The sequence below is a fragment of the Amborella trichopoda genome, chromosome 7, assembly GCF_054954075.1.
Source record: "Amborella trichopoda isolate Santa Cruz 75 chromosome 7, AtrichopodaSantaCruz75HAP2 v2.0, whole genome shotgun sequence".
Lineage (NCBI taxonomy): Eukaryota > Viridiplantae > Streptophyta > Magnoliopsida > Amborellales > Amborellaceae > Amborella > Amborella trichopoda.
The window spans coordinates 42445536-42507909 of NC_142342.1; the positions used below are offsets into that span (position 1 = coordinate 42445536).

The window sequence follows — 62374 nt, forward strand, 5'->3', positions numbered from 1 at the left end:
TTTTGCAAATTGTACCATTTTCTGCGCCTATTTCACCCAACCAAATGTCCAACAAATAGTTGTTGACAACCATGTCTTATTCGCACTGCTAATAACTCTGCGATGTTTGTAAGTCATATTGGCACTGTTGAAACCTTGAACCTCTCAGTTTCTGATGTACTTGGTTCCCAATCTTCCATGAATATGATTTCTGTTGCTCAATTGCGTGAACAAGGTTATGACATATTGTTTTCCTCATCTGGTCGTACTGTGTAAGATCACTTGAGGGGGAAGCAAGTTGGGACAGGTCGTAAAGTTGGTCGTTTGTTTGTCTTGGAACACCTACATATACCTCTACTACCTGCTGCTTTACAATTTGTTGGCACTTCCTTGACAGCTCGCCCTAGCTCCATTTTCTCTATTTGGCATAATATGCTAGGCCATATTTCTTTTTCTCGACTTAAGTTTTTGATATTCTCTGAAAAGTTAGGGTCGGTACAAATTGATAGTTTTTATAAATGTGTTAATCGAAAATTGGAAAAACATTATGCACTGCCTTTTTCTACATGCAAGACTTTTACTACCTCACCCTTTGAACTTGTCCATTCTGATGTATGGGGCTCTGCTCTTGTTCATTCAACGGGTAGTACTTGCTACTATGTGTACTTTATTGATGATTTCTCTCGATATACTTGGATTTATTTGCTACAAATAGATCTGATTTTTATCAAGTTTACTGTAAATTTTCCACTATGGTTGAAACTCAATTTTCTAAAATCATTAAAATATTTCGTTTTAACTCTGGTGGGGGAATATTTGTCTAAAACATTTAAAAGTGTCGTGAAGTCTCATGGTACAATTGCTTAGTTATCTTGTCTTGATATTCATCAACAGAATGGGGTTGTTGAATGAAAACATCGACACATTATAGAAATTGCCAGAACCTTTCTTCTCCCCTCATATGTGCCAAAAGAATTTTGGGGAGAGGCTGTTTAAACCTCTGCATATCTGAGCAACATGATTCCATCTTTTGTTATAAGGGTATATCTCCCTATGAGCAATTGTACTCTACTCCTCCTAACTGTTCTCATCTTTGTGTCTTTGGTACAACATGTTTTGTACTTCTTCCAAAAGTTGAACAAAATAAGTCGTTTAAATGGTTTGCTATTTGTGTTTTTCTGGGTTATGGTCTTAAAAAAAAGGATTTCGATGTTATGATTCTATTTCACGAAAACTTTGTATCTCTTGCCATGTAACCTTTGGGGACACATTCCATTTTATTCTCTTCCTAAGCTTCGCTCCCCAACCCCTTCATCTACTAACTCACATCAATTCATTGATCCCTTTGATGAACCTTTAGGGGCTATTAATAGTCTAAACATTGGATCACTTGCATCCCCTCCAGATACTCAAAACAATTATTCTCAGTCTGTTGTTCCAACACCAATAGTGGCAAGTCCTGAATATGCTTCTCTTGAAGGTGATCTCGGTCCTCTGCATTAGTGACGTTATCCTGAACGCTCACATTATGTGCTTAAATATCTTTAAGAATTTCACTACTTCTTAGCATCAATTTTTGCATTCAATGAGCCTTCATCTTATCATAAAACTGTTTTGGACCCACAATGGAAGCAAGCTATGGAAGGTGAGCTTCATGCTCTACAAAAAACTAATACTAGGGATCTTATTGATCTTCCTCTTAGCAAATCTGTAGTAAGATGCTGATGGGTCTATAAAGTTAAAACTCGTTCTGATGGGACCATTGATCAATATAAAGCTTGTTTAGTGGCAAAAGGATTTACTAAAAAATATGCGATTGATTATGAAGAAACATTTGCACTTATAGCCAGTATGACCTCAGTTCGGACTTTAATTGTTGTTGCTACTATTCGTGGTTGGTCTATGTATCAAATGGACGTTAAAAATGACTTCATGGAGATTTGCATGAAGAAGTCTACATGAAGCCTCCTCTTGGCGTATCTCATTAGTCTTATCAAGTCTGCAGGCTTCGACAAGTCCTATATGGTATCAAACAAGCACCTCATGCTTGGTTTGAGAAATTCACATATGCTATTGCTCATCGTGGTTTTGTTCAAAGGCATCATGATCCAGCCTTCTTTGTTCATTGTTCATCTAAGAGCCTTGTTAATATATTAATATATGTTGATGATATAACTATCACATGCAATGATCTTGAGGGCATTCGTGAAATCCAATTACACTTGCATACTTGTTTTGAAATGAAGGATCTTAATCAACTTTGTTACTTTTTAAGAATAGAGGTGGACTCTTCTCTAAGTATGTAGACACCCCATTTTAAATTTGACAAATTCTATGATTTTCTGAACCCTTAGGACCACATTATCTTAGTAAACCCAATTTAATTACCTCAAAACTACCAAAATCCTATCCCAGTTTGAAGTAGATCCCAAGAGCTTTCCAACGGTCCAAGAATCACCTGAATCAGACTTTTGGATAAAAAGATATAACAAATTACAATTTATTCCTTGTGAGACCCAACTGTCGGGCCACATGCCGGGTGGTAACAGGACTGACAGGCCTAGACGAAGGCTGATGACATAGTCAATGCATCTGATGATGTAATAAACACCTTTTCTTTAATTAGATAAGGCTAAAACTTCAAGATAAATCCAAAATATTATGAAAAAACGCCAAAAAATTTAGGAACATTCACCAATTGAATGTTATAAATACCCCCTCTCCCTAACCAAAAAGGAGAGAGGAAAAAGGAGAGAGGAAAAGAGACAAAAAAAACCTTAGAAATTCTCGAAATTAGGAAAATTACTCAAAAATACAAAAAATAGGAAAATCCCTTAGAAAATTCCTAAAAATTTAGGAAAAATCCCCAAAAATCTAATTCTTAGATAAAATATCAGAATACGTATTCAACCTCTAGAGATCACAAAACCCTTAAAAAGCTACAGAAATTCTCCTTGAGACCCGAGAGAAACAGATCGAGATTGAAACTTTAGAGCTTCAGAAAGACAGAAACCCTAACCTCGTGAGATAAGAGAAACATATCGAGATTGAAACTTTAGAGCTTCAGAAAGATAGAAACCCTAACCTCCTAAGACCCTAACCCCTAAGCTTGAGAAAACCTAGACCTAGGGCACAACAACCCTAGATCAAAACCAAAATTAGGGCACAACAGCCCTAGATCTAACCATTCTACACCAGAGATCTGCTGGTCAATATCCGAAAATGAGGCACAAAGAGGACCGGTTCTGATACGGGCGAGCCCTCGAAGGCTTGGGAACCCCAGGCCATCCGAGCCCATTTGGTTTTCTCTCCCTTTTTTATTATTTTATTGTTTTATTTCTTTTTTATTTATTTTGATATGTTAACTTTGTCTTAAAATCGTATGTTAATGCTTTGGATCATGCTGGCTCTGCCACATATCTGAGAGTAGATCTGCTTGTTTTCGGGCAGATCTGGCCTTAGATTTGAATTCAATCAGTGCCACTGTCTCTACCACTTTATTTACATCTATTTTATTAGTTTAAGGTGTTACAATTCGAGAGATCTTCATCGGAAGATCTGTTAGATTTTTAAACAACGCGGCTATGTTATATCTCAGGTCAAATATGCATTTGAAATTCTCCGTAAGGCAAAGTTAACTGACACCAAAATAGTGGATACTCCACTAGAACTCAATGTTAAATTACAACCCACTGATGATGAACTTCTGTCTGATCCTACACGGTATCAGCAACTGGTTGGCAGTCTTAATTATTTTACAGTTACTCAGCCTGATATTAGTCATGTTGTTTACATTGTCAATCAGTTCATGTTTGCACCTCATTCCTCTCATTATACAGCAATACTTCACATATTACGATATCTCCGAGGCATTTTATTTCAGGGTATTAGTTTCTCCTCCACTTCTCACCTAGAATTGCATGCTTATTCTGATGTTGATTGGGTACGAAATGTTACAGATCGTCATTCCACCACTTGCGTCCATATTTTTATTGACGATTCTCTTATATCTTGAATAAGTAAGAAACAAGATGTAGTTGGTCGTTCAAGTGCAGAAACTGAATATTGTGCACTTGCTCATACTACCTGTGAAGTTATCTGGTTATGATGGTTATTCCAAGACTTGAGTGTTTCTCATTCTGACCCTTCATCTATTTTTTTGTGATAATAAAAGTGCTATTCAAATAACTCACCATGATGTCTTTTATGATCAAACAAAGTACATTGAAATTGATTGTCATTTCACTCGACATCATTTTTTGTAAGGGACTATTACACTTTTTTTTATTTGTTCAAAACACCAATTGTCAGATCTCCTCACCAAGACCCATCCCATTGTGCATTTTTTCTACTTATTATCCAAACTTAAGTTGCTCTCTTTCAAGGCACCTTCAATTTGAGGGGGATGAAAGAGACACCTTCAGTTTGAGGGGGGATGTTGAAATATATTGTGACGTGTAAATCTTATCTTTCGGGATACTTATTTTCTAAACTCTAGTTGCTCTCTTTCAAGGCACCTTGAGTTTGAGGGGATATTGAAATATATTGTGATGCATAAATCTTATCTTTTAGGATAGTTTCCTTTGTTTTTGTGGATATGTTTTCTTTTGTACATATATGTACAATCTGTCATATATAGGAACTTTTATATATTTGTACCGTTTCATTTTTAATGAAAAATATTGAGAATTTTCTCTTCCTCTTTATGAGTTAAGATTCATAATTTTTTTTTTAAATTTTTTGTATTTTTTTTTTTTAACACTTTCTTGACTGATCGGGACTTCCTTGGTTGGGCCGATCTAACCACGTGGTTTGCCTGTTTTTTGGAACGGGCCCTTAACCGATTTCAGAGGATTTTTCAAGTACTGATAGCTATGCATTTTGGTAACAACCACAGCCGCAACTGGAACAGTATGTGTAAGTGCTCGGGCTTGGTCGAATGCAGCGTGGCCTATGCCGCTCTCCACCACAAATATCACAAGATCCGGTTTCATGGCTTCCTAAATTTGGCGCATCCCTTCAAACAATGAGGCTTCCTGCTTCTGCTGCCCACTTGTATCTACAATGGTAAGATCACAGTTATCTTCCTGAACCTTTCTAGTTTCTGCACCTTCTACAAAGTTGTCTACAGGAACAGACTTTGTAAAACATTTTCATAAAATTGGATACTCCTATTCATTGTGTTCTGCTTCAAATGATCAAACGCACCGGCTCTGAATGTATCTGCACACACCAGAACAAGTTTCCACCCCTTCTTCCGATGATAGCCTGCATACTTGGTGCAAGTAGTGGTTTTTCCGGAACCTCACAAGCCAAGAAACATGACAACACTATGTTTCCCTCTCATTGAAGTATATGATGGCGTTCCGGAATCTAAAATTTTGCAGAGCTGCTCGAAAGTGGCCTGCTGAATTATGCGTGTTGTGACCAGCGGCAATGGGATCGAGCCTCGCACCTTCTTGACATTGATATGTGTATCTTTAAGAATCTGAACCTGGACATCGGCATGCAAGAGAGCCCCGAGAGATCTCGCTCAAGCACCTTCTCACTACCACGTTCGCATTGCTAATATGTCGAAGAGCACCCAAGATCCTTCCCCGAGCTCGGCTAACATCATCTTTGCTACTGCTGATTCAACCAAAAAATCAAGAGTGATTTACCTACGGGCCTTAATTGTTTTTTTTGTAAAATACGAAATGCTCTGTTTATGGTGAGAGATTACAAAGAAGGTCAAGTCAACCATTTTATTTTTATTTTTATTTTTTATTTTTTACAAAATTACCCATTCTCTTAGTACGGAATCCTCCGTAAATTTATTTTATTTTTAGTTTTTTTATTAATAGAGTAGTGGAGCTTTTTTAGGGTTGTCCTACTATTAAAAAAAAAAAAAATTTTAAATTCGGTCGGAGGATTCCATCTGATTTTATCCTATTGAAAAAAAAAAAAAAAAAACAAACAAACCGGTCGACTAACTTTCTATTTATAAATGGAACATTTTATATTTTTGGGTCTGTACGCAAATTCCTCAAAAAAAGCAATGATCCTTACTGCTTCTCTCTCCTCTACAGGTCGCTGAAGAACCCTGATTTGCTACCTTCGATTCAACCAAGAAAAACCAAATGAACCCTAGTGCTTCTCTCGCTCCTCTACAGGTTGCTGAAGAAACCCTAATTTGCTACCCTCGATTAAACCAAAGCAACCAATGAACCTTACTGCTTCTCTCTCCTCTACAGGTGTGAGAAGAAACCCTAATTTCATACTTTCGATTCAAGCAAAACTAATCAACCCAAGTGCTTCTCTCTCTCCTCTAGAGGTCGTAGAAGAAAACCCTAATTTGCCTTCGATTCAACTAGAAAACCCATGAATCCTATTTTTTTTTTTTGGGTGGGTCACCCATGAACCCTGTTGCTTCTCCTTCTTATCCAAAAGAAACAACGATCCCTAGTGCTTCTCTCTCTCCCCTCCAAGAAACCAATGGATCCGAGTGCTTATCTCTCGCACAAAAAAAAACAGAGCGTAATTTACTTACGGATACAAAAAGAAGACGAAGGAAATTACGGAATGGGCCAATTTTGGGCAACACTCACACGGAACACACCGAAGGTCTATCAACCGTATTTTATTTTTTTTCTAAATTATCTTTCTATTCGAGGTCAGCATTCTCAGAGTGTTTTTTAATTTCTAGTTTTTTTATTTTTTATTTTTTTTTCGTTAATAGGGTAGTGCCTTAATTGGAGGGACAATGCCTAATCCAAACTCTATCTGAGGTTGGCATCCTTGAAATGTCTTATTTCTTTGCAAATAAATGAGCTAATGCACGCCTTGAAGAGCACTAGAGAAGGGGGTCTAGGGCGATCCGGGAATGGGCAGCTTGGACCGCCTCTTAATGCTTAACAAAGTCAGTCTTTGCAGTTCGAGAATGCCAACCTCAGACCGATTTGAAGAGCACCACATAAGGTGGTCCTGTGATGCTAAAAGAAATGAAAAAAAAGAGATTAAAATGATGTCGGAGGATGGTATCCTTTGAGGGGCAACTTTGAAAAAAATAAAAAACCTCATGTTGTCTGACTTGTTGTGTAGTTTTAACCCAAAATTGGCTCATTTTCATTTTTTTTGTATTTTTTTTTTGTGTTAGTGTATAATTCACAAAAAAAAAAAACCCAAAATTGGCTAATTTCATTTTTTTTGTATTTTTTTTTTTTTGTGTCAGTGTATAATTCACACACAAAAAAAAAAGAACCCTAGTGCACATTCAAAAGTCAAAACTATTTTATAATATCATCTTGTTTACACTTATTTACAGATTGACAATTAGGATTCATGTTGCCAATTCCAAATAGTTGGAAAGAGATTATGATAATGGTGATTTTATTTATATATTAACATAAATAAATTATATCATGTAACCATTGCCCAATAATTGGAAAAAGAGTATGATGATGATGATCTTATTTGCACATGGCATAAATAAATTATATTCACTTCATAAATCATAAATCGGGACTTTATTTTCTAATTTCCTATTTCATATGGGCATAAATGAATTATTTTCTAATGGGTTATGTTAGGGTACTCACGCAATGAAGTAATTTATCATGGTACTCAACAAATTTAAACATTTATATACCTTGTTTTGTACCAGTGTTTTATTTAGTAAAGGTATTTTTCATCACCCTAGTATTACATATCACTAGAGTCCTCTATGTAGGAGATGTCACAATCATGTGAATGACATCACATCCCTTATAATGACAAAAAATACTTTTATTTTATTAAAAAAAAAAAACTCAATGTACAATACAGAAGCGTATAAAATTACTCTATAATGTGAGCACCCTAACTTAACCCGTTATGATATCCTATTTCAGATTCGCTTTAAAGTAAATCCGGAGTCTATTCCTATCTTGTTATCTTCACTATTTCCGATTGATCTTTCTCTCTCTAATGTTTAAATTTCTTTCCCTCTCTACAATTTTAGAGGATCTCTACACCTTACAAAGAAAGATAGGATCTCTCCCATTTCTGCCAGCACTCTTTTCCTATCTCGGTCTCTTCAAGATTTCCATTCTCACATCTTTCTTTCTCTACCATTTAAAGCTCACAGTTGGAGCTAGAGAGAACTATTCTTAATGACCGAGAGAGAGACCGTTACTTTTTTTACAACTAAAGAAAGGTAGTTAATTCTTAGGAAAACTCATAGAGCGAGAAACAAACAGGGCAGTTCTAAAAAAAATAAACAATAGAGAGAGAGCCATGAATTACCATTAAGCAAGAGAATTTTATCTTACTCAAAAGATACAAACATCAGAACCAACGATTTTGGCAAAAGAAATCCCAATGAAACCTTGAACACAGCCTCTGAAAGTTGATATGCGAGTTTCAACTACATCAATATCACATCAGTTGTAATAAAATAAAAAATATTGGGGTGGCAACGTGTCGAGTTTGGCTAGATGCGAACCCAGACCCAAATAGTATTTGGGTCCAGGTTTTGGACCCGGACCCAAGGTCAGGTTTATGAATAGGGTCCCAGGGCCGGGCTTCTTTTTCTTTGCCTACTTTTATCATCATATACCCATATCATTGATAACATTTACAATATCGCAATTTATGAATACCTACATATACCCTAATTCCTTACTATTTTACACATGGTTTTGAAACTTGGCCGATGAATACCTACATATACCCTAATTCCTTACTATTTTACACATGGTTTTGAAACTTGGCCAATGAATACCTACATATACCCTAATTCCTCACTATTTTACACATGGTTTTGAAACTTGGCCGAGTAACTCGGCCTTGCTCAAGGTTCGAATCCAGTCTTACTTGTTATTGATTACAGGTCCAGGTTTTGGACCTAGACCCGACTTTTCAATTCCAAAATTTAAACCCATACCCAGATAATTTGGACCCATACCCAAACCAAGATCAGGTCCCAAGTCTGATCAGGTCCATTGTCACCCCCTAACTACATAAAATGTATTACAATCTCTATATGATGATTTTCCATGGAGATGGATGGATCACGCAGGAGATGAGATAAATTAAAAGTTATTAGAGGATAGGATAGTCAAGGGTCCTAATTTAATTAGATATGGAATCCATCCTCAATAGAGTGAGGATGAGTGTAGAAAGAGAAGTTTGGTAATGGTGCCTACATCAAAGAGGTGCATTGAGAGGCATTACACTGAGCATGAGGCACGCCCATGGTAGAGGCTCTACCAATGTAATGGCAATGTAAGGGAATACTGTGAAGTATGGGATACACTGGTGAGAGAGAAATTGTAGGGAGAGAGAGAGAGCCAAGAAGATGTATGCGTGTTTTGTACTACTTTTATTAAGGGAAAATTAAATTGCTGAAAACTCTAAAAAATATACTTTTTAGAAATTCTACCCTCACCCTAAACTTTCATCACTTATTTTTCTCAAAAACCATATTTTCTAACTAATACCCCCAAGTCAAAAAGTTACATCTTTTTTGATGAAAATACCCCTTCCCGTACACCTTCACTGTACAAACAAAATATTTGGACGGACCCCAATAATACTTTTGTCGGACCGTGGTTATTATTTGCCGGACTTATGACATATGCCGGACTGCATTTCTACAATACCAGACTGCTTATTTAGACAATGATATGCCGGACTGTAGATTACTAATGCCGGACCACCTTACTCCTGTATTTAAAACGCCAGACCGAAACCATGAAATGCCGGACTTACGTCTCTAGTAAGAAAATCACTGGAACGAAGCTCCGTAACGCCAGACCGCAAGTAAGATATTGCTAGACTGCATCCTACCAGTTCCAGATAGATCAACCCTAATGCCGGAGCATAGCTGTTGACGGACTTAACATCATATTCCAAAACCACACACTGAACCGAACATTACAAACACCAGATTGAGCCCACTCCAGTAAGTAACTTACTGAAGCGCTACTTCCAATTGCCGGATTGCCACATTATAGTAAACAACTCGCCAGACCTGGCATATAAATTACCGGACTAGATGCAGGAAAAAATGGGCAAGTGGAAGAGGAAAAAGGTAAAAGTTAAAAAAGGAGGGTAATTTTGTTTTTTTTTTCTATTTGTTGGGGGTATTAGTTAGAAAAGATGGTTTTTGTGAAAAATAAGTGAGGATTAGAAAGTATATTTTTAAGGGTTTTTAGCAATTTCCCCTTATATTAATGTATTGAAGTTTCTCCTAAAATTTTACTGTACTTTGGCTTCTGATGTTTGCTCGGTAGTGATTGTGTATTCCCAATTGTGCACTGGTGGTCTTTGTGTACGTGAATTTCTGTCGACCCAACCCTCCTCTCTCACACACAAACATCTCTCTCTCTCTCATGTGACAAATACAAGCAAATCTCTCATTACCCCCACAAACCTAGCTCTCTCTAGAATTATTAGATGATAATATCTATAGGAAAATTACATCCTTTAATATAGATTTAAGTCCTAGTCTACTCAAACCCTGTTTGAGATTGAGAGAAAAAGAAATAAAGCTGGTATCGAAATCCCTTTATTCAAAACTGATATGAACTGTATATTTTTTAGTATCACAATTTGATTGCCACTGCATATATAAGTAATTTTATTAAAATTTCAGAATAATTAATATGGTGCCATATTTCTCATTTTCAGATCCTTTTTTATAAGGGTGTGGTTTGTATAGAGCCTAGGCTCTAAACAATCAAATTAGAGCCTACCTTCCAATAGTATTGATAAATGTGGTTTTAATACTGAAAATCTTTGTGATACTCTTAAAATATATTTTCATATTTTTTTATAAAGTTTAAAGCTTAAAAAATAGTATAGATTTACAGATCTATGAAAACTTGAAAATCTTGAAAATGACGGTCCAAAAATGTGCTTTACAAAATACCCTATTTCCAAAACTTGAAATCCATTTCATGCATCTTGATGTCGAGATTTGAGGAAATTTGGACATCAAAACAACATCTTCTAGTGAAATTTTTGAGGTAGGCTCTAATTTGATTGTTTAGAGCCTCGGCTCTATGTAAATTTTTTTCTTTTTATAATACATATATAAATTTAAACAACAACTTTCTAATTAATTGTTAAAAAACAAACAGAAAGTTGGAAGTTGTTATTCAAATAAGTACTACATGCTTTGTATCCTAGTGGTAACATGGCTCAAACAAGAAAAAGTAATACATGCTTTGTATCCTAGTGGTAATATGGCTCAAACAAGAAAGCACACAAACGAGAAGTGAAATGTAACGTAATATGACTGACATGTCCTCATTAGATCAGATAAATGCCATCATCAAACATCCACATAGTTTTTACAGTGAATCTAGAGAGGACTACAAAGGCTAGAGTCTTTAATCCACATCAACAAACTATTTGCTCATCATGGGCTCTCATGAAATCCTCTGATCATCAACAGAAACCTGCATTGTGGCCTTAATAACACCAACAACACCTATGGTGAGCTTGTATACTTGAGCTGTTCTTTGGTGATATTTCAATACATTGTCAATGATCTTGTATACTTGTGCTGTTCTTTGGTGATATTTCAATACATTGTCATGGAGCCACTCTTTGATTTTAGACCCACCCCATTTTTATGATAACTGATATGTAATACCCCACCCCATTTGTGTGATAACTGATATGTAATCAAGGCATTGTTCTTAACTTTCACATCTTATATTTGTAATTTTCTTTGGCGATTTTAGACCCACCCATTTTTGTGATGACTGGTAAGTAATATTTAAGGCATTCTTTTTAACATTCACATCTTATAATTGTAGTTTTCTACCCCGTTTATGCTTGACTTTCTCCTCTTTCCAAAACCAATAATGATTTTATACAAAGTATATATCCTCTTCACCCTCTAAATGATTCTTTTTCTTCTTGTTAACCCTATAAACGATTCTTTTTCGTCTTGTTATAGTTTCTTTTTCTTCTTGTTAAAGTTTCCAAGGCTTCTTCATTAGCATGGTAACTATAATCAGAGCTCTGTTTGGACTGCAGAAAGCTTTAGTCAGTAGACAAAACAAGTCTTAAGTTTTCGTTTCTTTAATGCTATACTAAATAGTCATTGCGGTCCATAATTTCCATTTTAACACCATTCTTAAAAAAGCACCATTTGGTTGACAAAGTGATATTTGAAAACTTGGCTTATTTTCCAATTTAATCTCAGAAACTCACACAACCACCCCGAATGAAACCAGGTGATCCTCGAAGAATTCTGTACACCAATATGGTTCCAACAAATCAGAGCAGCCTAACGCTGATGGAATTGCCCATCAGCACTATAGCCAATAGAATTGCTCCAATAAGTCCAATAAGTCGAGAATCAAGCAACCAATTGGACCCAACTTATTATTCGCTTCTTCAATCTATTGTTTCACCTGATCTAAGTTCAAACATTCACCAAGAAGCTAATAGACACAGTTGATATTTTGTATGATAAACAAGTGGCAACTCCAGGCCGCAATGGAGGATGACTCGGTGCCCCCATAATGGTGCTGGAAGTGTCTGTGTTTTTCTCGAGGCAGAGAACCATGTGAACCATCTCTTAGAAGGCTTAGATCACAAGAAGAGGAGAGAAAGCAAGAAGGATTGAGGAGCAGAATTTGCTGATCACACTGTTCTCCATAATTCTAAGGTTTATGCTAAGGTATATTCAATACATAGAACGATCAAACCCCTGATCATATGACATTCTTTTGTTGCATTACTATCTACTGATTTTGTCATTGCTATCTCATCAGTTTATTGAAGTAGATCAAGTCAATGATGAGATCTTAAGAAAGATGAAGGAGCAATGTAGCGAAAAGCCTCAACGCCACCTCTTCCGCTTGCTCCATATAGAACTGTAGGCAAAATTGCGGCATAGGATTTGGAATTTCCTAAAAGGGGTTCGTCTTACCAGTTTCTTATGTCCTATTCTAGATTGTCTTGCTACCTTATTTAGGGTGTATTCTAGAAGACTGCACTACCCACTTACTGAAGCTAGAATAGTGGTCTCCTAAAATGCTTTTAATTCTTTGTTGTAAAACACAATTATTGCAGTAATTTGTTAATTTGTTAAAGACATTCAATGAGTATGATTTCATGCTAATTGTCAAGCTTTGGATATGTATAACTATTCCAACTACCCTTGTATTCGTTTCTTGAGTTTTAATTACTCTGTCTGTTATTGTAGGCTAGCAAGCTTTATGAGCTGCACCTTTTCACCATGGGGAGTAGACCATATGCCACAGAGATAGTGCTTGATCCCAACGGGTCATTATTTGCAGGGTGTGTTATTCCAAAAGCCAATAAAGGTGACCCACTTGATAGGAATGAGAGAGCCAAAATGCAAGGACTTAGATGGGGCCTTAGGCACGGAATCAGCAGTGGTTGTCATAGATGATTCTGTTCATGTTTGGCCCCATAAGAAGCTCAAGTTGATCAATGTGGAGAGGTACAGGCATTTGATTTGGAATTGCTATTCTCTTCAACTGTTTAAAAAAAAAAAAATATTTATTTCTTCTTTAGCTTCTTTGGAAAATTTCAACTTGGTTTGTTCTCTTTATATATTGTTTCTCTCTCTTAGTAATGGATGTTCCTTTGCAAGTCCTTGGGTCTAATTGTTTTCTTTTCCTTTTCTTGCAAATCAAAAGAAACCAACCTGTTCTTGCAAACCGACCACATCTTTTTTCTCTGCCTGAAAAAGAAAAAAAAATGGCTGTTAATCCCTTGACCTACAAGTATGACAGTTTACAAGTATGGCATTTTTACACAAAGAATCAGCTTCTCCAATATTATCACTAAATCAAATATGAGATATAATGAGACCACAAAGCCTCCAAAAGAAACGATAATGTACCAGAAATCAAACTAGCATCCCATCCAAAATACATAGCACACTACTGGCTAATATAATCTAAAGCAAACAATGAAACACTAGCAACAAACACATCTTGCAGAACAGTACATCACTGCAAGCCCAGTGCTTAGATATTGCAAAGTCGTGAGAAGCATGATCTTTAGAATTTATTTAATAACACAAACAGGAGAAAACTCAAAAACCATAGATATTTGGGAATTGGAACCATCCTTGATAAGTGAAAAACAGATGGAGACATATCTATTGAGACTTTAAAAATCATAATCAACCAAATTCTGAGCCCAGCATCTAGAAAATTTTCATGAACATAGTGTAGGAATAGCTCTTTAAAAAACGAAACACACCTTCTTGTTGTTTGCCGCATCTGCTGCTTGTTTGACCAGGACAGTCCCTTTAGCAGTTACATGCTGCACCACAACACGCATATAAGCCACAACAATTTAAAAACAAAAAAAACAAAGAAGAAAAGGCCCTCAAACTTTCATTCCTTTAGAAACAGGAAAAAATTTCATTAGAATCTTATAACCCACAAAAAAAAGGAAGTGATTGTCGAATAACATTGACCTGCTTAAATATGTGGGAAACTGGGTCCAACCTTTCGGGTATTCTATAGAAGAGCCCATACATGTTTGAAAGATCATCCACCTAAGAGAAGATGGAAACAATAACCAACTGAGCCTCTTAACTGATATGGATTGCTGAAGCTCAAACAGATAAAACCCATCATAACAGCACAGTGCATCATGAATCTATAACATAAAGCCCACCTTGTCATCTCGCAGCAACGCATGACAACCAGAGTCCTCCTTTTCCAGAAGTTTGACTTGTATATACAAACAGTAGTTCATGTTGTACTTTCTGCCACACAATAAACCAATCGAGTCTCTCACATCAATAAGAAGAAGAAAGGACTTGCATTGCATATAATCTCACTCATTTTAAATTTGAATGGCTGCCAATCTTTTGCCAGTATGTCTGAACAACATTTAAGTCACAATTTATCTGGAGGTAGACCAGAGTCTAATGAAACAAACCTCCAATAACTTCTGCTCACTACTAGAATGCAAATAATGTTCGTTTCCAACATTCCTCAGCCTGCAATTCAAAACCATAATCAGTTTGTAAATTTGTAAATCCTATTCAATGATCTTGCAAAACATACTACAGTCCAATGGACTACAGAATGTCAATGTCCATTACAGTCTTCACTGTCCAATGATAGGATCATTGGTTCAGTGCAGAACCCACCAAAACAGGACAAGGCCCGAATGGTGGCCTCGCACACTCTGCATCACAATCCATCATTTCTCAAATGACTCCAATGGATCACGGTTTTATGTAGTCTGGAACTATAATATACTTTTCCCCAATAATTCAACTTAGATTCTCTTTTCGTTCTTTAAAAGACCAAAATTAAACTCATGAATGACCTTTAGCATATAATCGGGGCAGGAATCCTCCATAATCCAGGATGTAGCCTTCCGCGAATAGTATGAGGCAGTGTCAGCGAGCATCTCAGTCTCAAAGTCATCGACGTAGCAATCCATATGTCCCATTCCAATCTCCACGAAGATATCCAGAACATTCTTTAACAAAGCACGATCAATCTGCTCTCCTTCACGTTCTTGATCAATCTACACACAGTCTCTCTGTTAAATATCTTCGAATATAAAGAAAATGGACTTCAAAGTTCATTGATGGATGTAAACTCACTAAGGCAATCACAGCATCTCTGACTGTAACACGCATTTCCTTGTAGACCTGATATTATAAGAATGAAGATTATGAATTTAATGAAAGACAAAACTGGTAAGCCAAGACATGGCTGTCAAAAGCATTAGTAATTTCAATTCTCAGAGATGGGAACAGTTGCTAATACATATTAAAACCACAGATTGGCTTCACCAAATCACGAAAGCATTGGAGGCCAACATCATTCAGACCCAAAAGTGATCTCTGTGCAATGAAGAAACGACCAAGATAGCGAAAGAAGCGCGAAAGCCATCTGACCATGACTTTGTGATTAGACCACCTCTTTACAAGTTCTCTCAACATAAATTCATCATGCTTCTCCCTTAACGCAGGCATCACCTACATGCAGAAAAATGCTTTCAGAGAATCTTATCAATGCGATGCTCATGTTCCCTATAACTGTTGGAGTTATATATTCATGCCCAGTCACTGCAAAAATGAATGATGCAAAGATAATATAATTACTTTCCTCATTAAATACCTTACCTTGACATGCACTCCTCTAGAATTATCACTTTATAATAGACATTTAAGAAGTGGTAGAGGAAAGTCATGCAGTACAAGTATATAAGGGAGTCCCAAACCCACTCTAAAGACCCCATTCCAGGCTAGCAGCCAGCTTAATGACCCTCGAAACAAGGCATGCCTTGATCTTCTACATTCCAGTACAGCTTAATGCGCCCCAAAAAACTAAGCCAACACGCAACCCTACTCCATAGTCCAAACATTAACCTATTCCCATCCATAGCCTTAAAACTAATATTCCTCTGAAACTCTCACAGCTTCGTATCTATTGCCCACGAGAATACCTTAAGACGCTCTAAACCACCTTAATTTCCCAACCCTTCACTAGATCCTTGTTGCTTGTGGTGATGCTCCCCAGGTCTCCAGTTTACATCACCAATTATGTCTTACTGAACTCTCTCACCCTCTCATGCTCTTTGTTTCGAGTATGCACAAATCCCATGCATAGGCATTGACAAGACATGGTGAATATCAAAACAGTAACAAATTACAAATCAACCTATAGATTACTCAAAGCAACCAATTATTCCTCTTTCACATAAAAAAGGAAGGTATCCATCAAAAATTCAAAAGAAAAATTTATACATCAAAAAGTTAAAAAAGTGAAACTAACTCATCAAAGTACACAACAACGGATACTTATTACATGATAAAGATTATAAGAAATGTATATTGAACAAATAGCATGAAGTTACATTCAAAATTCAAGGCATTCAAAAAGTTAATCATTTGTTTACATAACAATTTCCATTTATATATCACACAAGAACGGATTTACAGCATCAAGGAAGCCCGTAATGTAAAAAAACAATAAGTTAAACATATGAGGGTTGTCAATTTTGTCCTCTAAAGATGGAACCAAGCATACATGAAAGAGAGTTGTGAATACCACACATCCAACCATGTGTGAACATATAAATGTATGGCATTGTATATGTATGTACAAATAAGAAATGACATAGATTACCCCAGAATTAGAAGTCTCGGGTCGCTGCGCAGAGACTCAAAGAGAGGGCCCTCTCTCTGGTTGCTCTTTATAGTGAGAAATTTAGAGAAAAAAGAGCAGGAAAAATAAAACAATGCTCAAGGAAGACATGGAGTTTCGGATCATATCTTATAAGAGAGAGCCTCTTCGCCTGCCGCTTGCCTCTTATTCAGAGAGACACAGAGAGAGAGACTGCTCCCCTTGATTGATTGCTTCTTTTTACAAAGAGAGACAGAGAGAGCTCCCCTTATAGACTTCTTTTTAGAGAGAGAGAGAGAGCTCTCTCTTACTTTTCTAGAGAGAGAGAGAGAGAGAGAGAGAGAGGGGAGATTTAACAAGGAAGGATGAGTAAGTTGCAATTCATATATATTGTGTGTTTTGTACTCTGTTGTTTTTATTAATGTACTGAAGTTTCTCCCCCTAAACTTTTACTCCACTTGGGTTTCTGGTGTTTGCGTGGTATCGTCTGTGTATTTCCAATTATGCATGGCTGCTCTCTGTGTACGTGAATTTCAACACTCTCTCTCACACGCAAACATCTCTCTCTTATGCGTCGACGCCGACACACAAGTAAAACCAAATCTCACAAACCTACCTCTCTCTAGAATTATTAGATGATATTATCTATAAGAAAATTACATCCCTTAGTATAGTTTTAAGTCCTAGTCTACTCAAACTCTATTTCAGATTGAGAGGAAAAGAAATAAAGCTGGTATCTAAATCCCCTGATTATAAAACTGATATGAATTGTAATTCTTTTAATATCATATTTTGATTGCCACTGCATATATAACTATTTTTATTAAAATTTCAAAAAAACTAATATGGTGCCATATTTCTCATTTTCTAAATCCCTTTTTTTTTTTTTTTTATTATTATTATAATAGCATATATTAATTTAAACAACTTTGCAATTAATCTTAAAAAAAGGAAAAAAAAGTTTGTAGATGTTATTCAAATAAGTAATATATGTTTTGTATCCTTTAGGAAACATGGATCAAACAAGAAAGCACACATTTGATGAAGAGGAAGAAATCATTCGTAACCAAAACTTCAAACGGCACAAAACGAGAAGTGAAATGTTACCAAATTTGGCTAACGAGGCCTCATTGGATCAGATAAATGCCATCATCAAAAACCCAAATAGGTTTTTACATCAATCCAAAGCGAGCTAGAGAATGAAAGAGCAAGAAGGATTGAGGAGCAACACATTTGCTGCCCAAAAACTTACCCTTGTGTTGGATATAGATCATACCCTTCTCCATTCTGTTAAGGTATATTCAATACTTTCTATTACTTAGAAAGATCAGACCCTAATCATATGGCATTCTTTTGTTCCATTACTATCTAGTCATTTGGGCATGGACATCTCATCAGTTCAATGAAGTAGATTAAGTGCATGACGAGATCTTAAGAAAGATGGAGGAGAAAGACATGAAGAAGTCTCAGCGCCACCTCTTCCGCTTGTCACATATAGGGATGTGGACCAAATTGCAGCTTGGGATTTGGAATTTCCTAAAAAGGGTTAGTCTTACCAGTTTCTTATGTTATATTCTAGATTGTCTTGCTAACTTATTCTAGAATCTAGACAGCAGTACCCACTTACTGAACCTAGAATAGTGTTCTCCTAAAACGCTTTTAATTCTTTGTTGTAAAACACATATACCATGGCATTTTCTTAATTTGTGAAACATTCAATGAGTATGATTTCATGTTAATCCTCAAGCCTTGGATTTGTATAACTATTCCATCTACCCTTCTATTTGTTTCTCGAGTTTAGGTTACTATTTCTGTCATTGCAAGCTAGCAAGCTTTATGAGCTACACCTTTGCACAATCGGGAGTGAAACATATGCCACAGAGATAGCTAAGGTGCTCGATCCCAACGGGTCCTTATTTGCAGGGCGTGTTATCTCAAAAGCCAATAAAGGTAATCCGTTTGATAGGGCTGAGGCAGGAAAAATGCAAGGACTTGATAGGGCCTTAGGCCCAGAATCAGCACTGGTTATCATAGATGATTCTGTTCATGTTTGGCCCCATAACAAGCACAACTTGATCAATGTGGAGAGGTACATGCATTTGATTTGGAATTCCTATTCTTTTCAAATATTTAATTTATTTATTTCTCTTTAGCTTCTATGGAAAATTTCAACTTGGTTTGTTCTCTTTATCTAGTGTTTGTCTGTATCAGTAATAGATGTTCTTTTGCAAGTCCTTGGGACTAATTGTTTGGATTTCTTTTCCCTTTCTTCTAGGTACATGTACTTCCCGCGTAGTAGACGCCAGTTTGGACTTAATGGGCCATCTCTTCTGGAAATGGGCCGTGATGAAAGGGTTGAGGATGGAACAATATCCTCGACTTTGGAGGTGAAACCACTATCCATCAAAAGCCAAGTCAATTATTTATTTTATTTAAAATAAGCAAGTGTTTTTTAGCTTTTGAGTTTCTTTTTTTTTTTTTTTTTGCTTGTGCACACGTTATCGAAAGGTTGCCCGAGGGCTTTTTCTCCTATTCCTCTTAAACAAAGTGGAGGTAAGTGATCTTTTAAATTTCAGAGAGAGAAAGTATCTTAAAATTCTAAAGAGAGAAACTATATCAAACTTTAGAGCTAAACTCTTAAATTTTAAATTTTAAAGAGAGAAAGTGTCTAAAAAGTACTATCTCAAATTTTAAGTTTTAAAGAGAGAATATTTGAAAAATTTTAAAGAATCTTTGAAAAAAATTTAGAAAAACTATCACCAAATTTTAGAGAAAAACTACATCAAATTTTAGGTTTTATAATGATGAATTATCTTAAAATTGTAAAGAGAGAATCGACCTAAATTTTAAAAAGATAAACTATCTCAAAACTTTTAAAAAGAAAAACTATATCATATTTCAAGTTTTAGATAAAAAAATATCTTAAAATGTTAGAGAGACAAATTACATCAAATTTTAGAAAGAGAAAGTACTTAATATTTTTAAAGAGAAACTATCTCGAATTTTAAGTTTTAAGGAGAGAAAATATCTTAAAATTTTAGAGAAAAAACCATATCTAATTTTAAAAAGAGAAACTACTTGAAATTTTTTAGAGAGAAATTATCTCAAATATTTAGAGGGAGATTCAAATATTTAGATAGAGATATGAGGACTTATAGCTTCAATAAAAATATAACCTTTAATAAAACATAATGACGGACCAAGATTCGTGTAGTCGATCCCAATTAATTAGAAAAAAACTATGATGATGATGATTTAAAGAGAGACTTAAATTTAATAAAAACAAAAGAGACATTACAGTGAATAATACAATAAAAAATATTTACCGAAAAAAGTTAAAAAAAAAGAGCCATGAAAATATTATGCATCTATGAACCATCCAAACAACCGAAATTTATTTTATAAGAAATACTTTTTATGAAATACATTTTCAAGGAAATAGATTTTTCCAGGTATTATTTTTTTATAGAGCAATGCAAATCCATCTCCATTTACGAACCAATTATTTAAAAAACAAAATTAATACACACAATCACGCACTCACCCATGCAGAAAGGATCGAATAGAGGGGGACAACTCCATAGCAAAAATGTCAGAAGAAATATGAAGCCCAACGAACAGTGAAAACCAGAATTTTGCATTCAAACCCATCCATGGGCCCGAATATGGAAACGTGCACGCGCTGACACCGAGAATTTGATTCAAAATTGAAAAAACTTAACCGAGAGAGAGAGAAAGAGAGCCACAATTTAAATCAGAATTGAAAAAACTCGACCAGAGAGAGAGAGGCACAATTTAAATCAAAATCGAAAAAACTCAACCAGGGGGAGAGACAAGATGGAATACACAATAGTTTAAGATGGAAGAATTTGAACAAGTGCAGCCTCTACATAACCACAACCATCATCACTATCTGGTCCTGACCAATAACCAACCAGCATGTGAATGCCTGAAATTACAGCCTCTATTCCATAAGCAACCTCACAAATCAACCTCCGGGGCACCAAGCAATGAGATATATCACGCAAATGCAGTCCCTTGAATTGCATGGAATCATCAATTTGATTTGCTGGACTTTCAATCTCCTCATACTCTTCATCTACTAAAAGCCCAGGCTCTGGTCTTTTAAAATCTAAACACTTTTTGATTTTTTTGACCAAGCTTCTTTCGTATATGAAACCGAGTTCGTTTGTGGAAAGCTCGATGAATGCTGTGCCTAAAGGTTAAAATGTCAATGCAAAAAGAATCTTCTACTGAATCATCGAAGTGTAGCAAAGAGAGATGTACACGGATGATTGAATCTAGCTATTCTTATAGTCAACTCACCGTTTGGAACTGTCCCCACTACGTTGATAAGCTGCTTTTCTGGCATAAGGGATAGCATATGCTGCAAAAGCAAATGAACAAAAAATGATATTTGAAACTTAAATTGCGCTAGAAGACTCCTGCATACATTGAGAAGTCATAAGTGGAAAAAAAAAGTGTCAAAAAGCATTGTCTCGAAGACACTCAAAAGTCCTCTTCGCATAACCAATTATGCAATATCAAACAAACCAATTGTCTTTCATGCCTTAAACACAATGAGAAAGGAGTATTGATTTAAGACATGCAAGCAATCCGTACATTTATGAGGGACATCACTATTGTTCAAATGCCTAGAGGGATTTATCATAAGTGATACAATGAAGATATGCAACAAAGCAGCCTGGCCAACAAACCACCTAGGCTAGGCATAGGCAATGGGGTCTGGGTGGGCATGCCTAAGGCGGGCGCCTAGGCAGTTTGGGCGCCCACCTAGTGCCTTCCCTTCAAAAAATTAAAAATAAAAATAAAATAAAATCTACCCTAACAACAATCAAGCTTGGTATTGCCCTTCTCTCTCTATCACTCTCTCTCTCAAGTCCATGTGCTCTCTACATATGAAAAGAAGAAGAAAAAAAAGATGGACTCCAAGTGTTTGATGCGTGGCCTCTCTTTCTCTCTCACACACAGACACACACAAAGATACACCTGGACCCATATGCTCCCGCTGTGCATGTAAGAAGAAGAAAAAAAAAACCTCCAAGTGTTCGATGCGAGGTCCCTCTCTCTCACAGACTTTCTCTCTCTCTCTCTCTCGACATATCCTCAAAGTATTTGAGACTTCACTCACAAATACAGATCCAAAAGAAAAAAAACTGAAAAAAGAGGATGATCTTTAAGAATTATATGCAAGACCGCATGCACATAAACTTACTAAATACATGCACACAAATATTCACTAAAAACACACAAAACAACTTATGACCCCTACTCAACCCCCTTCCCTTAGGGCCACCCAGGTATCTGGGTGCCCGCCTAGGTGGCTCAGACCCCTGGCCGCCTAGGCAGCCGCATCTGCCTTCTTGAACATTGATATGATCTAAATGATCATCATAACAACATGCTCATAAGGGTGATCACTAACTCATCTATAGGTTGGATGAAGATGGAGGGAGAATGGGAATTCTACGTTCAACTCTCCCTCCATATTGGTTCCAAGTTCCAACCCACTGTTCGAAAGTGATAACCCTTATGATGATGCTGTTAGCTAGACCATATGGATCATGCCATACGTAAGAGACAAGGAAGTATGCAAAGAACTTGGGTTCGAATCTCCCTCCCCTGATGCCCTTAAACACTAGGACCTCTCTCTCTCTCTAATTTTTTTTTTCCTTTTTGTTATTTAATGAAAAACAGGTAGGGGGCCTTCTCCCCCACTGACTTACCCAAAAAAGAAAAGACAAAAAGAAGTATGCAAAGTAGAAACATATGATGTTCAAAGCCTTTCCCATTCAACTGACTGTGTCACATGAACACCAAATACTAATAATAATAGCGAGATAGTTAATTATTCTAGTCCCTTAATTGACTGATGTCAGGAAGATTACACGTTCCATTTCAAGTCTGAGACTTGCACAAACTGAGTTTCAACTTTTGACTAGAACAAACTGAGATGGATTATTTAAGCATTAGTATTACAGCTTAAAGATACAGAAAAAAGAGGAATAAACAGTCATTTCGTTGAAATTATAAGGATTTGATCATGGTATAATTATTAACCTCTTAGTACTCTTTATCTTGAACGAAAAACATAGCATTCTAGGAGCTCATGAAGTTATGCATATGCTCACCAGATGCATGCTATGGGTCATAGAATAGCACAACCATCGAAGCTAAAGTTGGTTTTGAAATGGTAGAGGCATGTGCCTCAAGTCCATGTGAAATTTTCACAAGGCATGGGCAGTTAAGGTCAACAGCTTGCATTAGCATACAGAGGAATGGTGGATATATTCAATCATATGATTGGGCTTATCTCCAACCACTAAAAAACTCGGTTTTAATATTGTAACACTTGCTAGAGTCAACTCAAGGCACCTGACAAGTCATAAAACAATTACGTTTTCCATAGAAAAAAACTCAACTGAGTCGTAAGATTTCCTGAGTTTTTTATAAGACTAAATCAGATCCTGAATCATCGTTTTCTTTAATATGTTATTGGGCTATGATACAAGTTTTACTTGGATAGGACTTGCCAAGTCAACTGAAGACTCAGTGAGCCGATCAGAACTCAATCCTGATCTACTCCACAACCTTTGTTTTCATAATCAATGAAGAAAGAGGAAAGGAATGTCAGGTTGCATCAAGGACACAACCAAGGGTAGTAACCTGAAAAGGTAGGGTTCAAGGGAAATCATAAATATCGCTATGGATAGGGACCCTTCTTTCTTTTAAAATTAAATTAACTAGTCTCAAGAAGTAAAGCACCTCTCTTTTGAATGCCTCAAATTTATAGCTCTCCTTCATGATGAAGGACCCTTGACAAGTACATGGCAGGTGTAAATTTGCACAAACCAAGTGTACAATGAGTAACAGTACAATATCGATGAGTAACAGTACAAGATCACATATCCGGTGAGCTTAGAATGGAAGTGAGGATTTGGATATTGAGTGCTCGGAAAGAACAAGTTTGGCAAGGATGAACGGTAAAAGATGGTGTGTGCTCAACATCAAACCTAAAAAGTAAGAAAAGTATGAGACAAAGGAAAACAAAATACGCTTTGAAGCATCAGTTCGGCAACAATGTACCCTGCCTACAATTAACTAGAAAACTACCCGTATAACATCTTTGTTCAGTTAAGTAATACCATTGATGTTGCAATGTTTCTGTGCCAAAAAAAGGCTACTTAACTCCAGGGCCCCAGGGATTAGGTAGTGATCCATGAACAAAGATGCTAGACTGCTATGCAGGAAGAAAAATGAGATGGCATCTATCTAGAGGAACATAGTTCAAGTTAGAAATCTTTGTTCAAAGTGGGTCAAACAATGAGAAGTATATAAATTGTCTGTGTCCACCTACAACCTAGAGATCATATTCGACAATAGCTTAAAAAAATGAGATGGCATCAATCTAGGATATTTAGTTTGAGTTGCAGATCTTTGTTGAAAGTGGGTCAAACAACAAGAAATATATAAAACTAGAGGAATGTAGTTTGAGGTGGAGATCTTTGTTCAGGTTTTTTTAAAATTGTACCTAACACATGTCAACCCTGTTCACACAAGATTTTCACACTAATCTTTCAACACCAAATCATGTTCTTTTTACGATATACTATCAACACAAATGCAAATTAAGGGTTTCATGGCATCTCTGGGTTTTGTCTTTCATGATCAACAAACCTGACCTATAAGAGAAGATCTCTCCTACCATCTTCAATAAGATTATGTTAGAACCAAATTCAAACATCTAAGTAGGAGTATGAAACAAGATGCATTGCATCTCTGTTGTCACCTCTATTGTTGAAAAAATGCCAATAATTTGCAGAATCTAGTGTACAGTGCAACATTTGTAGACAGTGATATATGTATTTGGTTTTAAGTTCGGCTAAAGATGGTGGATGTTTCAAAACCATACTTAACTGGAAGGCCTTCAATGTTACAACCTTAAGGTTGTGGCTTCAGACTCTAAACATGGCTACCAAGAGAGAGAGAGAGAGAGAGAGAGAGAGAGAGAGAGAGAGAGAGAGAGAGAGAGAGAGAGAGAGAGAGAGAGAGAGGCTAATGTCGATGATCCCTACATTTGTTGATGACAGCCCCTTAGTACAACAAAAAATATCACAATTGATATTGTACAACACAGTCTATGTTTTTCCATCAAATGATCACCACTAAATGTTATGCAAGTTCTAGCCAATATATATTTTGAGGAAAACCCATCCCAATTGATACACATTTAGAAGACTAATAACTTCTTCACCTTCTCATATGATCAAAGAAGATTTAATATATCAAGAAACCTGAGCAAGTACCTATTTCAAAAATGCAGCAAATTGTGTATATAAAACATCTCAAGGAATGATATTCAAGTATCTTAAGCTGCCATATTTCAAGGGTCACCATTCTAATTAATATAAGCATCATAAAACACCATTTTCAGCATACAAACCTCTAAACCATCAGCTCCATCACAATATTCACCCATTTATGTACTTATCCAAAAAAGAAATCAAAGGACATTTGCCCACATTGAAAAAGAGTTCATCACGTTTCTCTAGTATCACCAAAGGTTTTCAAACTAAAACCTTCCAAATGGAAAGTTGGACCAACGAATTGGACTTTAACAATTCTACCACAACAACTACTAAATTACTAGAGAAATAACTCAAGTTTCAAAATTTTAGGTTTTCTGTAATAGAATCTAACTATTGGAAGTATGGAACTTCATTTCATCAATGTAATTTTCCTTAGAAAATAACTAAAACCAGTACTTTGAAATCGACTCCACCAAGGTACTTGGGCCTTGACCAAGCCGAGTAACTTGCCGAGTTACACACAACACAAAATAATGAAAAAAAGCGTAAAAGAAATTCTAAAAATAGTTAAAATAAGAAAAAAAATCTAAAATGGACAACAGAAACCATTAGAAAATTATAAAGATGAAAAAAAATCTATAGAAGATGATGAAATTCTTTTATTTAGAACTTGAATCATATCCTCATATCATCATCAAAGCCTTACCCCAATCCTGCTCCTCCATTTTGCTTTATCCATGGCCATACCTTCAGTAAGACCATAAGTGGCCATATCGTTTCTCACTACTTCCATCTATGCCCATTTGGCATTCCCTTTGCCTTCTTAGAGTTTTCCAATTGCACTAGATAACACCTCCTAACCGGTGTTGTATTGGGTCTGCGTTGCACATGGCCAGCCCATCTAAGTCTACTTTCCCTCATCTTGTCACTTATTGGAGCCATCCCTACGTTCCCTCGAATGTATTCATTCCGAATTCTATCATTTCTTGTCTTGCAATTCATCAATCTCAGTATTCTCATCTCAACTATAGTCATCGTATGGGCATGTTGCCATCATTCTATGATTTAGGACTTGAATATTTCAGAAAAAGTTTATAAATAAGGGAAAAAATTTTGAGAGTTTCTAAATGATCCAAAAAACTATCTGAACTATAAAAAAACTCATTTCTAACTAAGATATTGGATTTTCCCCTTTCTTTGCATTTTTTTATTTTTTTTAAGGGCTTTATAAGGGCGGGGCGAGTTGCCTTCAACCCACCCTGCTCGGTCTCGTCCGTAGAGTGAGTTTGGGCAAGGCCGAGTAACACAACCGAGTCTGAGTGGACCTGAGTCTCATGGAATGCTGACTAAAACAAAGCAAAGAAATAATCTAGTATGTTTTGGAAATCAACTGATATGTGCTAAGGAACGAGAAATCCTAATCAAAATAAATACTGAGCAAGGTTATAAATCAAAGACTCAACACATGATTAAAAAGAACATAGAGAGTAAAATAAAATGAGTGAGAGCCACAATGTTTTATTTCCTTTCATAACAGAAAATATCATAGTTTTCAATTTGAGTACCTTGTGTTGTGAAGCATAATTTGAGAAAATATAATCCGGCAGTTTCAGAGAGATAAACAATTTTTTTATTAGGACCACAATAAAACTGAATGACCAAAAATATGAAATAATATCAAAATTCCTTCCCTTACCTCTCACAAAAAGATCAAAATCCCAAAACTATTTCAAAGTTCATGAGTAACCCTATTTTACACAAATAAATAAAGAGTATTTCCTTTGACACTGGTCCACAAATACAAACACAAACACAAACTTTCTTTTCAGAATCACTAAAGTTAATCTAAATTACTTTGAATGATAATGTAAAAACAAGTTGGATTCTAATCAAAGAAACTAGCCAAACTAGATATCCAAAGACCAGAAAGATTCAAAATTTTACATAGCGTGACAATTATCCAACAGTTTTCCAATAAAATGAAATTGCCAACAAATTTTTAGAAGTTCATTTGAAATTCCTAGATTTCCAGTAATCCCTGTTCATTTTACAAGAGATTTATATAGAGTGAGAAACTATTTCCTGAAAATGGCTGAGATAACAGGGAAATGTCAAAGAACTAATAAATAATTACAAGTTACAGAAGATGTCGTCCAACTAGGACTCAAATTATTGTTATAGCAGGAAGAAAAACTACAAAAAAAATAAAATAATAGATATCCAATGCATCTAAATTTCACTCAGTGAAAATTCTAGGAGTTCACAAAGACTACAAACCTGAAATGAGAATGTGTGAAAAAAATAAATAAGTTATGGGTATCTTATAGCATTATTCAATTGAAGGCCTGTGTTATCCAAGAGTAACAGAAGATACACTCCAACATACTTTAGGGCTTCGCTAGGGTTTAAGGTACAACACAAAAGTTAAGGGTTTAGGGCTTTGCTATGGCTTAAGGTTACCTGTTTTCTAAATGGCAAAGGCCTGATCATATGTATGTTGCAAAAAGCCATCCCTCTCTCTCCCAAGGGCTTGCTAGGTTTTAAGTGGCCTGTCTACTGAGTGGTAAAGGCCTGTTGCAAGAGGCCATTTCTTTCTCTCTCTAGAAGTTGGCACCAAATCATGTCATCTCCCCCTCTTCCAGACGTTGCAACGAAAGAACACTTGTTTCAAGCGGGCTGGACCGCATTTGTACACCATGCCGTGCGGAGGTACGAAGTATCTGTCTTAAATAGGGGAAAAGTTTATATAGAGCCGAGGCTCTAAACAACCAAATTAGAGCCCACTTCAAAATTTTCACTAGAAGAGGTTGTTTTGATGTTCTAATACCCTCAAATTGATCATCTTGACATCAAGATGCATGGACATGAGAAACAAATGGATTTCAAGTTTTGAAAATAGTATATTTTGTAACGCATTTTTGGATCGCCAATTTTCAAGATTTTTAAGTTTTTATAGATCTATCGATTTACAATATTTTTTAAACTTTCAACTTCATAAATAAAATCTAAAATATATTTTAAGGCTATCATAAACATTTTCAGTATTGAAACGAGATTTTTCGATACTATTTAAAAATAAGCTCTAATTTGATCGTTTAGAGCCCATGCTCTACACAAACCGCACCCCTTAAATATAGATGGATGCATATAGATGTTCCATCTAAAAAAACAATGGTAATTAAGGGTCCAAATGTTTTTTTCATATAATTATTATTTTTTAATTTTTAAAATTTATTTATTTATTATATTTATGATCTCTATGTTAAAGATTTTATATTATCCAAATTTTAAGATCGAATTATATTTAAAATATATATTTATTATCAACTCCGCATTTCTACATGTGCAAGCTTGGCGGCATGCTAACCACATTTCTCTCTCATAAGCAAATCACCCTCTTTCGCTGTCGATGTTACATATCTACTTGCACGAGTGTTAGGGTGAATTTATATCGTGGAGAAGGGGAGAGTGACACACCGTGTAGGAAATGGGCTCGGACTTAAATGGCATATTTGGTTAGGTTGAAAATGTTTTCTAAAAAATAATTTTACATAAAAAAATTCTCTCATGTGGTAAAGTATGATGATATTTTCATGTCAATTGGTGGAGAATATTTTCATACATATTTTCACACTAATTGACAACTAATTGATGTAGTTTTTTTTTCATACTTGACCTAATTGATGTAAAATTTTTCTCATATTAGACCATATGAGAGAATTATTTCATATGAAAATGTTTTTTAGAAAATATTTTCAAGCAAATCAAATGTGTTGAGTGATTTGTTGTTATGTCTCAAGTTCAATTCCTATTTAAAAAAATAAATAAAATTATTATGCTTTTTTCACCTTCCATACTAAACACCTAAATGCCTATAAACACTTAAACACATAATGGTCCATATGTGACACTGATATAACAACTTAATTTTAGTTTTTTTATGAGTGTTCGATGGGATACAGTCTCCTTCCATAAGGAAGATTTTGAAGATGACTCTTTTCTTAAGGAAAATTGTTTCATGCGGGTTGGACCACATTTCTACATATACGGTTCAGAAAGTATAAAGCATCAATCTTAAGATGGATGCTGTGTTCCGTCTAAAAACAATGGAATTCCATCTAAAAACAATGGAACTAAGGGTCTAAATATTTTCTTACTAGAATTATTATTTCTATTTTTTAAAATTTATTTATTTTTTCATATTCATGACCTCCATATTAGAGATTACATAGCCTTAAAAATTTAGTCGCAAAATCCATATCAAAAATAGATTTATCAAGAGGCCCGCATTTCAACTTATGCGGCCTTAGCAACATAGAAAGGGGGTCCTTTTCTTAATTTCTTTTCTTCTGCTCAGGATCATATGCTCCAATGGGAGGAGCATAGTATAATTTTTTTTTAAAAAAGGAACACGTCTATGTTAAAAAAAAAAGAAGCGCCAATTTGTAAATTTGAGAAATTAATGACATAAATATCTGATATTCAGAACCCATGAATCTTGAGTATTAAATATTTATAACTTTTTCTAATTTTTTAGAACCTGAACTTTAGACATATATCCTGCCCAACTAGCAACTAATTATAAGACATTTCAAAGTGCATTCAAGGAGTGTCTAAAAAAAATCAAGCTATAGGATTGACCATATCATCCAAAGTTTTATGGTCAAATATCGATATTTAAAATCTCAAAAAAATATTTTCTTGAAACGACTCGTAGGTAATTTTAAGCATATCCCTAAATCCAGATAAAATTTTTTGCATTTTGTCAGAGAAAACAAGTATATAATTTGCTTTTATGTTAGCATAAGCAGAGGTAGAGAGCACAAAGGGATTCATGTTTTTTTGTTATTGTACATGCACCTTTGAAATAAAATGCAATAATGATATATTTTAAGGACGCGGTTAGCATGCGGCCAAGCTTGCGCATGTAGAAATGCGGGCCCCTTAATAAATTTATCTTTTTAAAAAAAATTCAATCCTAATTTTTAGAGAATATATAATCTCTAACAAGGAGATCATGAATATGAAAAATTAAATAAAATTTAAAAAACTAGAAATAATCATTCTATTAAAATATATAATCTTTAATATGGAGATCATAAATATGAAAAAATAAATAAATTTGAAAATAGAAATAATAATTCTATTAAAAAAAATTTAGATCATTAGTTTCAATTGTTTTTATATGGACCACCAATTTGCATCCCTTTTTAGTATGAATGCTTACCTCTGGACCGCATATTGTACAAATGTGGTCCAACCCGCATGAAACAATTGTTCATATTTTACTGAGGGAAAATGTAGTATTAGCCCTTAAAATTAGGATTAATTTCATACTATCCCCTCTTAAATATCAGCATTATTTGTTTCCAAATTATTTCCTCCCACCCCCTTGTCCCCAACTTCACACGGTTATTTATTTTAATATCTTATTACTGCCCTAATAAAAGACCCTTCTCCCACTTTAAGAATTTCCATTTCCACCATTTTTACGTACCAAACCCATTTGTTATTCCTCTCATTGCCCTCATGCCTTCAACCCCGAGAGTGTAAGACGAAGAGAACAAGAGAGCACGATCACAAGTATTTCAAATATATCAAATAATATGTAAAACAACTGCTAAGTGAACAGAACGAGGGGTGCTTAAGAATTGATCGACAAAAGGAAATGTATAAACAATGTCTAGCCGAGAGATGGTCAAATAAATCGAGTTTCCAACAAGCTGACTGTAAATATAGGATCAGGAAGGAGCTTTCTATATGTAGAACAAAGTTTGACATTCAGCTCAATAGATGTGTCAACATGTTTTGTATTATCAGGCCGATGAGCTTGAGAAACAAGTAAAGTCCAAGAAATTGGCCGAGAAGGAGAGAAAGAGAATGGTTCAAGAAATTGGTACAGTCAAATGAGGAACAATGAAAATTATGTTATAATATTAAGAAATAATTAGTGCCTTAGGCAAGCAGGTGAAATTGGCACATGGATATGAAGGTGTTGCCAAGAAATTATTGGCTTTCTCATTCTAAATTTCATTACTTTGCAAGAAAAAGCATTAATAAAGTACCCATGTTTATTTTTGTTTGGACGAAAGTCTAATTCGAATATAGTTGAGTTATAATGTCTCCTATCCAGGTTATAACTGTAACTTTTAAATCAATATTTTGAGTACATACCTTAGAATCATTCATGAACATAACTATGATGAATTTTGAGTAAATATTACTTGAATCTTTTAGATTTAGCCACAATAAAGAAGTGTCCTGTATTTAAAAGCTAGACCTTGACTTGCCCCTACTCCGCAACATGACCTCCCATCGTTTTATATTTGAGCTTATATTATATGTGATCAACTTGATCAGATCGAGAGGATTTGAGCTTATATTATATGTGATCAACTTGATCAGATAGAGAGAGAGAGAGAGAGAGAGAGAGAGAGAGAGAGATTCCACTGCAATCTATGGAAAATGACAATCAATAAGCTGACTTTTAAATTGATTTTTAGAATTTGGCTGTCCAAACTTTTGCAGCCAACGTCTATAAATCCTGATGTGCTTGTGAAAGCTATATGAAAAGAAATTTGAAGTCTACAGAAATGGTGGGGAGATTTCCGATCTTCTTCTTCCTTTTCTTAATCTATTTCTTTTGTCTTTTGATTCAACTTTATGCAGGATTATCAGATACAGAATCCGAAGCTCGAGCATTGCTGAAATGGAAAGCTAGTCTCAAAAACCAAACATTAAATTCATGGATACTCAACCCCAACAACAAGACTAGCCACCGCGGCTGGATCGGTATTGATTGCAATGATCAAGCAAGAGTAACCGGTGTAAGCCTTGTACGTTTTAATTTGAATGGCACTCTTGATCAGTTCGACTTCCCATCATTACCATGTTTAGCCACCCTCGATCTCAGCTTTAACCATCTGGATGGAACCATCCCTGCAACTATTGGTACACTTTCGAACCTCACTGACTTGGCTTTGCTTCGTAATGGATTCTCCACTCCAATCCCCAATTCCCTGTTTTCAAGCAGGAAAAGCCTTGCATATCTTGACCTTTCATTCAATTCTTTTGGAGGCCGCATTCCTCATGAACCTTATAGAGCTCAACTATCTTGATCTCAGCTTCAATATATTTACTGGTTCCATCCCTGATGAGCTAGGCTTTATCCCCAATCTTAAAACATTGGCTTTATCTTTTAACTCATTAACTGAACCCATTCCATCCTCTCTAGGGATGCTCCGAAACATTTCAATCCTCAGTCTTTCAACATGTGGTCTGAATTCAAGTATTCCTCCTCAAATTGGATATATGAAGAACCTGTTTTCATTGGATCTCTCAGAGAACCATCTCACCGACTTTCTGTATGGAACCTGACCAAGCTCACCGACTTTCTGTACGGAACCTGACCAAACTCACCGACTTGTCCCTCGCCTATAACCAGCTCACTAGAACTCTTCCTCCTTAGATCGAGAACTTGGCATCACTAACATCTCTCACTTTGTCACGGAAAGGGCTCATTACCAAGCTCTATATCTGGCCTTCCCCTGGTAACCTTATTCACTGATGACAACAACTTTTCTGGTGCAATTCCTGCGGATTTTGGGCAGTCCAATCAATTGGAGGACATCAATTTCTCAAGTAACAGTTTCTATGGTGCTCTACCTTCCCGAGTATGTGACAACAACAAGTTGATGTATTTCGATGCCAGTTACTACAGTTTCATGGGCCTTTTGCCAGAAAGCTTGCGGAATTGCACGAGCTTGATTTGGCTTTCATTAAATAAAAACTATCTTGATGGAAACATTTCCGAGGATCTTGGCAACTATCCTGATTTATCAGGGTTGTACATATCAGAAAACCAATTCTTCGGCTTCATCCCACAAAATATTGGCAAAACGATGCCAAATTTGACCTTCTTATCGGTTGGCAATAACCATATCACAGGACCCATCCCATCCACCTTGATGAGTCTCCAATATCTCAATGCTTCCTATAATCATATCACAGGCAACATTCCCTCTTCCATGCCAAATATGATGCGCTTGTCGCTTTCCAATAATCTTATAACGGGGTCCACATCCGCTTCTGTTGGTAACATGAGTGAGCTAGCGATTTTCAACCTTTCAGAGAATAACTTAACTGGTACCATGCCCTCTTTACCACCCACTTTAAATTACTTTATGATTTCTAATAACCACATCATGGGAAACATCCCCAATTCTATAGGATACTTAAGTAATGTGTATATTCTTGATGTTTATGGTAATGGGTTGAGTGGTATCATCCCTCCTAGTTCGGGGAATTGTTCATTGCTCGAAGTTCTTGACTTGAGCAACAATAATCTACTCGAAAACATACCATGGTCTCTAGGGAATTTGGAGAACCTTCTCACATTCCGTCTGAATGACAACAAGCTCTCTGGTGAGATTCCTTCATCTTTGAAGAACTGTTCCAATTTAGAAATCATTGATTTTGGTGAAAACCAATTATCAGGAGACATCCCTCCTTGGATTGGAGAAAGCCTTTCGTAACTCCGTATTCTTCGCTTACGAGCAAACATGTGTACAGGAATGATTCCTCAAGAGTTTTCACAATTAAGCTCTCTTCAGGTACTGGACCTAGCCATAAACAAATTTTCAGGCAACATTCCTGACACTTTTGGTAACTTCACTGCCATGAAAAATAAGCAAACACACCTCCATGAAGGTTCCTACAAGTACTATTACCATGACAAGATCATCATTTCTACAAAGGGGGAGATGCTCACATACACCAGGACTCTTTCCCTTGTTGCATCAATAAACATTTCATGCAACAATTTATATGGAGCTATCCTTGAAGAATTAACAAATTTGGTGGGCTTGATCATTTTAAATCTAGCTCGGAACCACCTCGCAGGAAATATCCACTTTCAGGTGGCATCCCTTCCGGCATTTCATCCCTAACATTCTTAAGTTATTTTAATGTTTTAGATAACAATTTGTCGGGACCTATTCCCATTAGCAACCAATTTGATACTTTCAATGTCTCAACATACTATCGGAACCAGTATCTCTGTGGACCTCCGCTTCTTGCAAAGTGTGACGAGTCCGCCTTAGCTGCTGCCAATGATGAATGTGATAGAGTTGGTTCTGGGGTCCCATGGTTTGACATAAGCATTGTAATAGGTTTCATAGTTGAGAATATTAGTGTTTGTTTGGTTTTGGCTTTCATAAAACGCTGGAGGGATACATATTTCAAGTTCGCTGATGCCATTTTCATGAATTTGTCGTGGGAATTGCAATCTTGATATGTTTATCAGTGTGTGTATGTGCATGTGTGTGTATTAGTTATATTAAATAATATATAAAAGTTCTTCCATTTTTCTTTAATGTAAATGTGAGGTTTTGGTGCATCAACCAATGCACATGTTTACATGGGGCCTTCCCTTCTAAAATCTATTGGACTTCACAATCTATATTAGAAATGAATTTTGCATCCAAAATATAAAGGTCAATGATCTAGATTTTGGGTATAATGGATCCATAATAAATAAATAAAAGTTCAAATCCCGTAGCAGCATTTTTTTAAATTCTTTTTGCATACTTCTTTACAGGTCATCAGGTCTCCAAGTTTGTACAGCGAAAATTTCCTTTGAGGCTTTGACTCACGTCGCTCGTCACATCACTCACTTCTTTATGACTGGCTTTACTCAGACCTCACCTTACAACTCATAAAAATTATAGTTCAAGCATTCGAAAAACTTCACATGTATCATCTCGACTAGATCATTATAGTTGTGAAAATAATTAGGATTTCAAGCTTTTAAAATAGTGTATATTGTATCAATTATCTATATTACTTATTTTGTCTTAAAAAAAAATGTTTATAGATCTATAAGATTTGTACCATTTTTTTAGCTTCAAATTTTATTATCGGCATTGAAAAGCGATTTTAGAGTCATTTATGAAAATTTCCGTTGCCGTAAGTGCATTCCGGATGATGATTTGAAATGGGGCTTTATTATTATTTTTTTCATAAAGCCTAAGGCCATACAGGAACCTCATCCTTTACTGATAGCTTTGAATTTGATTCTTACAAAAGTATTTTTATGGTTGATTCTATCAATCATAAAAAATAAGAGGAAATGGCTATTAATTTCAAATAAAAAGCTAAGAATAAAAGAAAAATAAAAACTTTTCGTGTTTGACAAAAAATTTTAAAACTGAAGATACCATAGAATTTTTTTTTTCAAACTAAAAATAATAATAAATTTCCGAGTTCTGAAAACGAGATGAGGTTTATTTTGAATTCAAGAGAGAATTTTAAAATCAAGAAACGGGCTGGGTCATGGTGGTAGCACCCCACACCCTACTCTAACATAGTCTCCATTACCCCCTCCCCCCCCTCCAAAAAAAGCAGGAGAGAAATTTGAAATAATTTAAATAAAATAAGAAGTAACTTTGAAATAAATAAAAATGAAAGTTATTAAAACTTTTGGAAAGGGAAAGGTGGAGCTAATTTTTTTTAAAGGTCTATTCTTCTCTTTAATTAATTATGAAAAAAAAACATGTATCATTCAAAAAGCACAAAACGAAATAAGCTAGAATAGTTATTTTCAATAAAATAAAAGCGTATAATAGGTAAACTACATGGAAGTACAGGACCGGGCCTGTTAGCATTGGACCCCACGGGCTGGTCCATGCAATGGACTACTTGGTCCCCGGTCCACTCTCGGTTGGATAATCCGGGCTACTTTGTTGAGTCAAACCAGACTTGAGACTGGTTCGCCCGTCCGTTTCTAGCTTGAATTGGATTGTCCGGTTCAAGCCACATATAGCTTAGCTAGCAAATCGGGGAGTAATAAAATATCAGCAAACCAAAATATAGGTAATAAATCAGTTTTATTTCAAAAAATCGAAAAAAAAATTGAGTAAAAAATAAGTATCACCAAAAAATAAGATAAACTACAGAATCGTAAACATAATGAAAAAATCGGATATATAAGGATTTGATTTGCTGCTATTGTATATATAAATACAATAATTTTATAGCCATGCTAGTGTCATTAGAGTAATACTTAACAATTTTTTGTTGAAACTTTAAATAAAAATAGTAGCAATGCTTACACTGTTGTCGCATTACAAAACATATCGTAGATTTATTGAGAGCATACAATACTAAACGCAATAACTAATTAGCAAATAACAAGAACTGTGAACCAAGACATAGAATTATTTTTCAAAGAAGAAAATAGGATTGCACCTAATTGAAAGAAAATACAAAGACCCAAATTTGTAAAATAGTGGCCCTTCGAAAATACTATGTTGTATACAGTAATAAAATTAAAAAAAAATTAACTAAACTTATTTATGCACAAAAAAACAACAACAAAATGCTAAAGAAAATTTGAATCTTGCACTGAATTCCTAACTGCCTAAATCTTTAGTATAATTGAATCTTTCTCTTGCTCTTTAGGAATATATTGTTTGTATTTTTTCATACATTTTTTTTGATGGAACTCATTGGTGAAACTTTTTATGTAATTTTTTGTTAAACTAAGATTATTAATTTACTCGCACTGTTAATGTATGCATCTTTAAGCCAAAATGCAATAATATTGAGCTAATGAAGAAAAAAAAAAGTGGTAGGGACGAAGTTCTTTTTGAAAAATTTATTTGAAAAAAAGATAAAATACAAATTTATATCGGTTTCATTGAAAAAACATAACGTTTGAAAAACTTGGAGTTTAAGATGTATTTTAAAAAATTGGTGATTTTTTGAAAAATTCATGTTTTAAACAGACTTGCTAACTATGATATTGTGAGTTACTTCCATAGTGGTTGCTCCAGCTACAGTTTATTCCACTGTTTTAAAGCTCCTTGTCCGAGGTTAGTAACTAGACTGAGTCCAACTAGATTCAATTAAGCCAAGATATGTACACCTCAAAAATGTAATAAAACTCAAAAAAAGATAAAATTTCGAAAATCATCATAAAGATAATAAAAATTATCTAAAAACATATTTCAAACTAATATATTATCTTAGGAAAATTACATATATATATCTATTTTATTTTACTGTTATTATGAAAATATTTTTAAATTTCCGTTTTTACATGTGTATCTGATTTCTCAATTTCATAACTATGTTTTAAAAACAGTCTAATTTCATAACAATTTTTTTTAAAAAAAGATGAAACTGCTCATTTTTTGGCTTTTCAAAAATCCAAATTCAGTTATTGAAAATCCGTGCGCAGAGTTGGGCTCTTTGAGAACCAGGTTCTCACCCATGGTCTCATCGAGTTATGGTTATTACGCTCATCAATGGCGTTGTGGCCTCTCTCGCTCTTGCTCTAACTCATTTGTTGAAGAACCAGAGCACCCAAAGTCATGGGTCAGAGAGATTTGGGTTTCATAGAGAGAGAGAGAGAGAGAGAGAGAGAGAGGGGGAAGACGAGATGCCAAGGACCCGGAGGAGTGGTGTTCACTGAGAAGTGCGCTTGGCCTTATCCTTTTTCAACACAAACTTTCTCTCTTTAGTTTTCTCTCTCCCTCTCTTAATGGAGATCTAGGGTTTAGATTGCGCCTTTGAAATTGCAGATCTAGGGTTTGTTATAAAGCCCAAGAATTAGCTTGTTTTTGTTGGAAAAGACGTTTCCAGCCGATTTGACTAGATTTTGCTCGTTATAGCATTTGTGGCCGGATTTTGATGGGACCTTGACCGGATTTTTTTGAGGACTGATTTCTTTTCGCCCGAATTTGGAGGCATTTGGTTGGAATTTGATGGGGTTTTTTTGCTGGAAAAAGGGCTTTTCTGTTGGAAAGGAGGCAGAAATGAGATTTATGTCATTCGCAGGGAGAATCACTTTGACCTTCTCTGTTATTTTGTTTTATAGTTCAAAACAGCATTGGTTTTTCTTCTTATAAGAAAAGAAGAAAGAAGAAGACGAGGAAGCTTTACCAGAGAAGAGGCCCATGGATTGAGAGTGAAGCCTAAGGTTAAGGGAGTTATTAATATGTTTGGTTGTCGTGCCATCGTTTTTTTGGTGACAAATGGTGCTGGAAACTGGGTCACTAGCCTGTAAGAGCAATTTTTAGAGAGAGAGAGAGAGTGGGGTTAATGGGGATATAAAAAGAAGAAGAACCCAATAGGTTACAGTACATGGGAAGGGGTACGGAAACTTGAAACTTGAAAGCGTGAAAGAATTTGCAGAAGCCCCCACGTCACGAGAGAGATTCATTTCGGTATTTGAAAAATCGAAAACGAGCCCTTTGTCTTTTAAAAAAAAAAATGTTAATGAAATTAAAAAAACGAATATAAATGTAATAACACGAAACTTAAAATTATTTTTGTAATAATGGATAAATAAATAATTTTCTTTATGGAAAAAGGTTATATAAGGATGCAACCTTACCTCTACAGCTACAAAATCCATCGGAAAAGATGGTTTCAATGTTGAAAAACCTTTTGTTTGATCATCTGAACATGAGATGTGTGACCATGAAAAATAAAAAGATTTTAAGTCTCATAAATAATGCATTTTACAATATGTTATGTACACCGTCCATTTTCAAGAATTTCAAATGTTTATAGATCTACTTGACTTTAACAATTTTTGAAATTTAAAATTTTATAATTAGATATAAAAATAGCTTTTGAGATAAATATTTTACATCAAAATTATAGGGAAAATATATCTATGCCACTTAGTTTTAAGTTTCATTTCACAATGAACCCAAGGTTTTAAAAAATATAAAAAATATCTTGGGGCATAAAAATTACAGATTTTATTTCTTCTAACCCCTGAGCTCATTTAGATCTGTATTTTTAGGCCAAACAAATCTAAAAAGACATACTTTTTTTAAAAGCCATCCTCCCAAACTTCTAGAGAGAGAAGAGATTCATGGCAGTGAGAGGTTATCGGGAGAAGAAAAAGGTGTTTGGAGAAACACAGAAAGAGAGAGAGTAAGAAACACATGAAGAGAGAGAAAGATAGAAGTTTGAGATATTTAAGTGAAAAGAGAGAAAAAGAGAAGTTTGGGATATACAAGTAAAGAGAAAGAAATTATTGGGTTTAGAAAAAGTATGTTTTTCTTACAGTTATTTAGGTTAAAAAATAAATTTAAAGTGGCTAGGGGGTTAGAAGATATTATCAAGAAATGAAACCTAAAAATAAAGAATATAGAGATATTTTTCTAAAATTATATACCATGATAAAATTTGAAGGTGCACCTTACCTCTACAGCTACGGATGCATCCATATGCCAACTGAACCCCTCTTATATTTTGTGACATTTTTTGGTTTGTAGTAGTTTTTGGGCGACCAACAAGCTAGGCATCCAACTCGCGTCGGTGGACTCTTTACACCTCATGAACCCAAAGTGTGATATTTAAGACAAGTTTTCTGGTTCGACAACTCATGGGAGTCTAATGATGAATGAGAGGATTGAATCAAAAGACCCAAAATAAATGGGGAGAAAGAGAATAAAGATTGAAATTGTGACCACCAGTCCCATTTATATGGGCTTCCAAAACAAGCCTTAATGTTTTTGTGTGTTTCATGAATTTTGACATTAGTTTTCGCCAATGGAGTACCTCTCGTTTGGTCAAGACAAGCACTTGGACCATTAAAAACTAAAACCCAAGTTCTAGTAGATGTTTATCTGTTCAATTTTTAATTTTTTGTTTTATCTTTGGCTCCGTGCTAAATAAAATTACACTGTACTTCTGTAACATAAGAAAGACATACAAAACACAAATGGCATGAACATATTGGACTACAAGCTTACATCCAAACAGTACAAGCACCTAATAAGATTATTCACCCGATACTATATTCTTACACTCTTCTTCACTTTAATCTTCTAAAACTGGTTGTATAAACAACACCTATTTCTTCTGCCAAAGAAATGCTGCAATCTCGTTATCAAAATCTCAACAATGAAGTCCATGACTTTGAGAACTGCATTGTTCCATTTCCTTTTAATGGCTAGAATTGAGAACCATCCTCCAAATCCAGTCCCAAATCCCAAGCCCACACTGATCCAAAATTGTCGGACCTCCGGTGGCCCAGTTCTCAAATCCTCATCATTGTTAAATCTAGGAACTAACTCATGACTATCACACGTCTTAGGAAGAGGAGGACCGCAAAGATCTTCGTTTCCATAATATGTTGAGGCATCAAATGTAATCATGTGGCCAGCGTAAGGAACTAGACCTGACAAATTGTTGTAGGACAAGTTCAATGCGCCCAAGGAACTCATAGATGACATGTTGAGAGGAATGGCACCAGAGAGTTGATTGTCCGACAAGTCCAACGATTCCAACTCTTGCAATTGATTAATCTTTTGTGGAATCTTCCCAATCAAGTTGTTCCTAGAAAGGTTCAATACACGCAAGCCTATAAGTTTTGTCAATGATTCTGGAATCCTTCCTGAGAAATTATTTCTCGAAAGATCTATGCATGTCACAAGAGAAAGAAAGTTGGTATAATCCATCATTGCCCCTTTTGCTACTATATCAATGCTCACCACATAATAGAACATGTGATTGCGATCGTAGTTGTTGTCCGCCATCTTCTCTGTAATAGTCATTGCTGTGAAGTTTATGAAAATATCTGGAATAGTGCCTGAAAGGCAATTTTCAGCAGCATCCAAAACTTGAAGAGAGTATAGAATTGACATAGTCTTAGGAATGGTCCCTGTAAACTTGTTAGATCTTATAGAGAGAACACGAAGTGAGGTAAGACTTTGGCCAATCCATGACGGGATATACCCAGATAATTGATTTTCACTGAGATCCAAAATTTGTAATTTGGAACAATTTTTTAATGATGGAATCTCACCTGATAGTCTGTTGTTTCTCAGGACCAATGATTGCAGATCTTCCAAATTACTCAAATAGGTGGGAATAGATCCCATGATCTTATTTCTAAAAAGATCAAGAGCATACAAACTTATCATGTCTCCAATGGAGGTGGGAATGGTTCCCGAAATATTATTATTATAGAGAGCTAAGACCATTAGCTTTGGCATGACTTCTCCTATGTTTTCTGGAATACAACCAGAAAATTGATTGTTTGAGAGATCCACACTTCCTAAATTAGGAAGCTTGGCATAAGTCATGGTTGTGTTCATTGTGAGATAGCATGTTTCCACTTGGATTGTCACCGTGCTCGTACAATGCTTCAACAATTCTGGCAATAATTTCATGCCTTGGCAAATCTGACGGCGTAGATCAATTGAGGAGCTGATATTCAACATTTCAAATTTCTGTCCCAAATCCACAGTAGTATTACCAGAAAAGTTGTTGTAGTTGTAGAAAACTTGGAGTCCTTGAGGTTGAGATGTGGTGCTTATTAATGGGCCTCGGAATCTATTGGATCTCAAAACCATATGAATCATGGATTTAAGATTCCATATCTCAGGAGGAAGAGATCCCATAAGATTGTTTTCAGATAGGTCCAAAAATTGAAGCTTGGAAAGGTTTCCAATGGAGGGAGGGATGGAGCCTTTGAGGTAGTTATTGTTTAGGTACAAATTATTAAGCATGGAAAGTTCTCCAATAGAGGAAGGGATGGACCCCGTGAGATTGTTGCCATATAGATACAGAATAGACAGCTTGGAAAGGTTTCCAATGTTTGATGGGAGAAATCCAGAGATTTGATTTGAAGATAGGTCTAGGAACTTAAGGTTTTTTAGAAGGGTAATTCCAGAGGGGATTTGTCCTTCGAGTACATTCTCACTGAGATCCAAAAAAGTGAGAGTTGTCCAATTGAGAAACAAGTGTGCAGGAATGCCAGAGTTCAACCCACAGTGGTAGAGGCTTAGTTCCTCAAGAGCCCAAAGCTGGCCTAGTGACGCAGGGATGGGTCCACCCAGTAATGGGTTATAACTCAAGTCTAGTTTATGGAGCCCAAAGATGAAGCCAATTTCATGAGGAATGAAACCTGTGAGATTATTTTCAGAGAGTCGAAGGACTTGAAGTTTCGTTAGATTCAGAAGTTCAGCAGGAATGTGACCTTGAAATGAATTGTTTCTGAAGTTGAGGACCTTGAGGTTTTTCAAACTCGAAAGCTTTTGAATGGGGATCGGACCGGATAGTCCATTGAGAGACAAATCAAGAAGTACCAAGTTTTTGCATCGGAAAACAAAGGCTGGGAAATCCGTTAGAGCACTATCAGATAGGTAGAGGTAAGTAAGAGACTCCATGCATGTAAATCTTGACCAGTTAAATACGTTTCCACCAAGGTCTAAGTGTCGTACCTTCCGCAGATTACCCAGCTGATAAGAGATGGGACCACTAAGATCGTTCCATTGGAGAGAAATGAAGCGAAGCTCAGTGAGATTGCCAACCTCCTCAGGTACTGACCCCGTGAAGGAATTGTCTCCTAAATCCAAGAAACTGAGGTTCGAAGAGATCCAATACTCTTTGGGATTTTCCCTTCTAAATAGTTCGCATTGAGATTTAAACTGGCCAAATGAGGCAACGAGAGGAAGTTCAGTTGATTGAGGGTCCCTTCCAAATAGTAATTTGAGAGGTTAACCTCAATTACGCTTCCGCCATTGTCGCATATGATACCAATCCAGCTACAGTGGCTGGTGGAGTTGCTGGTTGTAAGAAACCAAGAGCCCAAAGTGTGACTTTTCATACTAGTTTTCCAGTTCAACAGTGCTTCAGCTTCTAAATTAGCCATTGAGAAACCCAAGGATTGTAACAAAAGAGCTAAAATGAATGGGAGAAAAAAGAAAAAAGATGGAGATCTCACCACTCTTCCCATTTTCATGGCAGGCAAAACTTCACTCAAATCTCCTTGTTCACGGCATCCAATGAGAAACGGTAAAGCTCATGCGTATGGCCTCAAATTTAAACTCCCTTTCTCTCTCGCCTTTAAGGTGTCATCCTCGTCTTATTCCATTTTCGTCCTATCCCTTATTTCTCCAAGTTTGGTTTAGGTTTTAGGAAAATTTCTCCTCCTAGGTTTCATTTCCCAACCCAAGGTTTCAAACCTATATTTTTAATCCCTTAAATTAACGTTGCTAATTTTTACTTTAAACAAATTTATAAATGACATCATTTCTAAACCCTCTCTCTCTTTCTCTCGCCATATGTTTTTCTTTCTCACTTTCCAATGAATCTCCCAAACCCTCTCCCTCTCTCAAAATTTGGGATAGAGACGATGAGAGAGAAAAAGTTGGGAGAAACATAAAGAGAGAGAGATGTTTGGCAGAATCATAGGGAAAAAAAAACACGAAGAGAATGAGAGAGGGGTTAAAAAAATATATTTTTTAAATTTGTTTTTGCTAAAAAGATACGATAAAAATGAATAGACGTGTTCTAAGGTTAAAAAAATATAATAAATGGAATCTCTATGAAAATAAATAGATTTTGAAATATTAGGTATATAGAGAAATGAAACTTCTACCAAGATATTTTTCCTTAGGTTTTCATGACGTATAATGTCACCTTCAAAAAAGCACATTTGTCCAAGTCCAAACTTTTCTCTCTCTTTACAAGACTAACCATTGAAGTAATTTTCGCTATCTCTACGAGGCTCCAACTCCATCTCGAGAACATGCGGTTGGCATGCATTGTGTGGCAGGTCATGCAATGCATGCACAAGTCTTGGTGGTGGAATTTGGAGTGGAGTGAAAAGTCATCCTTTTGTCTCAATCCTTCAATGTCACCCATTTAGAATTTTTCAATTGCCCATGCTGGGTGCTTTCGACAATGTTTTTTAGATAAGCACTTTCAATAACTTAACCACAAATATCTTTGTCATGGTCAAAGCTTTTTTCTAACTAATTGAACTACTTACTGCAAATATCTTGCTTAAAATAAAATTTCTTTTCTTAAAAAAGTTATATAAAAATGGAACTAGACACATAGTGTTATGAAAACTGAGCTGCTGCCTTCCTTACCCTAAGCCCAAATCCTATTTTTGTGAAGCCATAGCAAATATCAATTTCAGAATTTCCTTCACAGGGTTAAGACCGACTCAAGTGTTCTCTCACCTACCCAAATCTCAAGCTAATGAGAAAATCAACTCTCTCTCTCTATCTAACCGATGGAGAGTGGTAACAATGTTAGGGAAAAGTTTTATGCTTCCCCTACAACATAGAAAGTTCTATCCTCCCCTACCATCCAGCCGTCCAATGTTGATCAACAGAGCCACTCATCGTTTGATCTTAGATCCAACGTTTCAAAGTATTTTATTTTTTGTTTTTTTTATACAAATTGTATGAATATGGAATTTGGTATGTGCCATCTTCTCATTTGGGCACACCTATAAAAACTATTAAAAGTAATTTTTATATAAAATATAATTAACCAAATATCCTTTGAATCTTACAGATATATTTTGATTATTTTATTTTATTGAAAATATTTTTTTTATATTTTTCGCTAGTGCGAGTTTAATAAAGGAATGGACGTCCAAAATTTGGTGTCAAAATAATTTATAGAAAAAGAATTAAAAATTAAATAGTGTAGAGACGTGTCATTGTGATTGGGGCAATCTTACCTCTCCATTTAGAATGGACGGTTGGATAAAGGGGAGGATAGAACTTCTATGTTGTATGGAAAGCATACAAAGCTTGCCCATAATGTTACTGATCTTTTCTGCTCCCCAAATACTGCGGACTTCCTTAATAATGTCTCTCTCTCTCCCGCTCCTCTAAAATTCCCTTCGCTGGCTTACTAGGGAAATTTACGTCCGTACCAGTTTTTGAACCATTAGACTAAAAGGGCTCCAAAATAGGCTGTTACCACTCGGAAGGACGGCCTCTAGAATTTTTGTAGTTTTTAACAGAATTTGCCTTACGGACCGCATTTAGACCCCACTTTTTGCAGGTTTTAAGCCGTCCAATATTTTTTTAACATCAAACCATATTTAGACCTCATTTTTTGAAACTTTAAGGTAGTATGATGTTTGTATCATCGGGCAGGGGGACAAACTTGAAAAAAATGAAACATTGGGGAACAAAAACCTCCGCATAAATGTCACTTATTTTTGGGCCATCACATAATAATAATTAAATAAAGCAATACGGATGGAAAGTTAAATTATTTTTTGATGTATGCTTGTTTGTTAATCATTGTATACAATGAGACCATTTACCTTAGATGCAAGGAGGTCACAATTACTTACAACCATCCGATGGGTGTGTTACAAAATTTGAGAAAATTTCTTTTAAAGTTTGAGCTATGTCAATGAAATAAATGCGGCCAACTGATTTCACATCGAGTAGTTTGGATTAATTGTGATTATTTTATACCAAAGATGAATGGTCTTAATGTATACTTTTCTTAAAAGTATTTTTTTTTGTATGTATGTAATAATTAGCAAAAATACGGCCAGAAAAGATTATGTGGAAATATTAATGACAATGATCAAGACGTGGATATCATGAATCTAAAACAAATAAATAAAATTTCAAATTTAGTAGCAGCATTTTTTTAAATCTTTTTGCATTGTTCATTTTACTTCTTCACAGGTCATCAGGCCTCTAACCTCTAGAAATAGTGTGTAAAAAGGAAACTCCGATTGAGGCTTTGAATCATCTCTATCCTCACATCACTCATCTCTTTCTGAAGTGTTTTTATGATTGATTCGATCAATGATAAAAATTCGGGAGGAAATGGGTATTCATTTCAAATACATAAAAAGCAAAGAGAAAGAAAACTAAAAACTTTTCCCGTTCAACAAAAACTGTAAAACAGTAAATATCAAGAATTTCTTATGTCAAATTATTAACAAAAAAAAATTTTGAATACTAAAAATATGAAATGCTTTTCAATAAATTAAGTATAGACACCTTTTGGGGGGTCAATTACCAAATGAGCAGACATTTGTCCAAAATTATGAGCACCTCCCCCTATTACACAGTGTTTTTTTTTCTAAGTTTTTCTCATGTCCGACAATTTAAATACCGTCTTTCTCCTCTCTCTCCAAATCTTGGATGGTAAGGTAACTTTCACTCTCACAGTATATGGGGTTGGTGGCTTCAGGGCCTAATGTTTTTGCTTGTGAAATCCCCATTCCTTGAAACATTCAAAACCATGAACTATAATTGCACATTTTGAGGGTAAAGAATAAAAGAAATACCCAATACAATGTTATGAACAAATACCCTATACAATGCTATGAAAGACAATAAAAAGACAATCTCTTCCTTAACACTAAGCGCTACCTGAATTCACTTACAGAGCCGACATAATCTGCTGCAGAACGTCAGATGGAATAGCTACAGTACTGATCTGAGATGCACTTTCATACTTTCCTTGATCTGATACCGCCGGCTTGCTACAATTTGAAGCATATGCCATGGAACGCAAAGCCAGAGCAAGTTTCAAGCAACTTAATATTTTGATTGCTGGACAGTATGAATAACTTGAGTAATTGGATTTCAAGAAATTATTGTTACCCATATCTAGTGTTTGCATTGTCAAACAGAGGGACAACTTAAGGGGGAAAATAGGTTGCGGGGTAGGGGGTTGATGCTCGTGACTTCAAACAAATGAGACACCAAGGGATAATTGACTTCCCCCAATAGCGTCCGTACATAATTTGCTCAAAGATTTTCTCCAAGCTAAAGAGAAATTTCAAACAAAAAAAAAGTAAAATTAGTGAACTTCCCCCAATTTCAGCCTTCTAGGCATCCTTCTCCCAATTTTTTTGACACCACTCTCTATGAACCGCAATACTATTTTCTTTTGCAACTACCCCAAAGTCAAATGTGTTTTTCTTTTTAATCAAAACATCCTGTTTGACTGATTAAATAGTGCTGGTTCGACACAAAATACCATCGGACCTGCTTCTAAAATGTGAATATAAGGGGAAGAGGGTATTTTGGTCATAAATTTATTGATTTTTTAACAGGGAAAGTACGAAAAAACCAGTATTGGGGTTTTCTTTTAGTGTTCTAAAAAATGAATTGATTAAAAAACTTTAAAAGGGAAAGATGGGAAGAAAAAATTATTTTTTAAAAAATGCAATAGAATTAAGGAAGGGTGCAGTTTACATACGGATGCATCCGGAGGTGTAGAGGTAAGGTGCACCTTCAAATTTTATCATGGTAAATAATTTTCATGTAAAATGTTCTTAGGATTATCTCAAAATCTATTTTTATATTTAATTATAAAAGTTTAAATTTAAAAAATGGTTTAAATCAAGTAGATATATAAACATATGAAAATCTTGAAAATGGACGATGTAGATAATTTATTGCAAAATGCACTATTTTTGAGACTTAAAATCTTTTTATTTTTCATAGTCATACATCTCGATGTTGAGATGAGTCTTTAAATATTAAAATTACCTTTTCCGATGGATTTTTGAGGTGCATTCGTAGTTCTACATTATAAAGTTGCAACTTTACATAAACTTTTTCATTAAATAATTACAGATACAATTATTCGTCACTTCAATGATATAAATTCACTGTCTATTATAAATGGACTAACTCCTTCATGGTTGTTCCACCAAACGTTTAATCCAGTGGTAAGGCACGTCTTGGACCGTTGGCCGAGGTGAGCAACTAGGCCGAGTCCTAGTAGATTCAGCTTAGCCGAGTTATGTACACCCCAAAAAATGTAATAAAAGTTAAAAGAAGAAAAAAAATACAACACAAAACTTACCAAACCATCATAAGGACTGTTAAAATCACCTAAAAACATATTTCTAACTGATATATTACTTTTATATTTTTTATTTTTTAGGATTTTTTTGGCAACCGGTAAGCTAGGCATCCAACTCATGTCAGGTTGGGTAGGGTCGAGTTACTTGACAAAGTCCAAGAACATTGGTTTACAAGATTAAGGGTGTGGTTTGCATAAGGCTGAGGCCCTAAACAATTAAAGAAGGGCATACCTATGAATAGTGTCAACATATGTTGTTTCGATATCAGAAACCTTTATGATGACCTGAAAATTTATTACCATCTCTAAATTTAAAATTTAAATATAAAAAAATAATGTAGATCGAGCAGATCTATGAAAGCTTGAAAATCTTAAAAATTGACAATCTAGATAATGTGTTACATGGTGCAGTGTCTTCAAGACTTGAAATCTATTGTTTCCCTTTCCCACAAATCTTGAGGTCATGATGATCGAATTGAGGGTTTTTCAGCATCGAAATATCATCTTCTTGTAAAAAATTTTATGCCCGTCTCAATTTAATTGTTTAAGGCCTTGCCTTTTATATAAACATTTTCCTAATATTAATTATTGAGCGCTGAGTGTGCCTCATTAGGACTCTTTACACCTCTTATATTAAAAGTGTGATATTTATGGTTCTGGTTCCACAACTCTTGAGAGTCTAATGATAAATGAGAGGATTTAATCGAAAATCCCTAAATAAATGGGGAGGAAGAGAATAAAGATTAAAAATGTGACCACCATTCCCATTTATATGGGCTTCAAGAACTCGCCTTAATTTGCTTGTGCGTTTCATAAATTTTTACGTTACTTTTTCACCAATAGACTACCTCTTGTTCCCTCTCTCTCCCTAGAAGGCCCCATCCCCATTTGCCATGTAGTTGAAGTATTTGATGGCGTCTAATACATTGTTATGAACCTCATGCATATATATCTCTTTGCATTTGATAATTCTCATTGATTCAATGAATGGAAAGTCATGCACACATAAGGAAGTCTTTTGGACATTGGATGTGAAATTTGATGTGTGGAATTTGGAGTAGAGAACAATTGTGCTTTTGTCTTAATGCTTTGAACTCACCATTATGTCAAGGCTTGTGTTATGGACTAAGATCAATATTGTCAGAATTGGACCTTGTTTTAGGCCAATATTATCAAATTTGGAACTATGCTCAAACTTAAAGTCAGTCCACCCCACAGTCACTCTAGTTATTCATTTTTCTCAATATAAAAATTGTAAAGGTTATTAGATTATCAAAATTAGAAACACATTATGCAAATCTGATAAAAAGTTGGTAAAATAATTTGGCATTTATAAAAGAATGAGACGATTTACTTTTGATACAAAATAGTCACATTAATCTTCACCATTGGAACTAAAATTGGGTTGGTGCAATTATTCCATCGACCGAACTTAAACTTCAAAATAAAGTTTCTCGAACTTTGTGACACATCCAAGCTATCAAATGTCACATCAAATGAATGTAAGGAATTGTGACCATCTTATATCAAAGATAAAAGTTCTCATTGCATACAATCTTTTTACAAAATTAGTTGAATACCAATAAAAATTTGGGAAAAGTTTATATAAGGTTGCAACCTTAAAATGTAGAATCACATATGCACCTCAAAAATTTATTGGAAATGTTGTTTGAATGTTGAAAAAAACCCCATAATCGATTATCTCGACATCGAGATGCATGAATATGAGATAAAAAGTTTTGAATCAAGAAAATAGTGCATCTTGCAACACATTATCTAGACCGTCCATTTTCAAGATTTTCATATATTTATCGATCTACTTGTTTTTTAACGATTTTTGGAATTTAAAATTTTCTAATTAGGTATGAAAATAGATTTTAAGATAGTACTAAATGTCTTAATTGGATTGTTTAAGGTGCACCTTAATTGGATTGTTTAAGGTTGCAACCTTATAGAAACCGCAACCTAAAAATTTTACTCTTTCTAGATAAATTTTAATAAATATTATTTTTTTTAGATTTCCAAGTTAGCAAAATCTTGGCCAATTTATTAAAAATAGACATAAAAATGGAACATATTTCACCCCATTTTCAATAAACAATAACACCAAGATGTTACGTTCCACATAAGTTTTGTTCCCAAATTTATTTAAAAATATTTTAAAAACTTCATGACAAGAGTAGTAAGACGTCAATATGAAAATATATTGAAAAATGACAAAAACAAGCAACGAATTTGGACAAATTTGATCTTTTATTTTTAGAAAAAAGAAAACAAGGTTTATTAAGCACTTGTTTTATCCAATATTTGGCAATAAACTGTTCCCATGCAATCAAAATAAGAAAGAGAGAAAGCAAGAATAAATCATGTAAAAAATTTTGGCAAGAAATTTGAAAAAGTGGGAATTAAATTGAACTTTACCCAATTAGATCGTCCAACCAAACAAGCAAAACCAATGATCGAATCAGTCATTGATTCTACTAGTCACACCACCGATCGGGTCCGGTTTTAATCCCCTTGGTTTATATAACGACTTTGAAGAATTGCAAGTGAGGTATTTTGGATGAATCAACATTCTTAATAGCAAATAGTTTTGTGTCTTCCACGAAAAGAGAGAAATAATCTTTGTTGAGACACAAAATGAAAGGATCACCACACATTAACTGTCGTATTTCACGAACGATCTTATGCTCAGTCGAGCCATTTTTGTCTTGACAAAAAAAAAAAGGTATAAGAAATTTGTAATTCCTACAAAATAGTATAAGAAAATTCAAATCATCTTAGTCAAGAGGAGCACTGGGACCATAAAAAACCAAAACACAAGTTCCTCTCTCTCTCTCTCTCTCTCTACTAAATAAAATTACATTGAACATGAAAAGGACATACATAACAAACACTTATGACATGAACATATTGGAAAGCAGACTCACATCCAAACTGTTGGGATCGATCGGTAAAAAATCAGCAAGGGTTTATAACATTTGAAGTTGTTATGCATTCATATCAATATAAACAAACAATAGAAACTACATAATATCAAAACAAGAACATGGAATGAAAAATCTAGCAACATTCAATCTGCATAGTACAAAGATTTAACGTGGTTCGGTCACAAATCTTGACCTACATCCACGGGAGAATGACGCCAGATTTTATTTACTGATTTGAAAAGATTACAAGGTGAAATCTAAAAGTACAGGAAACTACAAAATCAGTTGAAATTTGAAATTCCTACGAAAGAGTATAAGAAATTTCATACCCTCTTGAGACAAGCACTCGAACCATTAACAACCAAAAACCAAGTCTCTCTCTCTCTCTCTCTCTCTCTCTCCCCGTGCTAAATAAAACTTCATTGAACATGAAAAGGACATACAAAACAAACACAGATGACATGAACATATTGGACTTACATCCAAACAATACAAGCACCTAATAAAATTACACACCAAATACTACATTCTTACACACTTCTTCTCACTCTAATCTTCAAAAACTGGTTATATTACTATCAACTCATCACTTATTTCTTCTGGGAAATAAATGTTGCAATCGCGTGATCAAAATCTCAGCGATGAAGTCCATGACTTTGAGAACCGCATTGTTCCATTTCTTTTTAATGGCTAGAACTGAGAACCATCCTCCAAATGCAGTCCCAAATCCCAAGCCCACACTGATCCAAAATTGTCGGACCTCCGGTGGCCCAGTTCTCAAATCCTCATCATTGTTAAATCTTGGAACTAACTCATGACTATCACACGTCTTAGGAAGAGGAGGACCGCAAAGATCTTCGTTTCCATAATATGCTGAGGCATCAAATGTAATCATGTGGCCAGCGTAAGGAACTAGACCTGACAAATTGTTGTAGGACAAGTTCAATGCGCCCAAGGAATTCATAGATGACATGCTCAGAGGAATGCCATCAGAGAATAAATTGTTCGAGAGGTCCATCGATTCTAGCTCTTGCAATTGATTAATCTCTTGAGGAATCGTCCCAATCATGTGGTTTCCAGATAGGTTTAACACGCGCAAGCCTATCAATTTTGTCAACAAGTCTGGAATTCTTCCGGAGAAATTATTTCTCGAAAGATCTATGCATGTCACAAGAGAGAGAAATTGGGTGTAATCCATCATTGACCCTTTTGCCACTATATCAATGCTCACTATAAAATAGAAGCTGTGATTGAGATTATAATTGTAATCAGCCATCTTCTCTGTTACTTTCATAGCGGAGAAGTCTCTGAAAATGTCAGGGATAATACCTGAGAGGCAATTTTCAGCAGCATCGAAAACTTGAAGCGAGTGCAGACTTGACATAGTCTTAGGAATGGCCCCAATAAGCTTGTTAGATCTCAGAGAGAGAACACGAAGCGAGGTAAGACTTTGGCCAATCCATGATGGTAAATTTCTCGATAATTGATTGTCACCAAGATCCAAAACCTCTAGCTGGGTACAATTTTTTAATGACGATGGGATCTCGCCTGATAATGTATTGCCTCTCAACATTAATGTCACCATTTTTTTCAAGTATCCCATGGAAGTGGGAATAGGTCCCATCAATTTATTTCTAGAAAGATCAAGAGCCTTCAAAACCTTCATATTCCCTATGGAGTTGGGATTAAATCCTGAAATACTGTTATTGGAGAGATCCAAGATCGATAGATTTGGCACGACTTCTCCAATATTTTCTTGAATACAACCAGAAATTTGATTGTTTGAGAGATCCAGCTGTACTAAATTAGGAAGCTTGGCATAAGTCTCAGTTGTGTTCACCAGGTCATAGCATGCAACCTCTCGGATTGTCACTGTGCTCATACAATGTTTCAAGAATCCTGGCAATAATTTCATGCTTTTGCAAATCTGACGGCGTAGATCAGTTGAGGAGCTGACATTTAACCGTTCAAATTTTTGTCCAAAACCCAACCTAGTATTTCCAGAAAAGTTGCGGTAGTTGTATAGAAGTTGAAGTCCTTGAGGGTGAGACGCGGTGTGTATTAATTGGCCTTGAAATCTATTTGAACTGAAATCCATACTATTTATGGATTTAAGATTCCAAATCTCAGGAGGAAGAGATCCCATAAAATTGTTATAAGATAGGTCCAAATCAATAAGCATGAAAAGGTTTCCTATGGAGGGAGGGAGGGATCCTGTGAAGTGGTTTCTAGATAGACCCAATTCAGTCAGCATGGAAAGGTTTCCTATGGAGGGAGGGAGTGATCCTGTGAAGTGGTTTTCAAATAGCCGTATTTGAGTTAGCTTGGAAAGGTTTCCAATGGATGGAGGGAGGGATCCTGTGAAATTGTTGAAGCTTAGCCGTAATTTAGTTAGCTTGGAAAGGTTTCCTATGGAGGGAGGGAGGGATCCTGTGAAATTGTTGAAGCTTAGCCATAATTGAGTTATCTTGGAAAGGTTTCCTATGGAGGGAGGGAGGGATCCTGTGAAGTTGTTTCTAGATAGATATAAATAAGTCAGATTGGAAAGGTTTCCTATGGAGGAAGGGAGGGATCCTGTGAAGTTGTTTTCAGATAGATTTAAATAAGTCAGCTTGAAAAGGTTTCCTATGGAGGGAGGGAGGGATCCTGTGAAGTGGTTTCCAAATAGCCATAATTGAGTTAGCTTGGAAAGGTTTCCTATAGAGGGAGGGAGGGATCCTGTGAAATGGTTATTGTATAGAGACAATGTACTAAGCATGAAAAGGTTTCCAATGGAGGGATGGAGGGATCCCTTGAGATTATTCCTATAGAGTTGAAGTTCCTGAAGCCTAGTCAGATTCTGAATTTCAGCAGGAATGGGCCCTTGAAAGTAATTAACACTAAGGTCGAGGATTTGGAGGTTTTCCAGACTGGAAACCATTTGAATGGGGATTCCACCACTTACTTCATTTTCAGACAAATCAAGAAGTGCCAAGTTTTTGCATTGGGAAACAAAAGCTGGGAAATCTACCAAAGCATTGCGATATAGGTAGAGGTGAGTAAGAGACTCCATACCTGTAAACCTTGACCAGTCAGTAGAGTTCAAATTGTTCAAACCAAGGTCTAAATTGCATACCTTTTGCAGATTACCCAGCTGATAAGGGATGGGGCCACTAAGATCATTTCCACTTAGAGAAATGAAGCGAAGCTCAGTGACTCTTCAGGTACCGACCCTGTAAACTGATTGTCTCCCAAATCCAAGAAACTGAGTTTCGAAAGGGAGCCGATACTCTTCGGGATTTTCCCTTGTAAAAAATAGTTCATGCAGAGATTCAGGCCGGTCAAATGGGGCAACAAGAAGAAGTTCAATTGATTGAGAGACCCTTCCAAATCAAAATTTGGGAGATTAACCTCGACTACACTTCCGTCATCGTTGCATTTGATGCCAATCCAACTGCAATGGCTGGTGGAGTTGCTGGTTTTAAGAAACCATGAAACCAAAGCATGATTTTTCAGACTAGTTTTCCAGTTCAGCAATGCTTCAGCTTCTAAATCAACCGTTGACAAACCAGATGATTGAATCGAAAGAGCTAAAATGAAGGGGAGGAAGAAGAAAAAAGATGGAGATCTCACCACCATTCCCATTTTCATGGCATGCAAAATTTCACTCAATTTGCTTGAGTAATTGCTTGAGATTGGGTTTGACATTTATAGAGTTTTGGTGGAGGAAGTGTGGACCACAGAACCACTCTCTCTCAAGTAGGAGGTGGCTGGCCCCATCGAATGTTTGCCACCGAGTGAAACTCGAATGGAATTGGGCAAGTCTTTAACGTTTCATGCGGTAGTCTTTGGACCGTGGAATTTGGCACTGAAAATGGATTCCGTATAAAAAGAGTAAGAAAATGTTAGCGATAATGTGTAAAAATAGCATGAACTTCTTCATGGACAATGAATTTGATTGAAGAGTAGTAATATTTTTTATTTTTCTATTATTTAAACGAACGGCCACTACTTACACCAAATATCTCCTCTCTCTCGCTCTCTCTCTAAGTTAATCACCTATCTCTCTCTCTAAGAGGCTCCCATCATCATTGGGTGAAAGACTTTGACAGTTGGAGTCGCTTCAGAAGTTTTGTTTTTCAAAAACTTAAAAAATAAATAAAATAAAATAAAAATCAGAATAGAGGTTATGGGGTGTGGATTTAGATGTGACCATAAAATCATTAGATAAAATTAAAAAAAAAAAGAGAAAAAATGCGCTTTAAGAGAAGAGTTTGAGATTTTTTCTTTTTTTTGAATATTGGGATTGGTTAACATGGTAAATAAAATCATCTAATTTCAGATCTGATGTTCAAGATTAGTTATGACGGCCTTATACCAACGTAAAATGTCCTCATTATAAACTCTTACTTTATTGTAAGATAAACACCTGGAACAACTTCACAATAAATATCTTGCTTGGAGTAAATTATCTGAAGTTTTTTTGTTTTTTGAAGTAAATTTTCTGAAGTTTTTTTGTTTTTTGGGACAAGGGTACATGGAACTTGAGAGTTAGTGTCGCGAAAACCAAGCCTAAACATTATTTTTCTAGAGCAATAGCAAAGCCCAATTTTATAATTTCCTTTTCAAGGTCAAGACTGACCCTGTGTTCTCTCACCTATACCCAAATGTCAAGATAATCGGGAAAATAAGTCTCTCTCTCTCTCTCTCAAACAGATGAAGAGAGGCATTAACTTCCAACTCTAACTCTAAGTTGTTATGATCCAAGCATTTCATAGACAATTAATTGGTTGAAGAGTGGTAACAATGTCATTCATCTCCCAAAGTAGTGCGGACTGATATATGTCCTTAGAAGGAAGATAGGTTCACCTATTTTGCACGTGCAATGCATTTGAATAGTGTGATCTCCAAGTACTATAATTTGAGGTGTTTTAATGGAATGGATGACAAAAAGTAAGACTTCCTCTCCTATTTCTACAAAAAGCAAAAGCAAAAGCAATTTCGACAAAAAGCAAAAGCAAAAGCAAAAGTTATGGTCTTGCAAAATAGGTGACTTCCTCACGCAACCGGCTCCGTCTTCGAACCATCCCCAACCTCACGCAAACGTCTTTTTTCTCTCTCTTCAACAGTTTAACCTCATAAAGAATTTCTCTTTCTTTCCTCTCTCTCTCTCTCTCTAAGTTGTAACCCCAACCTCACGCAAACGTCTTTTTTCTCTCTTCAACAGTTTAACCTCATAAAAAATTTCTCTTTCTCTCTCTAAGTTGTAACCCAAGGAATAGGTCTTGAAAGTTGCATACTACAAGAAGAAAAAGAGCACACAAGATAATACAAAGGGTGCGGTTTCTATACGGTTGCAACCTTAAGCAACCCAACCCAATTTTGGCGTATTTCTAAATTTTATCATAATTTTTTTATAAAAAAATATAAAGATTATTTCAAAATTTATTTTTATCACTAATTATAAAATTTTAAACTTTACAAAATATTTAAAATCAAATTGATTTATAAATATAAGAAAATCTTGAAAATTGATAGTCTAAATAATTTTTAAAACTCAATATCTTTTTTTTTTATTTTTTTGTTTCATAATCATATATCTCGATGCCAAGATTATCAATTAGAGGATTTTTCAACTTTAAAAACCTTATCCGATAGATTTTTTAGATGCATATTTAATTCTACATTTTAAGATTTCAACCTTATATAAACTTTTTCCTAATATAAATCTCAACCTTATATAAACTTTCATTTCAAAACCTTTGAAGAATTCCACCTCTATTATTGTGTGCAGCTGGCTTTTCTCCGAGGGCACGTTTGGTTGTGCGTAAATATTTTTTCAAGAAAAATATGTAAATACTTTTAACATAAAATATTTTTGTAAAATTCCTTTTCTCCATGCTTGTTAACCGGTTTAAAAAGTATATTTGATGAATTTCATATATTTGGTAACTTGATTTAAATAAATTTCATTGATATATATTTATATTAATATTATTTCATAAGTATATTAATATATACATACATTGTTTATATATTTACAATAATGTTCACACTATAGACCATTCTATAATTACATTCAATAAATTTTGGATACTTATAAATCATTATTTTGTACATGGATCAGTTTTTTAATAAGCATACTTATGTCATTAAGAAGGGTGTGACATCACTTACGTGGAACATAATAATGGCATTTAATACTCCATGTAGGTGATGTCACAACCCTCATAATAACCAAGATTACCTTTAGTAATACAATACAAAGGTATATAACTTTATTAAAATTTGTTCAGTACAATTATAAAATACTCTATTGTGTGACCACCTTAACATAACCTAAAACGGGTTATGTTAAGGTGTTCATACTATTGAGTAATTTATCATTGTACACGACAAAATTTGGACACTTAAATACATTTGTTTAATACATTAAGTTTTTTTTAGTAACGATTTTTTTTATCATTAGGAGAGAAGTACATCATCTATATGGGTGTGACATCATCTACGTTTGAGCATTAAATATAACTAGTGTGCTCTATATGGATGACATCATACCCCTCCTAATTACCAAAAGGAAAGCTTTCTATACTCCCCTTACATCATAAAAGTTATTTCCTCTCTTTTATCCAACAATCCATTTTTTAATAGAGGGCTAAGATTACCCCAATCACATATCACATCTCTACATTATTTTATTTTTAGTTTTTTTTTCTATAAATTATTTTGACACCAAATTTTGGACGTTCATTCCTCCATTAAACTCACACTAACAAAATAAATAAAAAAATAAATTTAATAAAATAAAATGATTAAAATACCCTTAAAATTTTTAAGGGATATTTTGGTCACCATTTTTATCGAAAAAATATTGCTAATATTTTTCATACGTGTGTCCCAATAAGAAGATGGTACGTACCAAATTTTATATTCATAAAATTTGTATTAAACAAATTAAAAATAAAATACTTTGAGACGTCGAATCAAAAATCAAATGATGAGTGGCTCTTTTCATAAAAAATGGACAGCTAGATGGTAGGGGGAGGAAAGAACTTCTATACTGTAGGGGGAGCATAGGAAGTTTTCCCATTACCAAAAGTACCCTTATGAACAAAATACTTCATGTACAAAACAATGGTATAAAAATGTCTAAAATTTGTTGAATACAATGATCAATTAGTCTATAGTGTGAGCACCCTAACATAACCATGAATTTTATATTAAATATTAATGAAATATAATTTATATATTAAATATATTATTTAATATAAAAATAAGATACTATATAAGGAAAAAGTTTAAATATGGTTACAACCTTAAAATGTAGAATTAAAGAAGCACCTCAAAAATCTATTGGAAAAAGGTTGTTTTAATGTTGAAAAACCATCTATTTAGATGATTAAATATGAAAGAAAAAAATAATTTGAGTCTAAAAATTAGTGCATCTTGCAACACATTATTTAGACCATTCATTTTCAAGATTTTCATATATTTACAGATCTACTTGATTTTAACCATTTTTTAAGTTTAAAATTTTATAATTAGATGTAAAAATAGATTATCAGATAATCTTAATAATTGTTTACACCAAAATTACATGATATGATAAAATTTGGTTGTGTGCCTTAATTGGATTGTTTAAGGTTGTAACCTTATAGAAACCACACCCATTATATAACATCTATTATATTGTAAATAGTGATTATTGGAACCTGAGAAATACTTCCCCAAGGGTTGAGGTAATTTTTATAGTAAAATGTTTTACCCAGTGTAGGAAAAATGGAATTAGAACGAACAACAGGGCATGGGGACGGAAGCGGTTATTTGGTACTAACCAATAAATCAGAGTTAAGAAATAATATTGATGTTTGAAATGAATGTGCGGAATTAATTAATATAAAATTAAATGTAGAGTAATAATACAAAACCTGCAATTGAATTTCCATGGATTCAGTTATTCCAGACAATCCAACAGTGGACAGACATACCTATGTTTTTATCCAGTTTTATCCAAACAGCAGACAACCCCCAAAGACAAACCAATTTCACGAGAAGTCAATTCCAGTGTTAACCTATCCCCAGGAGAATCTAATCCAGGTAGCCAAACAGAACCTAAACTTTTTCCACTATCTAATCTTATCGATCTATCTCTCTCTCCCATAGAGGGTCCCATCGTCATTTTGATAAAAGACTTTGATGGCAACTACAGTGCATAACAACATGAGTCATTGGCTTTGGAAGTTTTGCTTTTTATAGAATAGGAGAAGTCTTGCTTTTGTCACGCTCCATCCATTCCACTTTTCTTAACGATGCGACTTCTCAGTATTCGCAGCATCCCCAATCCCAGATATACATTTTTTTTTCTTTCTCTTTAACCGTTTAACTTCATAAGGAGTCTCTCTCTCTCTTGTCTTCTCTTCTGGGATAAAGTACACAGCCCTAGTCGAGACAATTTATTCGGACGAGTCTAAATAATTTGCCTGAGTCTCGCTTTTTTCTCATTCTTTTTTTTTGTCAACAAAGATAAATTTGTCACATATGGGAAAAGTGCCACTTTTTATTGTTAAGCCGCATATGGGTGTGTTGGGTATTGTTTCTGCTGTAAATGAGGATCCACTCTCGTGGAGGCAAATGTTTTTTACGCATCTGATTTAAGTAGGAGGTTTTATGTGAAATGTGGGTTGGAAGAGTAAAAATTATGACCACAAATGGGATACATTATTTAATAATAATGATATAATATAGATACATGTAGATTTTTTACATACAGGGGTACTTTCCATTTGTATCTTTATAATATATATGTGTGACTAGTACAACTCAAGAGACTAAGCCGCACACTACCAAGTTCTCTTACTCTCTTCCTTTCTCCATCCACCGTCAAAACCGTAGATGATGAACCAGTGATAGTTTATACTTGAAAAGGATTCAATGACCATATGGATCAAAATCTACAAGCCCTAAGCTAAAGAACTTCCTGCCCTTTCTATTTTAAGGGTCAGTGGGGGACTAACTACAAAGATTGAATTAGATAGCAATTTCAGAGATCAGAGAATACAAATATGGTGAACTTGATCAAATAAGCAGGGACATACTAAAAAAGAACTTCTAAAAGTAATAATGCTTAGCAGAGAGTCTTAGAGACCAAGTGAAAGAAACTAAGCCTGAAAATCAGGAACTAAAATGAGTTTAAAAAAAAATTTCATATTCATCTTAAGAGATAACACCAATAGAGACTGCAAGATTTGAGGATTTTTATCAGAGATCCTCCCTCTCTCCCCCCCCCCACACACACAGACACACATTTTGGGAGCAAAGACAAGAAGATAAGAATGCAAGACAGCCTTTAGTCTGATATGGCCCTTCATAATAAACGCTTTAGTAGCATATAAAATTGATGAACACAAAAAGGGGAAAACAAAAAGTCTTCCCATGATCCTCTCTTTCAATTAACTGCAACACGGCTGAAAATACACCATGTGCCCTCGGCACATACTACAACCAAAAAAACAAGCACCCAAATGGAGTAAAAAAAAATTTCAAAAAAAGAAATTCTAAAACACAATTATCACAAATAAATTTTCATCATTTAAAAAAAAGGAATTCGGATAGTTATTTAAATAGTTATTTTATAATTTTAAAAAATAAAAAATAAAAAAATTTATTACAATTGAACACGAACTTTGAAAGTACGGACAGCAGACTTGATGACGATTGGCAATTATTCCAGAAAAACCCTTTAATACAGGTTCTTTGGCATTTATTGTAGTACGATGCTCCCGCATCGTCTATAGCCAATGACTTTTTCCACGATCAAATGACAATATGGCGATCAAATTAAAAAGGGTTAAAATGTAGAATCACATATGCACCTAAAAAAACCTATTGGAAACGTTGTTCTAATGTTGAGAAAGGCTTTAATCAACGATCTCCACGTCCATATCAATGAATATGAAAAAAAAAAAGTTTTTGTACTTCGGAAATAGTGTATTTTACAACACATTATCTAGACCGTCCATTTTAAAAATTTTCATATATTTATAGATCTACTTGATTTTAACAAATTTTGGACTTTAAAATTTTCTAATTATGTATGAAAATAGATTTTAAGATAATACTAATAATTTTTTACAACAAAATTACATGTTACAATAAAAGTTTAAGGTGCGCCTTAATTGGATTGTTTAAGGTTGCAACCTTATAGAAACATCACCTTTAATTGTTAATATTTCTCAATTATAAATTTCATTTTATAGTCACTTAGAATTATCAATCAAAATTTTAAAAATGTGAGTTTTTACAGTTATACTCATATAACAAAATTATTCTAATTATGAATTAAATTTTTTATTGACTTTTTGCATAAATTTCTAGCCTTTATAACAAATTGATAAACAAATGAATGTGGAATTTATCTAAATTGAATATTTTTTATTATACAAATAAAATTCTTTTCATAATGTGTTGCTTTTTAAGAAATAATGAAATTAGTAATATGCTTTTTTAAATGGGTGCGGTTTCATAATTAGAATAATTTTGTTACATGAGTATAACTGTAAAAACTCACATTTTTTACATTTTGATTGATAATTCTAAGTGACTATAAAATGAAATTTCTAATTGAGAAATATTAACAATTAATATATTGAAACAGATTCAAATCCATAAATAGTCTTATTCATGAATAGCGTCAATAAAGTCAATAACGTTTTCGATTATCTAACTAGCACTATAGACCATCAAATTTAATTGTTAAGATTGCGATCAGTGTCATCTGAAATGGACCAGACTTGCTGGTGATCATTCCGATCCAGTTGAACCCTTTGGAAATTATATTTGACATGATAAGAGTATCTCTTCTCTCAAAATTGCATCTTATATACAAGAGGCTCTATCTCGCTTTCTCTCTCTAAAGAAACTGCCATTTTGATATGGTGATTCAAATAACATACTCAAATTCTCTGCACTTTCATTTCATATATATAATCCATACTAAATAAAAAACTTCCTATAAATCTTGTATATATCTCAAAACCCAACATATAAATTCAGAAGTCCTAATCTTTTTGGATTTCTATTTCCTTTAAAAAACTTATCAATGTCAATCGAAATATCTCAATCCCACATAATATGGATCAATCTCGATCAATCCCACAAACTATGGGATTTCTTGGTGGATGAATTTAGATACCACCAAATTCAATAATTTCTATCTTGATATCAAAATCATCTGTTCACCAAACCAATAACCATTAGATAGCTTCATAGACTCTTCATCTTTTGTCAAATTAATTTATTCATCATTCTTGCTAAAAAATTAGTGCTAGCCATCAAAGTTCACCACCTCAAAAATCCATCCGTAAAAGCTGTTTTAATATTTAAAAACCTTCTAATTGATAATCTCAACATCGAGATATAT

The 62374-nt window shown here is 34.8% G+C and overlaps 3 protein-coding genes, 2 long non-coding RNA genes and 2 pseudogenes across 9 annotated transcripts; 3 read left to right on the top strand and 4 right to left on the bottom strand.

Annotated features, from left to right (window-relative positions):
* Positions 1–4852: 4852 nt before the first annotated feature.
* Positions 4853–13581, top strand: LOC148781438 (uncharacterized). The gene is made up of 4 exons (XR_016058998.1): positions 4853–5046; positions 5332–5630; positions 6048–6593; positions 13166–13581. It is a non-coding gene; the product is annotated as an uncharacterized LOC148781438 (long non-coding RNA).
* Positions 11225–17222, bottom strand: LOC110007710 (cullin-1-like; annotated as a pseudogene). Its single transcript, XR_016058997.1, has 10 exons — positions 17097–17222; positions 15758–15943; positions 15566–15613; positions 15283–15486; positions 14887–14947; positions 14620–14710; positions 14417–14497; positions 14197–14259; positions 13634–13669; positions 11225–11414 (listed from the first exon to the last, which is right to left on the bottom strand). The product of XR_016058997.1 is annotated as a cullin-1-like (transcript).
* Positions 17223–18465: 1243 nt separating this feature from the next.
* On the top strand, positions 18466–19625 carry LOC148781439 (uncharacterized). Its single transcript, XR_016058999.1, has 3 exons — positions 18466–18638; positions 18895–19182; positions 19369–19625. It is a non-coding gene; the product is annotated as an uncharacterized LOC148781439 (long non-coding RNA).
* A 1262-nt stretch (positions 19626–20887) lies between these two features.
* LOC18423060 (uncharacterized) lies at positions 20888–28141 on the bottom strand. Of its 4 annotated transcripts, none has more exons than XM_006827636.4 (3): positions 27884–28141; positions 21420–21480; positions 20888–21309 (listed from the first exon to the last, which is right to left on the bottom strand). In XM_006827636.4, exons 1-3 carry the CDS (start codon positions 27932–27934, stop codon positions 20948–20950), a joined length of 474 nt encoding a protein of 157 aa, XP_006827699.1. In that variant the 5' UTR covers positions 27935–28141; the 3' UTR covers positions 20888–20947. The 4 variants fall into 4 exon arrangements, with proteins under 4 accessions (XP_006827699.1, XP_011625270.1, XP_020527801.1 ...); XM_011626968.3 differs by having other exon boundaries at positions 20888–21303; positions 27884–28126; XM_020672142.2 differs by having other exon boundaries at positions 20888–21303; positions 26130–28085.
* Positions 28142–32540: 4399 nt separating this feature from the next.
* On the top strand, positions 32541–34721 carry LOC148781440 (uncharacterized; annotated as a pseudogene).
* Positions 34722–40150: 5429 nt separating this feature from the next.
* Positions 40151–43251, bottom strand: LOC105421232 (uncharacterized). Its single transcript, XM_011627827.3, is given in 2 exon segments — positions 40151–42818; positions 42821–43251. Coding segments are annotated over 2 exon segments (2919 nt in total). The 5' UTR covers positions 43194–43251; the 3' UTR covers positions 40151–40272.
* Positions 43252–51381: 8130 nt separating this feature from the next.
* Positions 51382–54992, bottom strand: LOC105421927 (uncharacterized). Its single transcript, XM_011631047.2, is given in 2 exon segments — positions 51382–54145; positions 54148–54992. Coding segments are annotated over 2 exon segments (3099 nt in total). The 5' UTR covers positions 54664–54992; the 3' UTR covers positions 51382–51562.
* Positions 54993–62374: the final 7382 nt, after the last annotated feature.

Bases quoted from the DNA above. Each gene is read 5' to 3' on its own strand.
- LOC18423060 (XM_020672140.2), bottom strand. From the start codon at position 26,216: ATGGAAGTAGTGAGAAACGATATGGCCACTTATGGTCTTACTGAAGGT. The intron at 21,481-26,129 runs GTAAGGCTTTGA...TTGCTTTTGCAG, and splicing joins AATGGAGGAGCAGGATTGGG to CATATGCTATCCCTTATGCC. The intron at 21,310-21,419 runs GTGAGTTGACTA...TTTAACCTTTAG, and splicing joins AGTGGGGACAGTTCCAAACG to GCACAGCATTCATCGAGCTT.